General features: G+C 37.5%; 2 protein-coding genes across 4 annotated transcripts; one reads left to right on the top strand and one right to left on the bottom strand.

The window, feature by feature from the left end:
* The first annotated feature begins 22,725 nt into the window (after nucleotides 1–22,725).
* hpca (hippocalcin) lies at nucleotides 22,726–60,724 on the top strand. Its single transcript, XM_051872589.1, has 5 exons — nucleotides 22,726–22,992; nucleotides 52,104–52,250; nucleotides 53,685–53,966; nucleotides 56,065–56,170; nucleotides 59,068–60,724. Exons 2-5 carry the CDS (start codon nucleotides 52,155–52,157, stop codon nucleotides 59,163–59,165), a joined length of 582 nt encoding a protein of 193 aa, XP_051728549.1. The 5' UTR covers nucleotides 22,726–22,992; nucleotides 52,104–52,154; the 3' UTR covers nucleotides 59,166–60,724.
* A 619-nt stretch (nucleotides 60,725–61,343) lies between these two features.
* Nucleotides 61,344–69,433, bottom strand: tmem54b (transmembrane protein 54b). 3 transcript variants are annotated; one of them, XM_051872585.1, is made up of 6 exons: nucleotides 69,127–69,421; nucleotides 68,222–68,415; nucleotides 66,682–66,741; nucleotides 65,434–65,625; nucleotides 62,467–62,613; nucleotides 61,344–62,185 (listed from the first exon to the last, which is right to left on the bottom strand). In XM_051872585.1, the coding sequence occupies exons 1-6, from the start codon at nucleotides 69,137–69,139 to the stop codon at nucleotides 61,967–61,969; spliced, it is 825 nt and encodes a 274-aa protein (XP_051728545.1). In that variant the 5' UTR covers nucleotides 69,140–69,421; the 3' UTR covers nucleotides 61,344–61,966. The 3 variants fall into 3 exon arrangements, with proteins under 3 accessions (XP_051728545.1, XP_051728546.1, XP_051728547.1); XM_051872586.1 differs by lacking the exon at nucleotides 62,467–62,613 and having other exon boundaries at nucleotides 69,127–69,430; XM_051872587.1 differs by lacking the exons at nucleotides 62,467–62,613; nucleotides 65,434–65,625 and having other exon boundaries at nucleotides 69,127–69,433.
* Between the last annotated feature and the right edge of the window lie 2,656 nt (nucleotides 69,434–72,089).

Below are 72,089 nucleotides of genomic sequence, written 5' to 3'. Positions count from 1 at the left end.
CCAGGAGAGAGATGAGAGTCGCACTAAACAAATAAAAACCAAACAGTCTCTTCGGCCTCATGAAGGAAGGAGCTGATAGACTCTAACTGCCTCCAGATGCGCGCCTGTCCTCCAACAGTTATATTGATGGCCTAATTTTAGTAGCTTTTTATTAGAACCAAAATGTGCTGTAAAGGTCACTCGTTCACCTCCCAGTGACATTTTAACTGTTGAGTCACACTTCTCCCTATGTGTGAAATGCTTGTTCCCGGAAATCAGGGTTATTTGATGTATCTGTCAGTATGATCCCGAACAACAGGCGCCCCCCCCCAACGCTGTTGATCTCCACTCCCTGTCAGGCTGCACCGCTAGACTCAAATGGCCATGTTCATCTCTCTCTCTGTGACTTTAAACAGACAGTAACGTAATAACAGGGACCCTGGGTGCACAGACACGATACGTCTGCTCTGAGGTCACGCAGATTATGCACTTTAAGCCAGTCATCATTTAGAGACACTGAGTCACTAGGGAGTTAAGAGCAATATGAAACTGGATGTTTATCAGTCTTCCAGTTTTACACATTTGATGGTAAACAGCATAGTGTAAAACTGTTCTTCTACATTGAGGTAGTATTGCTTCAATCTAGGCCCCATAGTATAACTCAATGAAGATGGTCATGTTCACCAACAAGATCACTTGGTAGGTCTCTATACTGTAACATCATTACTAGTATCAATATCCCATGAACCATACTGTTTGCTATTGCTAGTCAGGCAGGGCATTCATTTTTTTATGTAATTATGCTTCTACATCAAAGAAAACAACTGCGATTTTTTTTTTTTTTTTTTTTTTTTTTTTTTTTTTTTTTGGCTTTACATTTTATTTGAAATTTTTTCACAAATTTCCTGTTTTAAGTTGTACACTGAGGAAACTGGCATCAATATTGTAAATTTTTTAGAGAATGTTTAATTTCAAATACCTCTGAGAGCATAATGTTTTAGTTTAACTAGAAGAGAAGGACTATCCGTTCAAAAGTTTGGGGTCTGTAAGATTTTTAAAAATATTTTTGAGAGGAGTCTTTTATGCTCACCAAGGATGCATTTATCTGAACACATAACAGTAATATTGTGAAATATGATTACAATTTATAATAACTTTTCTATTTTAATATATTTTAAAATGTAATTTATTTTTGTGATGTAAAGCTGAATTTTCAGCGTCATTAATCTAGTCTTCAGTGTCACATGATCATTCAGAAATCATAATGGGGTTATTATCGTTATGGGGATTTAAATCAGAAAATGACTTTCTGTTATATGAAACTTTCTGTTATATAAATAATTGATTTCATACATGTCCTCTGTAGAGAACAACAGGACTTACAGCATGTTTATCAGACACAAGTATATATGGAAATAAATTATATATCAATACCTAACCCTAAACCTATGAAATATTCGGTAACACTTTACAATAAAGTTCATTAGTTAACATTAGTTAACATGAACTAATAATGAACTGCACTTCTACAGCATTTATAAAATTTTTTTTTATGTTAATTTCAACATTTACTAATACATTATTAAAATCTTGTTAACGTTAGGTAATGCACTGTGAACTAACATGAACAAACAATGAACTGTATTTTCATTAACTAATGTTAACGAAGATTAGTAAATACAGTAACAAATGTATTACTCATGGTTAGTTCATGTTAGTTAATATGAACTGATGTTTAACTAATGAACCTTATTGTAAAGTGTTACCAGATATTCTTATGAAAATGTTGCTAAGTTAATCTTTTTTGCTCCAAATATGACTTAAAAAATCAAAATGAAAAAAAAAAAGAAAAACATTTTTTTTTCTTTTTTTCTGGTTCTCAGGAGGTTAAGAAAGAGTTGTTATAAGTAGATATGTATTCTTATTTTAGTCACTCGCTTTTTGTTTTCAGATTGATCTTGCAGTATAGGCTAAAGTACATTTTTTCTTTTTCACAAGACAAAGCACTGTTGTAAATTAATTAGTCCACCAGACCAAACATCTTTCAAACAGCAAAAGAACAGATTTTTGCCTGATTCGAATTTGTCTGAGTCAGTCTCCATGGGGGAGAACCTTTCCATTGCTCACCATGGCAACCTACTTGTGCACTGGGCTGCTTCCAGATCATATGGTGTGAGGTTCATTCACAGAATCTGTTTAGGTGGCCCTTCTAGAGAGTACTGTCTAACAGTACATCATATAATGTAAATAACATCATGTTTATTTCCCTATATGAGGGATACCAACTAAAATATTTCAAATGCATTACATCAGAAACCCCCCTCCTATCCCATTTAACCCAAACAGCACCAGTTCCCATGGTGAGTCAACATGAGTCAAAAATGGAGACTTCCAGCATATACTTTGCTATGGGGGCATTTTTGGAAAAGGGGATTTTTAGTTGGGTTTACAATCTTAAGCTTCAATCTTAAAAATAAAGTTTCCAAAAGGGTGTTGCTTTCTCAATGACGAATAGAAGAACCATTTTTGCTTCCCCAAAGAACCTTTCAGTGATCAGTTCTTAAAAGAACCATTTTTTTCTTAGTGTAAAGAACATTTTAATAATCTAAAGAACCTTTTTCTACTATTGCAATGGAAAGGTTCCATGGATGTTAAAGGTTCATGGAACCATCAATGCCAATAAAGAACCATTATGTTTAAGAGTGTAGTCTTTCACAAGTCTGCGCTTCAAGATTGCTATACATGTGTTGCATTGTACAAATCCTGCCATGAGTAACAGGTAAACAGCTTTGACAGGGGTCCAGACATTCAGAGATTCAGAAGTACAATGTGGTCTGAAAAGTCCTGAGATCATATCAAAACTCTTTTTTGAAACAGAATCATTACAATATTTAAGATTCTGCACAATTTCTAGGTTAATATACAACTTTTACTGAAATTGGTATGCTGATAATATAATTCATGATTTGCCATAATTTGTAATTTATTAATGAAATAGAAGCATTTTCACTATCTTTCACATTTCCAACAAGCATGAGCTGTTTGAGATTCATTCTTTTGTCCATTTAATCAATGATGTGAATTATGTTGGATTTGAAAGTCTCTCAACAACATTGCTCTTAAATGAAATTCAATCCCCAATTCATTCTCCTGCGTTCTATCTAAGTGTCTGCTAGATGTCCACTGCCTGAATGCCTCTGCAAATGCTCCTTTACTCCAGGGACTAGTTGTCTGATCTCATCTGTTAGCGGCCCTGGTGCTATATTTAGGCCATACCAATAACCAAATCCACAGTGCCTGATGAGCCGTATCTTCAGACCGATGAGTAGCCCTGGGTGACAAGGCCTTCCAATAGAAGCAATGTCATCGCTATTCACTGATGCTTTATTGAGAGTCCCCATAATGTGGGGAAAGAGAGAAAGAGAGAGAGAAAATCCTCACACATAAATTAAACCTTCCCAACTTTGTTGCCATGGAAGCTCAATCCTTTTGGCGAAGCTTCTGATTCTTCAATCTCCATTTAATTAAGGTTCCTGAGCTGCCAAAGGCTGTTCGGCATACGACTTTGCGTACATCAGCTCTGTCTATGTCACGCGCTGGCTTGACTTGATAATCCACAACAAAGATGCATGACGCAGAAGGATGATAAACTCACATTTAATAACCACTAGGAACCATACAAAGAAACACCAGCACGAAAAGTTAACACAAGCTGAACAAATGATGACTGACAGTTTAAATACACAAAAGTAACGAGGCTAAATGAAGGACAGGTGTTGGTGATTAGTAGACATTGTGACAAACAAGGGTATCTATAGAAACTAACAAGATGGCAATAAAACCAAGGAAACAGGAACTAAACCACAGGAAGAGAACACAGGCACAGCAAGACAAAAGAATATCAAAATAAGAGTTTGTTTTGACTCTTTCTGAGTGGCCGGCGAACTTCCGGAATGCTGCAAATCCTCTGCTTCAGGCAGTGCTTGGGAATTCTGAGTTCAGAGGGTTTTTAATATTTTCTCATCTCTTTTGAGAGCCTGGGATATTAGAAAATCTATTACTTTCCAATAGAAAAATGTCATTTCTAACCTTGGCCATAAATCAGTCTCTCACTTTAGTATGGAAGCTGTTATTGTGTCATTATATTTCACAGTAGGGCTTTTCACACTGGGCTTAAAGGTAGGGTAGGTAATTTTCAGAGAGGCTAGCAATAGCAAACTAGCTTTGAAAGCATAAAGCTTAAGGTATACTTCGTTTTTTATGCTCGCAGACACACACAGTCGAACACACAGCCTTGCAAAGTATACTTCATTTGACTCGTACGCGTACACAGGCGTTCGACGCATGCGCAGTTTTGAGCAATCTCACACCATGAGTTATAACCCATGTAAATATCTTTGTATTCTTTCATGCTAGAGTTGTACAAATGAGGGTACTTTCTAACCTCTTCGCACAATCTCTCGTCTACATAGGCCTCCATTGTTGTAGCTTGCATGCCTTCCGGTCTGTTCTGTTTATGCAGTTTTTCTTTGACTACCTTGTGAATTGACTCCCCCAGGGCATGGTTGCCACCTTGTGGATAAACTAATTATTGCAAAAAATAAATAAATAAATGTGCTTTTGCGACCTTACAAAAATCCAGCGGTGCGCATACTGATGACGAAAGCACTGTACGTTGACCCTCGCGTATGCATAAAAAGTGAGATCCCACCCTCCTTCAGAGCATATCTAAAGCCACGCCTCCTCCAAAACACATGAATTCATATAGCAGGGAGCAAACAAAAGTGTCACGAGAGACAGCGTTAAACTACCCCATGTCTCGAAGCACATAACATTACAATAGTAATGAACATAAACAACTTAAAGAGCACTGAGCTGTACCACCTGACTGCTGCAGATTCATTTCAGCGTTGATAGTGTTGACATTGAAACGCATTAATTTGAGTTGCAAACTGCTCCAAGTATAACGTCACGGGTTACAAATTACGGTATGGCGTGAGCACAGCATAAGCTCGTTTTGGTTCAGGAGGAACTGTAAAAGGTGGCTGTTTCATTTGTGGTGCTCTGTGACTGAAGTCTGTCTAACTCTGCATAGCATGAAACACTCTGACGTTTGATGTCTGCGAGAGCAGGGTGCGTGGAGGTATGGAAATATATACACTGACAGGCAGGTAGGACATTGTATCGTTGCACTCGTTCCAAGGGCAATGATTGGACGAACATTTTATGGTCCCACGCCTTCCAAGATGATATATATTGTAATTGCTATAAGGATTGAAGAGACTTTCAACTAGCATAACAAAAAATTTGCTTTTAACCAAATCACCTACGCTGCCTTTAACTCTGGGCTATTGTCATTCTAAATCCCGCTTTTAACCCTGTGTAGTAGAGGAATATTTCACACTTGTAATTTATAAGCAGGGTTAGCACTGCTTTTTACCCAGGTTTTAAAACCCTGCTACGTAGCACGGTTAGCATCACTTTTGCAGTGTTAATTCTGGTGCAGTGTGAAATGATTTGGTGTTAGAATGTTACACCTAGACGCTTAGCAACCGACACCCAATTGCGTGCCTCATATTCATGTGCTTCCGACAGTCATGGAAACCGTGCGCTGTAGAGTAAACAGTCATTTCAGCGTTTTACAGGAAAACTGTCAAATGGCGTTGGAAAATGCATCAATTGGAGTAAAGAGACTATATATAGGCTAATACAAGGATGTGCCATGCTAGACCTTTTATGTAAACAGGTTGTGTACTGTGTTCATCCAATCAATGTCAATGACAACACAAATATGCAAATAAGAAGGCTAACCCAGGGTTTAGGAATGTACAGTGCGAAACCACATTATATAAATACCCAGGATTAACTGTTAACCCCGGGTAAATTATGAGCAATGTGAAACGTAAAAGAAAATAATGAATGACCCAGGGTTTAGAATGACCCAGGGTAACTATTTCAAGTGTGAAAAGGTGTAGTATGACCTTAGATTTCACAATTGAGACTTTGTTGCGATTTAAATCAGGCTTCCATACTTTCTCCAGATGAATACTTTTTCCCATCTGTAGACTTGTGGCATTACCAAACCTCTAGGAACTTTGCTGTTATAATATGTTAATGGATGGAGTCTTTATCGAGTTTTGTTTTGAAAAAATACTCCCTGGATACCAATGGCAGAGATTAGCAGAGGAACGATAATCTGTCAAATCTAATTCAATACACATGCAAATTCAGTCTCATTAATGCAAGGAGAGCAGAACGGAAACATTTGACCTTGCTGCATAAAAATAAGGTTCAGAATCCACTAGCATGACGCTAATTCAGACTGGGGTGTCCCGGTTTTTGTCCTGGTAATTAAGACAGTCACAAAGAGGCTAATTAGGGCAATCCACATTAATTAAAACCGCTCCCATGTGAAGCTGGTCTCAAATTGGACTTAAATCGAAGGACTGGTGCAAATGTGATTGATGTGTACATAGATAGAGCCTATGCTGCTCTTTGATCATGAGCTTCTTAAATAGTCTTGGAGCGTATATTGCGCAGCACTAGGGAGTAGTCCATAAGCTGTGGTTTGATTTCGAATCCTCTTTCATTCTTTGTTTAATTATTTAGGGCTGAGTCTGATAGCTTTGTAAACAGAATAAATTACAAAGTGTTTGTACATAAAAGGATATAGCGATGAGATTAACACTTGTTGAAAGTCAACATGATTACTTCAAAACCATTGTTCATAGAATCATAATGAAGGTGCTGGATGTGAAATTGGTCCAGGCTGTGAGCTGACAGTTCAGCCCCGAATAAAAAGAGACACTCTGTTAAACAAGTTACAAGAAGTGGTGACATTTCCTAATGAAATGCGATGGCGGAGATGGAGAAAGGATGAGAGATACTTGTACAGTAGATTTCACAGTGGAGACTTTTCATGTAAACAGCATCAATCAGAAATGTTTTTAATAAAGTGAATGAGATACTGAAATCAGCAGGCTTCCAGTTATTTCCAGACTAGGAAAATAGGGAAAAAGATATATTGGTAACATATTGGTTATCATCAGCCAATAATTTTAATTTATTGGTATTGGTTGATATTGTATCTTTCCTATTTAGATTAACTTTTGCTGACATCTAACGCTCTTTTAAAAACACTATTTAATAACACTGTTAAATGTAATCTTCAGCAAATTACAAAATGAATATGCACATTCACATTGTACATTATAATCTCGTGATGCCTAAATTCACTTGAAGCATTGGTTTTGTAGTCTTTTATTTTTCGTTTATGTAGACAAAATAGTATAATGCCCCTTTTACAAGATGTAATATAAGTCTCTGGTGTCCCCAGAATGTATCTGTGAAGTTTCAGCTCAAAATACCCCACAGATCATTTATTATAGCTTGTCAAATTCGCCCCTATTTGGGTGTGAGCAAAAATATACCACATTTGTGTGTTCCTTTTAAATGCAAATGAGCTGCTGCTCCCAGCCCGCTTTCCAGAAGAGGGTGGAGCTTTAACAGCTCGTGCTTCGGTTGCTCAACAACAACAAAGCTGGAGAATCTCACGCAGCCAAAATGTGGATTGTCAGTAACGGTGTTCAGCCTTACATTGCTCAAACTGGAGTCAGACACTGATGGAGAGACTCAGGAAGAAGTTACAACTTTTAGAGTGCAACTGGACGTTTCTGAATGGTTAGTAGATACATTTATGTAGTTGCTGTGGAGTTGATTCAAATCATCGACTAGCATGTTTCGTCATATTAATCTTTTGTGCAGATCCAGCGTTGAATTGACCCTCGTTTGTGAAGCAGTCCAGCGGAAAATGATGGCATGGCAACAACACTCTACTACAACAACTCTTCCTCTTCTCTAAAGAAGCTCAACATGGCCTCGCCCCCTTTGTTGCGTGTTCCCGGGGGCAGGGTTTATGTCAATTTTAGGGTTAGTGATGTCACTAACCCAGGAAGAAGCTCATTGTAGTCCCTACCAGCCGTTTGTTGTAGTCCTTCAACAGAATTCTTTAAAAGAAAATAACTCTCTTTGCACTGAAATTTGAGCGTTGTAACTTTGCAGATGTTGTTTATGCTCAAACAGCAACATTACACACTAACTAAAGTTTAAAAAATTAAATTATAATCAACCACCAGAAGAAATTCTCACCAACTTTTTTCATATTATGAACGTGAATGAAGACTAGGACTGCAAAGCTTCAAAATAACAAAGAACCTCATAAAAGTTTCATAATAGCTATCCATACAATCGAACAGACTGAAAATTAAGTTGTTATTCACTAATAATCTTCTCCTCCAGTTAACTTTTAACTGTGAATCATTGAATCAGCAAGTTGAACTCAAGAATCGCATTGGTCCAATTTGTGAACAAACCATTCAGACTGGATTTGTGAATTAGATCATTTAAAAAAAAAAAAATTACTCAAAAGAATGATTTGTTCACAAACCAGGTTTGGAACAACATGAGAATAAACAATGTAAATAATCTCTTTAATGAATACCTACCTAAGATAACATTTTCAGATGTTTTCAATTTTTATCAATAGTACCCTACAGTATAGACAAAGTGTGCATTACTTCCCATGCATAATTGATGGCCAGTGTTCCACTCACTGAACAGCTGAGAGGCGTGTGTAAAGAGATATGCACTCTGTTTTTGCCCAGCAAATGTCCTAAGATCACTACTGAAACACATCCTGATATCCACACAAAATTGATCTGAACTCACAGGTGCTTTCAGGGGATGCTGAGTCATAAATCCCATCACAAGAAGAGTCCTATCTGACCACATTATGCCACCTCTGAGCTGCTGCTGTACATCTAGAGAAATTCACAGAGACACCGTTTGGCACAGTTGTTGTTTGAGTACATAAAGCCAATTACTCTTCTACAGCATCATTTTAACAGGATTTACTGTCATACATGAACTAGTCTGGTGTACTGTAGGTGTCTGCTGCATAGCAAGCCCTCTAATCCACATTTATGCATAATTTGTACTCTAATGAAACCTTAACATTTTGTATTTAGGAAAATAGTCACATGTAGTGCTTTGTGACATCTTGCCATCAGCAACAGCAAGAGGGCAGCTCTGTGCATGTCACTGCACATGTGCTCTGATAATCACTTTAGTCTCTGTGGATTCCCCTTGTTGGAAAGGAAAGATACTTTGATCAAGGGTTGAACAGAGGAAGCTTTGAACAACTCTGAATTACTGATTTATTTGGTGGCGATACATTCATAAGACAAGGTTACACATGTTCTAATATTCTGGAGTGCAACTGGATATATCTGCCTTATGAATTATGGTTGTATATTTTTTAAGCAAATCTCTTATTGATCAGTGTGTTAAGTTATAAGAAATGCACATTGCGAGGACAATTTAGGAATGAATTATGCTCTTAAAAAGATGCCTCGTGTTAAAAATTTTATTCCCAACCACTTAGTCTTACAGCCTTATTGATGGTAAGATGATGTTCTTCTTCACTGTAATGGGTTCAGATTTGGGGTCTGAATATCTTGTAGGTCTTCCAGAGGAAAGCTGGTCAGTATGAGATGGTTGAATGCTGTCGTGCTAAAGGGGTTTGGTTTTGCTGGAGGACTCAGATTCATTTAATCTAGTCTAGAGCTGTGCTTTGTTTTCTTAATGGTTTTCTAGGATGAGAACATGTGATATCATTTTGGACACACAGCCTTTGACGTCAAGCAAAAATGTGTTTTCGCCCCCCTTTAAAGGTTGATAATAAATCCCTATACACTGAAAGAAATATCTCATCAAATTTGCGATAAAATGTCTTAAAATGTTAAGGTAAAAATAACCGTGGTCTGTCCATAAAATATGGCCAATACATGGGTCATACGCACACAGTCAAAACACCACCAGAGTAACAAACATCACGCTAAAACAATGCAATAAACACTGACAAAAAAATGTAATGCAAAACAATATTTTACTTTACTGATAACAAAAATAAGAAGAAACTATTTAAAACTAAATAAAATAATATAGCTGCGAGTAGCAATTATCGGGGTTTAAGAACTTTAAGGCTTTTAAGCACATAAAAAGGTATTATATTTTATTTAGCAAGCAAGTAAGCACTTAAGATCATAAATGAAAAGACCATTTAAAGCCAATACAGACAATTTACAAAGGAAAAATATGTTTTTTAAAGGTTTTTAGACAATTTTAGCGCCACCTATTGCCCAATCTCCACCACTTTTTTTTAGGTGTCCTCAGAGTGTGCCCATGTGTCAAATTTGGTGAAAATATCTCATTTCCTTTTGAAGTTATAGACACTTATATATAGGAGAGCATTAAAAAATGACCCATTAGCGACTTTTTTTTTTTTGACATTTGGCCATTAGTTTGTAGTTATCAACCTATGTTTCTGAATTTCCTACGGTGGTTTCGTCTCGATCGGACTAACGGTTTCGAAGATATTCGCAAAAGTTTTTTAAGCGCTAAATCACAACGTTGCACAAACCATAAAGCGAAACCTGACATGTTTGGTATCGTTGGACTCAGCAAGGATTCAGGAGTCTAAGGAGGTGACTTCCATGAAAATAAGTCAACCACACCCAAAGTTATAAGCATTTGAAAATTTAATTTTACCACTTATAATCATATTGTTACATGTACTGTGTCCTGTGACCTAGTTTTTCCCCAGTCTGTCTTATTAGTTCATTTTATCCACCTGTGTATCGTTAATTATCCCATCACCTTGTTTAGCTCCCTTTGTTAGTCACATGTATATATACCCTGTGTTCTCCTTCACTCCTTGTCCATTCTCGTTTATGTCTACACTTGTGAATGCTGTCTTTGCCCTGTTTGGAATCTCCTGTGTTTTCAGTAAAGTATTGTTATTATCGTCATCTCCGTCTCCGTCGTACTTGGTACTACAGCAACGGTAACACATATGTGATGTGTGATGCTTCTGGGAATGACATTTTCCTGTTTTAATCGTAAATTATACAGTAATTCATAGATTTACTTAGAATTTTTAAATTTGACAATATTTTACAGTAAAATTAATGTGATATTAAACCATTTACAATTTTTCACCGTATTGTAATGTAACTCACAATTTAAAAAAAATTACTTTTCTGTATAAATTATGAACATTTTTTGCAGTGTAACTATGCAGGATTATATGGCTAGTTATAATCTAATATAGTAATATTAAAAGACCTTTTTTTTTTTTTTTTTAAATTTAATTAGCATTCTATTTGCATTTAAATTTGTTTTTTCTGTTATCAGAGAAACAGACCTGCAATCCATTTGTTAATTGTGCACCAACATAGAACCTGATTGAATTTTGCAGATATGATCATAAAGTTAGTCTGAACATTTTTCTGTTCTGCTGTTTTAAACACAAAAGAGTAGGCCTCTCTGCTCCAGTAAACCTGATTCATTTCTCTCCATTTTCTGTGACTGTTAAGTGAATTTTCATGGATGTGTGTGACTGTTGTTGATCAGGCGTTTGCACTGATGGGTGAACACAAGAAACAAACTACCACGTCAAAATTTTATTCATTAGCATTAATAATCGATGTCACAAGTGGCCATTTTTTGCTCCCGTGAGAAACACTACACCCATTTGATCAAAACGGCGAATGATAATAGCTGAGGAGTACAGTTTATGAGGAGCATTCTGGGTCTGTGCAACACACTCCGGAGAGCAGCAAGAAAGTAAATCAGAGAAAACAGCTTAGACACCATCGTTCATCTTAATAAACGGGAATGTCTCTGTCTTAGCAGTAGCAAGTTTTATTTATTCCTGAACTGGTACTTATTTGCCTCAATACTTTTCTCACAGTTCTTACATCAACACTTTCATCCATCTAAACTGCATAAATAATTCAGCATTTTATGGGCTATATAAACCGCCGATATGCTTTGCAGAAATGGATGGGTCACTTTAAGGATGGTGCAGATATTGATTTGGAACTTGTGAAAGCCAACCTAAGCAAATGAATTGCTATTCTGTGCTTGTGTGGGTTAGGAACAGGACTAATTCAAGCCCAACTTTTAGAGGAAACTTATTGCATTGCAGCAAACATTGAAAAAGTAAATTAGGTTTTTATGTAAATATTTTTTGGTAAAAGCACTCTGAGTGCATTTACATGTACAATATTACTATGCCTAATAACCTGACAATATGTAATGGTGAGAAAACTCCTTAAACTGTGTTATTTTTATTGGGTAAATGCACTTGTAACCTGTAATAAGATAATAATCATGATTTAAATCACCATGTAAACATCTTTACCTGCATTCTGGCAGATTATTCTCTTTTAATGCTTTGCCATCAAAACCAGAGAAAAATATCGCCCTTTTTTCTTGTGAAGTGAGTATCTAAAGTTGATGTTTGAAGTTTATGAGCTGATTTTGCATGTAAATGCCCTGGTCTTATATAGCTCAATAAACAGGTAACATTATACGTCATACCGATAACAAGCTTTTCACGACGCTTAAGCCTCCGCACAGACGAGCATAGAATTCAGACTCTGTTCCTATTCAGATCTCATCAATATTGCAGCAACACTCTCCTGCTGCTGGTGGGCTCCACCATCATTATTAATTTAGCTTTGTTTTCTTTTTTTCATTTTTCAGTCTCTTGCTGCTCAGCTGCTGTTATACAAGACTTTAGGCTGACTCTGGTATGAGAGCCGGGGCTGCATTGCAGATGTTCAATCTTTCTTGGCTTCGCATAGTGGAATATTTCGTGACAGAGGGTTTTCCCACAACCTTACATCAATGTTTGTCCTTTAAGGCAATTGGCTGCTAATAGCAGTAGTGACATTGACAAACACTTAAATAATTAAAACAGTCTGTCCGCAAGAGCTCTTAAAGCTTACCTCTAAATTCATTCTCACATACAGCTGAATGTAACTGATAATGTTTGGCCACTTTTGTTTATGTTGGCTAATGTTAAACGGCGAGAATGGCGCCACCTTTTATATTGCCAATGCAATAGAAATTGACCATCCTTTTTCTTCTGGGTCAGTGATGGCCCATTAATATGCACCAGTGTCATCGCCTCATCTGTGTACTGAGGATACAGAATCGCCAGGTACTCGATATCGATCTTGATGTCAAGCCTGCAGATTGTCCTTGTTGTGTGTTGAATTGTAAATCTGCCATATGTAAAATTCCCTGAATAATAAACAAGGTTGTGAAAAACTGACACTGATGTAGCTTTCAACATTATGACTAAGGTACATTTGTTAGATGTCATCTTTTTTGTAATGAACGTTTTGATGCACCAAATTACAGATAATACATTATTCATTACTCATTATGTTAATTCAATACTCATTATCATGACTCATTATGTTAATTCATTATCCATTATCAAACTCTTTTTTTTGCCTGTTAATGCTTAATTTAGCTGGTAGTAAATGCTGTAAGATGCTTTTATGAGTGCATTAAACAACAATACTAAATAGACAAACACAGTGGCAACTCATTTTTTAATTATTTTTATGAAATGCTACTGACAAAACCCATAATGTTAATTTTTACTTATACTTTGTCATATGAACAACAAGTCAGTAAATCTGTGTTTGATTCACTACATCATTGGAGCCATTATTTCAGTAAGTAGACTACACTGGTTATTTTCTCTGTTTTTGATTTCAGCTCATAATAATTCATATTTTTTTTAAGACCATGGGAACCCTGATTCTTAAAAGGAGAGAGTTATTGATTGGGGTGAGTTAAAATAATAAATATCTAGATTTTTTAGCTTATTTTAATGCTTGTTTTGTGTTATTTTAAATCATTTAAAATAATCTTGAGGCTTTCTGCTGGGCCCCGGGCCCCCTGGTTGAGAATGATTGGTCTACACTGGTCGACCCGAATATTTCAAGGATTAGTTCACCCAAAAATAAAACTTCTGTAATCATTTACTTACCCTCATGTTGTTCCAAACCCGTAAGACTTTCGTCCATCTTCAGAACACAAATGAAGATATTTTTAATGAAATTTGAGAGCTTTCTGTCTCTCCATTGACAGCCTATGCAACTACCACTTTCAAGGCCCAGAAAGGTAGTAAAGACATTATTAAAGTAATCCATGTGACCAATGGTTTTACCTCAATTTATATCCTTTTTTCCAACACGAGTTCACGCAACAACGTCTGCTCTCGCATCAGTGTCATGGTGCTCTCATGAATGTGCGTTGGAGATTAATATTTTGTAAATAAAGTGGTAAACATTTTTTTTTTTTTGCGCAAACAAAGCACTTGTGTCGCTTTATGAAATTGAGGTTAAACAACTGGAGTCATGGATTAATTCAATGATTTCTTTACTACCTTTCTGGGGCTTGAAAGTGGTTGTTGTGTAGGCTGTGTTCCAAAGATGAACGAAAGTCTTACAGATTTTGAACGACATGAGAGTGAGTAATTAACAACTTTGGGGGAACTAACGCCTTAAACTCTTTTAGTACTGTGTTCAGTTCACATCTCAGTGGAAGAATAACCATTACCTGTTTTGTTTTTTTTGTTTGTTTTTTTCTGAATAAGAACCCAGCCCTTTCCTTATTATCTCTATTATTTCAGAGAAAGGGTGCAAGGTCCAAATCGAGGTTTATTAATCTGCTTTCATGAGCACTCTCACTAATGTGCCTCCATGCACTGAGGTACATCCCTCTGCCCTGCCCTGTTGAAAGAGATGTTCTCCTCTGGACATTACCCAGCCCTGCCAATATCGTAATTACAGTAATATCCTTTATAGAGGGAGGCTGCTGAGTCTAAATGACTTCCACATCATGGAAAACACATGGAAAAGGCACTTTCCTCCACTCTGCCCAGCATTCATTTAGCCTAAACCTTTGCTTAGACCACGTGGGCCACAGGTGGCTTTGACAGAAGCCATGACTTTATGAAACTAAGAAGCATCTGCTAAGGTCAGTGATTGTGAACCACAAAAAACACAAACTGTATGCAGATCGGTAGCTTATTTGACCTTTATAATTCTTGTCTATTTTGACCTTTCAGTCCGCTTGGAGAATATATCAGTTTAATATTTCTCTTCAAACACATTATGCACTGCGAAGAGTACTCATTCATCTGTTAGTTTCATTCAGTGGTTTGTGGATTTATTTATAATCCTTTGCGCTCTTTGGTTTATACAAAAACATCCGCTCTATTCAAGTTCAGAGGTGAAAGGTGTTCTAGCACCTAGTCACAGCATTAAGGATGTGAAAAGCACATTAAATCAATCATCACCTTGTGCTCTAAGAGGCGATGAGTTAAGACCTGTGTGCTTGTCTTCAGTGACCACAATGTTGGGGTTGGTCAAGCTTCTACTAAGATTATGGGGCAGCTCATCCTGTTTCACCAGAAATAGCTCAACCCAATAATCCCCTAACTGAGCAGAGGTGACATGGATTAGCTGTCGCTGAGCGAGACAGTGGCCAGGTGAAAGTGCCGCCTGCTTTACAGGTCTCTGAGTCAGGCAGAAATGTAACACCAGTAACCCTACACACGGTTTCCTTTATTCGTGTGTTTTACCTTGCAGAACTCAAGCTATCAGAGAGGGAATTATGCTCTGAAACAGTGGGCTTGCTCACTGGGGGCTTGCTAATTTTAATGTTTTGGATACATGCTGAGAACTCATTCTTGTTTTCTTATTGCTGACTGAATCTGTGCCCACAGAATTTAACCTCCAGTTAATTCATACCATCCTCTGCATTTTATATGCTCATTTATTAAATATCTTGGCTAATTTGATTATGCTTTCAGCTATTCAAAGTGTTGTGCTCTCAGTTGAACAATATTAATGGACTGGATATTGATACAGATTCCCTGATTCGGTTCAGATTCGTTTTGTTTCTGATTCATTTGGGTGTTTTTCAGTTATAATATCCAGTTTGCTTGCATATGAAAGAAATTCTCTTGCTGTTAATGGGTTAGTTCACCCACAAATGAAAATTCTGTCATCATTTACTCACCCTCAAGTTGTTCCAAATCTGTATATATTTCTTTGTTCTATTGAGCACAAAGGAAGATATTTGGAAAAATGTTTGTAACCAAGCAGATCTCGCCCCCCATTGACTACCATAGTAGGAAAAAAAATACTATGGCAATCAATGGGGGGCGAGATCTGCTTATACAAGTTTGGAACAACTTGAGGGGGAGTAAAGGTGCGTTCACATTTGTAGTTTGGTTCGTTTGGTTCATTTGGTCCGGACCAAAAAGAAAAAAAAACATTTAATACTGGTCCGATTAGCATTCAGATTGGCAATTTTATCACCGAACCAAAAGATACCGAACCTACAGGCATAGGGATACGTTCACAACCTGATTGGTCAGATTTTAAGACGGAACTTACCAAACATCCAAAACAATACTGTGTGCTGAGGTAAATGCACTTGTTGTGTGTGCGTAGCCTGCATATGATGGTATTTTGGCCAGCTGGGAACTTGTGAAGAGCTTATAAAATGTGTAAAGGAGTCAGCGGCGGGAATCCCTCCGTCACGCACAAAACGATCTGCTGCGTGGAGACGTGCGCCTGATGCCTGTGATGGGCAAACTTGCTGGATAAATAGTGTGTAAATAGGGTTCGGATGGCAGCGTTCACACATGTTCAAATGAACCGCACTAACAGAGCAATCGCACCAGGGTTCATTTTAATCGAACCAAACATGACAAGCGTGAACACACCCTAAATGATGACAGAAATTTCATTTTTGGGTGAACTATCCCTTTAAAGCTAAGCTGTACAGGGCAGTTTATCAGACTGATTATAATGATGCTTATGGCTGGATATTGATACAGATTTCCTGATTCGATTCAGATTCACAGAGATTCTTGATTCTTTTTTTGCTGTGATTCCGGTTCATTTGGATGTATTTCAGTTTTGCTTGCATACGAAAATTTTTTTTTTTAAATATTTAATCTTGATCTTGACGTTTTAGAAAATGATATTGGGATGGCTTATATAAAGAACCAGAAAATCAAGTTTTATCCAGCACTATTATGAGATTTTTAAAGTGATGTACGTGGGATTCAAGATTTATTGGTTTATTCATTCCCTGGGAATCAAACATATTGAAACTTGGTGTTGCTTTCATGCTTTACTGTTTCAGATCCAGGATATCATTTTAGCATGTTTAAATCAATTTCACAGAATTGCACAGATTTTCCCTTTAAAATCATGGCAGAGCATGTGAAAAAATCTGCAGGTTTTGTCTAGGCCTAGTGACTCCTATGAAGGTGCTTACTTCTTTGTGGATAGACTGTTGTGATATGCTCTAGGCCTTTGAGTCCAGTGTATTTAAAAGCTAAAAAAGCCCTGGAAGAAGAGAGAACAATGCAAACTCGTAAATATATGTTACACTAGGAGTGAGAAAATGCAACTCTGGAGCTTGGCTAAGAATAATGCTTGCCACAGCTAACAAACCAAGAGGTGGAATTGGATGAGGAGCAGTGGAGAAATTCAGTCACATCAGTTTCTAATTCACATAGAGAGAGAGAGAGAGAGAGAGAGAGAGAGAGAGAGAGGAGAGGAGGGAGCTGAAGATATAGCAACACTAATGCAATCAACATCAGCTGAGTCAGAGCTTTGGCCTGGGATAAGACTCCACACCAGCCATCTCCATATACCAGTAACACAGCCACTCAAAACACACACACATATTCGCTCTCATAGATCATAACATGATCATCCTCAGGATCTATTCTCCCAGGATTTGATTAATGTCATTTCAAGTTCTTTGCCCACTCTTCAATGAGACTCTTCAGTCGTGCTTCTATGGACTAGACTTAGTAATGACCAGTGGTGTGATTTTAAAGCAGACAATTCTATCTCCTATTCATTTCAGTGGACATTAAAGGGGTCATGAACTGCGTTGTTTTATTGTTTTATAATGTTTCCTGGGGTGCACTTATAATGTTACTTTTTACATCAAAAATTGTCACAATTTAGAAATAAAAGGCATTTTTACTACCCTGATTTTAGCCCTCTTATTTGGACACTCTGGGGCGTGTCTGCTGTGAGACTTCAGTGTAAACGCCCACTGCTGTGATTGGCTAACATCTTTCCATTTGAAATAGGCAAGTATTACTCTGTCTTTTAGCACGTTTTTACTATTACAGCTCTCAAGGTTAACTAATCGTGAAAAGTGCTGCATTACATTTAGATCTATGGCATTATATTTAGATCGTGGCATGAAAGGTTGCAGCCGATCACAGACATGTTGTTGAGCGCATGAAAGCACTGATCTCGTCATTGCAACTCAATTTCTGCACACTAACGAATGCTTTCATCATAACTAACAGTGCAAACGCGATGTAACTAAGAGATTCATTGAATAAAACGGGAGTTTTGGCGTGTGTCCAGAACTCAGTCACTGATAAAATCGCACAGTTTGATTGACAGCTCCAGTGATTGCAAAGGGAAAGTTCTTTGATCGCTTTCTTTATATAATTTAAACACCATTTAAATAACAGTTTATTTTCATCCTATTAAGAGAAACAGTTGACAGTTTAGTCACTGGTTTGATTTACTGACACATAGACAAAGAACATCTGACTGTACGTGAATCATTACATATCAGATCAGGCATTGGAATTAACACAGTTACTTACACATTGTTGCATTACTGTCTTGTCCATATCGTAAAAGTCTGTTTGCAAAGCCTGCACTGAAATGTGATTGATTTACCAAAGAATCCACAGTGAAATACTGAATACTAATAAATGAAGCTCAACTGAGACATTCACATTGTTGAAAATAATTAACCATATTCCTAGCATAAGGATTCTTTGAAAGGTAATGTTATTTTTGTCCTGTTGTATCGCACTCCTCTCCTCCTCATCTCACTAACACGACAGTGGGCGGGGCTAACGTTGCAACGATGAAGTAGGCGTTGATTTCTTCTGCAGAGGCGGCGTTTCACCTATAGGCACATTCCAGGATCAGTCGTTCGATGGGCCTGGTACCAATAAAAGCTTTTATTGTACTAACAAGGAAGTTTTCAGTTCTGAAACTTACAGGATATTCTTACAGTATGATGACCTCTTATATATCAAAAGCTCAAGGAAAAGTTGATTTCTCCATTCATGACCCCTTTAATACTTTAATTTATTAGAACTATAATGTCTACTGTCATTTTACTTACATATAAAAGAAATTCATATGTAATCCTGATCTCTGCATTTTAAAAATCGATATCAGGTTGTTTTAAATGAAAAAACAGAAAAATCTATATTTTTATCCAGCACTATTTAAACAATTGGCAGATGCTTTTAAAAGTGATGTACGCCGGTTTCAAGATATAGATTTTATTGGTTTATACATTCCCTGGGAATCAAACCCATTAACCTTGGTATTGCTGTGCTTTACTGCTTGAGATAAAACATTTTAGCAGGTTTAAATCAATTTCACAGAATCGCCATTCTACCTCCCATTCATTTCAATGGACATTGACATTTTAATTTGTCAGAACTGCACATTCACTGTTAAAAATTCAGCTCTTGAATTTGAAAATTAAAATCTATTTTGAAGATATATTAAAGGATTAGTTCACTTTTAAATAAACTTTTGCTGATATTTACTCACCCCCATGTCATCTAAGATGTCCATGTCTTTCTTTCTTCAGTCGAAAAAAAATTAAGGTTTTTGATGAAAACATTCCAGGATTTTTCTCCATATAATGGACTTCAATGGGCACCAAACGGTTCAAGGTCCAAATGACAGTTTCAGTGCAGCTTCAAAGGGCTTTAAACGATACCAGACGATGAATAAGGGTCTTATCTAGCGAAACGATCGGTCATTTTCGAAAAAAATACAACTGTATATGCTTTATATAAACAAACGTTCGCCTTCTAAGTGCCTCCGCCAAAACCGCATTTCTGTATTCTCCAAAAATCTTACGCTGTATGTCCTACACCTTCCCTATTCAACTTACGGAAAAAATGTAACTGGCGCTGCGTTCGTTCAGCAAGTTGAATAGGGAAGGCGTAGGACATACAGCGTAAACTTTTTGGAGAATACAGAAATGCGGTTTTGGCGGAGGCACTTAGAAGGCGAACGTTTGTTTATATAAAGCATATACAGTTGTATTTTTTTTGAAAATGACCGATCGTTTCGCTAGATAAGACCCTTATTCATCGTCTGGTATCGTTTAAAGCCCTTTGAAGCTGCACTGAAACTGTAATTTTGACCTTCAACCGTTTGGAGACCATTGAAGTCCACTATAAGGAGAATAATCCTGGAATGTTTTCGTCAAAAATCTTCATTTCCTTTCGACTGAAGAAAGAAAGACATAAACATCTTGGATGACATGGGGGTGAGTAAATATCAGCAAAAGTTTATTTGAAAGTGGACTAATCATTTAACTAACAGGGTTGGACAAATTTAAGACAAAGCAATTATGTGAATTTCTTTTAATTTTATTCCAGTTTAATTCTTGTAAATTTGAATTATAATTCTGCATCTTGTTTGCTACCTCAATTTAAATTAAGAACCTGAACCCGAGTAAGGCATTTTCAATTCAATTCTGAACCCTGTTGTCTAATAATGAGAAGTTTTGTATGATATTGACGTTAAAACTATTCATGGTTAAGGGATAGTTCACCCAAAGATGAAAACTTACTGTTAATTTACTCACCCTCAGGCCAAGAGGTGTCTTTTTTTCTTCAGTAGAACAGTAAAGAAGATTTTGAGCTGAAACCGTGGTCCTTGGTGATTCATATAATGGAAGTCAGTGGGTGCCGTCACTATGAGAGTCAAAAAACCATATACAGGCAAAACAAAATTAATACCCACGGCTCCTGACGATACATCGAGGGTGAGTAAATTAACAGCAAATTTTCATTTTTGGGTGAACTATCCCTTTAACATATTAACAAAAAAATGCTGCAAGTAGCTGCAAGTCATGATGTCAGAAAAAATGCAAGATTTTTGTCTTGAGGTTTGCCTTCCTGGTGGGTCATCGTGCATCTTGGGCAGATCCTGCTGGGAAGCTGTTAATTAGCCAGATCTCTGTCAAAGCTCTGCTTGGCTAGTAGCCTTTAAGATCATGCATTAAGAAGTTTTAAAGCTACTTAGTCTCACACCAGAGAGATCTCATGGTTTGGATCCTTCTCGCTTTATTGTATAGTCATTTGTTTAGTGAAAGGAAAATGTGTTTTCTACACTGTAATGTCTAATGATACTATAAGAGACTCATATTCCCATTATCATGGCACCGTGTTATTCTCCACCTCTCAGCAGTTGTCATGATATCACGTCATAGCCAGAGCAGGATTACAGATCGGGGATGTTGAACACACACCGTAGGGCCCCAGACTCTCAGAAGCCACATGCAGTGAGATCAAACAGAGGCATCCCTCTTAAAAAAATATTTCTTAAAATCTATCTACACTCTCAAAATAATTAATTGGTAGTATTTCTTAGAGTATTTAGCACTTTCTTTTTCTTTTGAGTTCACAAAACTGATATATTTTAATTGCTTTAAGTTTTATGAACTCATTTCTTTTAATTTAGACAAACTTAAGTTTAACTGAAACTGGGCTGGGATTTCTGTTTCCCAGCATGCTTTGCCCATGGCACTTGAAAGGGAGCATAAATGCTAAAATTAAGTGTTATATAATGTTTTTTTTTTGTTTTTTTGTGCAAGATTAATGTTAAGTGGGAGATTTAGTAGTGATTAATGTTTGTTATGCTAATTTAGAAGAGTTTCTGTTAATTTGTTTTTTTGGAGAGTTACCATCATGCATGCGGCTTGGTTTGAGAGCAGGTATATTAAATGTTTTATATTGCTGTACTCATTCAGCAAGTGCTATACCATGCTATTGCTAACATGTTAGCAAATTAGCTAGTTAGAATTACCTGAATAAGCTTGTTATAACTAGTAACAGCAGCTAGTTTACACTAATAAAAATGTTTATGTTGAGATAACATAATTTTAAGTTAAATGTATTAATTAATTTACTCAAATATTTATTTAAAAGCAATTAAAATGTATAAGTACAAAATAAAAATCTGCCACTTTGAATTTCTTAACTTAAAAATTTTGATGTAACCGATTGCCTCAATTTTTCAAACTTATTCGGGTCTATCTATTTGGTGTATGCGATATTATTTGTATTAAAATGTATTCAATTTATTCTTTTGATTAAAGTCTTTTATTTCTTTTATTAATTATTCTTTATACATTATTATTATTCTTGTTATTGATGTTATTGATTTCTTTAACCATTTATATTTTCTACTATATGCTCTGATATGTTTGATTATTTCCAAATGTAAGATCTTTGGTGTCTCATCTGTCCTGTAAGATCGAGTGGGTGTATTTTCCATCAGAATTGATTATGTGATACCTTTGTATCAAAATACGTCTGTTTCCATCTCCGGTATTCTCTTAAAGGTCTTAAAGGTGTCAAAACAACACCTCGTATATTTATTTTCATCTTTGACATTTTCACTCTGACCTAGTATGACATACTATGACATAATGGATAAATCTCTTTGATATAAGTTTAAGAGGGTGTAAGTTTCCTGCATTCATTGTTCTTATTTTTCTCTTTTATCTATGTATCTATCTATCTATCTATCTATCTATCTATCTATCTATCTCAAACATAATGCATAATGGTTATTGCAACTGCCGAATGTTTACAGTCAGCTCTCATTCATGACTCCCATATGAGCTTCTTTTTTTTCTAGAAGGTGTTACTGTAGGCTACCCCTCTAAAAGGACCCAGACACAGTAGCAACGGTCCCATTCGGCGTACTAGTGACATCTTATTAAAGCGGCACCACGTAATCCTACCAACACCCTCCCTTGCTTTAAATCCGCTCGTCCGGTGCAGTTCCGTAGACGCACAGCCTCCTCCTCCAGCAGAGCAGCGCCGCGGCTCGTGTTCCTACGGTAACATGGTGTGCAGCGCGCGGCAGCAGTAGACAGTATCGCTGGACCGTAAGAGAAGGCGCTCGCGCTGCTTATCCTGCTCTCCTTCCACAACATATCAACACATCGAGGGAAACTTCGCGTTTTTTGGACACGGTAAGATGGCCAATCAACACGTCCTGCGTACTTACTGTAAAATATTAATATTTTTTAATTCTTAATGACGGAACGTTGGCTCTCCTCTTGCAGTGAGTCTGTATTGTTAAACAGCATCCCATCATAAGCACGCGTGAAATAAAGAGCACTCTTGAGATAGCCTATGGGAAACGATTCCAAATAAAGCCTAGTTTTAAAAAGCGACAAAACAAATGTAATTAAAAAGAAAGACATAAAATAACGCGATTGTAAAATAACGTATTATTTTTTGATTCAGTGATTAATAGTTCACAACACAGGATTTGGGTCATTGTGCAGCCTCCATGTCGTGTGAACAGTACTTTATGAATGAATTGATAGTTTTGTGATTATGACGGATGTAAGGAATGTTTAGATGGGTCAGGGGTCGCGCACGACGGATGTGCGCGCTTCCAGTTATTCTGTTTGGACAGTCAGGCGATGCTATTGTTCAAACTGACGAGCTTCTGAAGAGCTCGAGGAAACGGGACATGAATCCTGCGCAGGCAACACTAGGCTACTGGGATAAGTCAATAGCCTGCTCAAAAAGTAATCAATTCAAAATAATTTTGAAGCAATTACAATGTAAATAGAATTATTATGAATAGTAGCATACAACTGTACGTTCATATAGGCTTCATAGACTCCAAAAGCAGTTCGACGTGCAGTTCGAGCTTGAAAAAAGTGACTTATTTACCTTTGTACTGCACAAGTGAGTTGAGTGTACGTTTTATAACGCATTTTTATGATGCTTTTAACCAGCTAATTATTTAATCGTTTCGATTAAAGATGCAAAAAACCCATAGGCTGTAATTATGAAACCCCTACTACTTCTTATTGCTTCACTGCTAGTATAGAGATCAGTGAAAATAATACATGGTCATGACAGTGAATATATGGGTGATTTGCATGAACTTTTGATATTTTAATAGCCTGTTAGTATGCACATACAAATAACTCACACAATCCAAAGTCTAAGGGGTCTCAAAACTCTAGACAAATCAATTCATGTATTTGATTTTGTTCCTTTTATTAATCTGAGTGACACATCCAAGTTGAACTTGCATATGAATGAATCTTCTCCATGCCATTGATGTTGGTGAAGGCTACGGTTATGTAAGAAGATAAGAGTGGGAAAGGCGGGCTCATCTGTAACAGTCTGTTTGTAATCAGGCTGCTGGTCCCACTGAATCCCTTCAGGACACACTTTATTCAAAGACGCACATTGATCGATGGAAGGGTTATGACATCAGGTCAGGGTGGGGTCAGGGATTTTTCATGGGTATGATGTGCAGATAAGAGTGTGAGATTAATGTTTGTGTAGGCCTATGTATGCCTGAGCTATAAGAATTTCATTCTAAATTTATATTTTTGTGTTCCATGGAAAAAATAAAACCATATGGTTTTGGAAAAGTGAGGTTTTTGGATGAAACATTTCTTTGAAGAAAATGGTTTCTTAAGTGTATTAGAAAATATAAAATGACAATGACTCAGGTGCTCTGTAGTTCCTGCTTGCTGTTAAACGCTGTTATAGGATCAGTGCTTGAGGCACATGATGCATTGCCTCTGTGAGGCCAGAATCTCCTGCCGGGGCTTTTTCTTGGATTTCTCTTAGAAATCTCGTGATCTCATTAGCTGTGTCATTAGTTCTCACTGTGCTGTTTTCTTTAGTGGCTGAAAGCATGTGATCCTCTTCGGAATTGGTAAAAGGCTGAATGGAACGTGGATCTCATCCACTTTATTGTTCATTTTCAACAATAAGTGATGGTATATGCACTCAGTATAGAGAAGCTGTGGTTTGCTGCACATAAAATGTAACTTTATGGCACACGTTATGGTGGAAACACTGGTCCATAAAACATCCACATTACTAGCTGTGAGTTAATGGACATTAGTGATAATATTAGTCATGGCACTTAATCTGAGATAAAGATGACATTCATGGTCATTGTTAGAATACATTAAAATGCCCTTTGTAATTAAGACCATCAAGATATAAATATGGAAATCAAATCGCATTAAGTGCCATTATTTTCAGTGCAGCAGGGAGACTTTTAGTGCTGCTACAATCAAAAAAGCCTGCTAAGATTTTTTAAAGGCATTTAAAAAATTGTAAAAAAAAATCTGATTTTCACTTTTTTTGCTGTATTATGAGTCAGCACTATACCGCTCATTTGAACACTGTGAGTAACCAAGCCCTGCGTGTGCCTTTTACCTGACCGCTTCGTTCCACTCAGCCCAATTGTGGCTTCACTGTGGGATGTGATTGTGTGTTTGAGAACCTTTTCACGGGAGGATGTGGCTTTTGCCCCCCACTGAGAAGTTCTTGCTTCCTTTTTCCATAGTATACCCAGAACCAGCCTTGCCCTGCGCCTTCCATTAGATTGCTGAAAGGGAGGCCAATTACAGCAGTCGCGTTGTGGTTGATTCTAAGGAGCTCTCTCAGAACCGCTGTGTTGTTCTACTAGGAGAGTGTGTGTGTAGTAGGATGTGTGTGATTGTGTGCTCAAGTGTTTCTTGGTTCACCTCTGTCTGTGAGTAAATGCAATCAGTGTCATGCTGTTTTTAATACTCGCTGGCTGCAGAGAAACTTAAGAGCAATATAAAGTCGGTGGCCTTCTTAAATATAGTAACTTCCATACTTGCAACACAGATATTAAGCTGCCTAAAATGTGAAGTTGTCTCAAGTACTTCTGTCTCCTTTTCAATGAGGTCATGCTGACCGACAGTGCTTCTGTATGGAGTTGAGAGGGTTTTGGCTCTTTCAGTGGATCTTCCCACTGTTAAAATGGCTTATTTTCAACATGCACTGGGCCCTGGTGAGTCAGTTCCTTTCGCTGTCATATCTTGGATGACCTTTCATTGACACTGGGGAGTTAGGAGGATCTCTTGAAACTTGATGAGAGCTATACTTGGTATTTAGGGATGACTTAGCTGGAGACAAAGATAAGCAGAGGAAAAGCAAATGTAAAGTCAGTTGCGTAGGGGTTTCCTCTTTGAAAATTTTGGAGACCAACACAGAAGTTCTTTGTACTGAGAAAAAGTAAGCAGTGTAGTGGATTTGAAAGGGAAAAAAACCCTATTATTCACCATTTTAGCTTGTAGAATTCATTAGTTATTAATAAATTTATTGGGAAAAATGTTGTTTGTTACCCTCAATCCTTTATTTTTTTGTGAAACAGTATCCACTCCACAAGGTGTCAGTAAAAAGCTCAAGCCCAATGTTGTAGCAGTTATTTAGGAAGATGAATGAAAGCCAGCGAAGCCAAAAGAAAAGTTGCATGACTGAAATACTGATTGCTTGAGTATAACTTGCATATTACTTGCACAGCTGGAAGTTTCTAACACTTCTAAAGAGCTGGTTGAGGTGTGTTTAATTAAGGTTGAAGCTAAACTCTGCAGGATGTTGGCCTTCCAGGAGCAGGATTGGGCATCCCTGCTCTAGAATAAATCATAAGGACTCTTATAACTTTGAAATCTTTTCGCCCCCCTACAGCAGACTCTTATTAGGTGACTGTCAAGTATTCTCAAAGGATCTATGGATACTAATATACAAAATGAGAGCAACCGTTGAAGGTCAACGCACACAATTAGTCTTCAGACTCCCTTGGTCTGACACACTGATGTTGAGTCATTTCAAGATGTGATAGTGGTCTAGTAGTTTAACACAGTTTACACAGACACAACCCATTATAGGATCAAAGTAAGCCAACCGTATGGCACATTTGATCCCAGGCATGGGGATTGTGGGGGTTCTCATCCTGCTCTGAGACTGTGTGCTGTGTTACATGATAGCGGTTGAAGGAGAAAATCGTGCTGAGGGGGCAATTTGCGTTCTGACGAAAGGGGATGTGTATTTTTAGTCTTGGCCTCATCACGACAGGAAATGGGATAGTGGGCTCCATAATGTCTCAAATAACATACTTTTTGAGACATTTCTGTTTCCCTTTCTCCCAACCCTTAACACAGTTTCCCAAGCCCTCCCACTAAACAATAGGTGGAATAGTTCATCCTTATTTGGGAATGTCACGGCAGTAGCGTGAAGAACTCATATAGCTTTAGCAAATAGATTTGTGTATTGCAAGTTTGGCATATCCAGACTATATACCCTTGTAAACCACTCTCTGTTTATTAATTAAAAATTAATGTTTAAATGATTCCAAATTGGATTTAAATAGCTGTCTTGAGTGATACACTCTCATTAAAGGATTAGTTCACCCAAAAATGAAAATTATGTCATTTATTACTTAACCTCATGTCGTTCTACACCCCTAAGACCTTTGTTCATCTTTGGAACACAAATAAAGATATTTTTGATGAAATCCGATGGCTCAGTGAGGCCTTGATTGCCAGCAATGTCACCAAACTTTTCAAGATCCAGAAAGGTACTCAGAACATATTTAAAACAGTTCATGTAACTACAGTGGTTCAACCTTAATGCTGTGAAGCGACGAGAATACTTTTTGTGCGGCAAAAAAACAAAATAATAACTTTTCAGCAATATCTAGTGATGGCCGATTTCAAAACACTGCTTCGAAGATTTACGAATCTTTTGTTTCGAATCAGTTGTTCGGAGCACCAAAGTCGCATGATTTCAGCAGTTTGATACGCAATCCAAATCACTGATTCGAAACAAAAGATTTGTAAAGCTTCGAAGCTTCATGATTTTCATCAAAAACATCTTCATTTGTGTTCCGAAGATGAACAAAGGTCTTGCGGGTGTAGAACGACATGAGGGTGAGTAATAAATGACATTATTTTCATTTTTGGGTGAACTAACCCTTTAAAATTAATCCTGTGAGGTGTGTTAAGACTGATTGAATCTACTCAAAAGAACGTCGGGGCCGCACCGATCTCAAATTGTAAATTTCTAACATTGAATATTTACGATCAGAAATCCTGTTGTGTGGGGGGAACCCTGCGTACAAACGCGCACACACTCTGTAGATTTTCACAAGGAACAAATACCCAATCAGAAAGTGGGACGACGGAAGCATAACACAAATTCATCCAAACCTTTTTCTTTTTTTGAATTTTCTGTAAAAAGCAGTCCAAACACTATTATTGCCACTTCTTCTTGCCCGTCGTCCTCCATGTTTGTTTACCATAAAAATTTTTTTCGAGATTTCCCATGTTCACAGTCGGGACTTTGGTTGTTTGTGAATGGAATCTGTTAGTGTGTGGTGTGCTGTCTTGGTCACATCACGGCATTCCACACACTATAGAAACAAAACTGTTAAATCTATGATTTTTTTATTGTTATGTTTGTGGTCTCTCACATTTAAAAAAATCTTTTGGGCCAGCCTTTAGTCTATTGTACGTGTATCGTTTCTCAACCATGAGTTCGCAAATCTCAGGTGTGATAGGAAAGAGTTACTTGTCTTGCTTTCCTGTCATGGGACATGCTGAGCTTAGCATACTGGGCTGATGTCTGGACATCCATAAGGGTCAGCACTTTGAATATCTGGCTGTATCTGGCCGCTTTGAAGCCTGTTTTGTTCATCATTGGAGACCTACGAAGTGAGAGATCAGTTCTCCTTGACCTGAATACTATGGTGCCCTGGGCAATTAAGGTGTGGTGAGAATAATTACGATGAGGGATGGAGGGTGTCCTCTGAGTCTGACACATTTCAGTGTGTAGTGTTAAAAATGGGAATGAGCTGCGCTACATTCTGCTTCCAATTATGGAAACTTCCACAAAATCCATTGTACTCTGGCATGACAAAAAAAAATCTCAGAACAAATTGAGACCTCATATCTCTGTCACTGTGAACGTGAAGAGGATTTATTTTTTGCTAAAGGCCCACAGACATGGATTATTCAATAGGCGATACATGGAAATCTATTGCAGATATTGTGGTTACCTGAGTTTTTGGCTGATACCAATATGACTGATGAAAGTACTATAGTTAAATGATAGCAAATAAGATATCTTTCAGCATTATCAATTGCTGTTAATTAAATTCAGATAATAAATTTAAATGTAATATTACACATTTCTAATCACAATTCACTGTAAATGTTTGAAAATACCAATGCACTTTTTTTAAAGAGGCTGTCAGTAGATCAGTTTTTGGCCAATAATCTTAAATCAGCCTGACCAATATATCACTGTATCTAAATGATATAGTTTAATGATTGCAAATGATGAAATTTAAAAATGATTGACATGATAATTGACTAAATAAATAAAAATTTTAAAGATATGGAATTGACAAAAGGGGTGATGAAAAATCTGTTAAAATATACAAATATTGTCTGATTATTGATTTGGATGATAAATTGGTGTATACATTTCTACAAAAATATTCTTAATTTTAATATTTCTTAATCTTAATATAATATCTTATGTACGTTTTAACTGAAAATGCTAACATAAAAAAACATTGACAAGTAACACAACATACAAATTGTTTACACTCTTTCAACATCTCAAGATGAAGTTAATGCAGTATGACACTGGGCCTTTATGAATTCTATCCAAAAGGAACATCCTCAAAACAAAGCTAAATAAAGCTCCATAAAGATCACCTACTAGCTTTTTCATTTAAACGTGCCAGCCTGAGGAGGTGGACTACCCAGCTGAGTCTTGGTTCCTCCCAAGGTTTCTTATGGATCTCAGCTAAACATCTTAGGGAGTTTTCCCTTGCTATTGTCACAGCTGTGAGTTTTTCTGCATGTGGATTTTAAGGCGCTATTCTATGTATGGTTTCTTTTTAATGATTTGTTTTGTCAAAGGAGTTAAATATAGTTTAAATTCGAATTGAATTGAAAATATGGCATAAAAACCCTGATATAATTTAGCTGTAGCCAAAGAGACTACAGCTGGTGCTCTTCTGCTTATGCTCTCTCCACTGTCTGCTTTCTCATTCCTCATTAGTGGATTCTGAAATGTTGGTAATGGAGGCTTAAGGAACATGTCAGTAGTCTGGCACAATATGGCAATTGGAACAAGCGTCTGTCGGAAGAACAGATGTGATTTGTAAGTCTAGTTGATAAGTGCCTGAAGACCACCAGAAACCAGGTTAGCAGAATTCACAAGCTCAGACAAGTGACTGCAGGCTGAGCCGTAGAGCACAGAGATGTTCCAATCAGTGTTGGTGGTTTTATGTGATTGTCTGCACTGCAGGAAGCCTGAGTTTTTAACCTTTTCTTTTGCCTCCGGGATAACCGATTAACTTTTGAGCTTACTAAAGCAGTGCAAGAACAAAAAAATGTACCACTGTTGTCCCAGGCAACCAGTTTCCTCTATTTCTTCCTACATAATAATAAAAAAACAACAGAAATTAATATTTCATATCCATGTATGTTTTTTTTTTTTTTTTTTTTGTATGTAGCCACATAATAAGTGGGATAACGTATGGTCAGCCGGTTATTATCGCAGATAAACCCCTTCACTTTAAATCCCTCTCCAATTTGCGTTGGGATTCTGATCAACCTGTCAGGGTTTATTTATCCTTGCATAACTAATGTTTTGCTCTTCCCTTGTGAAAATGAAGTGTGCTTAATTGCATTGAAAGTGCACTTGTAGTGTACTTCAAATCCTAAAAGCATATTTTTAAAAAATGGCACTTGCAGAAAAAATAATATTAATGAAATAAAACATCACTAAAAAAAAGAGAGTACACTTTTGCGACTATTTTTAAAAAGTGCACTTTCTGATAGATTGTAATAGTTACCATAAATGCTTGTCAGTACATTTGGCAGTATGCTTTAACCAAATTTCTACTACAATAGAAGTTATTATGAAATTACATTTAAGAGTCATACTTAAGTGGATCAAAAAAGCACTCTAAGTTTAAACTAATTGCATTTAATATACATTTAAACAATAATACATTTTCATTGAATTATAAATAACATGCAATTAAGTGTCCAAACCGAAAACATTACATTCAGTTCAAACTTCTTTTTCTCAAGGGTTGAAATTAAGGTGTGTTTATATTGTTCTTAAAGGCACAATATGTAATTTTTCACCAGGAGAGGTCGCTTATTCAAAACAGAGGCTTAGCTTGATGATGCCATGAATGAGCATGTGAATTATGGGTGTTGTCGTCTTTAGCTCCACAGCTGATGGAAAGGAATCCGACGGACTCGGGCAGAAATCAGGTTCATGGATGAGCTAATGTATTAAACGTTACGGTGGTATGAAGCAGGATGGGTCATGAGCCGTGGGAGCAGGACGAGGCCACTGGAGCGAATGCTAATGAAAGACACCTACGATGCACACGGATCTCGAGTTCAGCGGAGCTTTTATTATGCTTTTGCTGCAGTCGGCTTTCCGTATGTGGGGTAACACAGCGCCATTTTACATGGTTAAAACAATCATACTAAACACATTTGAGTGTGTTGAAAGATATGTTACTCTGTGCGTTCGCACAGTGGCTGCTATGAGAGTCTTGTTGCACTTTGCAGTAATGTAGATTGATATTAGTAAAACTGGAAATCGAAGGTAGCGCGCATATGACATCAATGACACGGTCCTGGTTAAAATGGCTGATTTCTCTGGATTTAAACATTGTTGGAAACATTTGGGATAATGTAAGTACACAAGTCAACAAAAAACCATAACATTGTTCTAGTGGTTTTTGGATATTTTAATAAAAAAATCTTACATATTGTGCCTTTAATATTGGAAGTAGAAGACTTGATGTGTCTTCCGATATTGACGGGATGATATCTTTGAATACTGAATTACTCACCACCCTGATCACCTCCTTCACTAATAAGATCAGACTCTCTGCGAAAAGCTTTTGTGTTCCTCGAGCTAGTACACTGAGAGCTGATGACCAAATCCCAGTCAGTGGGATTTACAGCTGCAGAAGGACTCACGCAACAGGTAACTCCGGAGGGATGAATGATACACTGCCTCCGCTTCACTCCGTTGCATTGCACGTCCCAGGGGAAAAATGGGAAATGGGAAATCCGAAGCAAAAGTTACATTCTAATTACATCACCTCCATAATTCAGCTAATGTGCAGACCGCAAAACAGGAACCATAACCCAAACCCTTAAAAACATGGCTGCTGTTTTTAGAGAAACTGTGCCCTGAGTGCCCCTGTCTGCTTCTTTACCCTAATCATGACTAATGACCTTCAGGCACAGTTTGAGGAGACACTGTAGATATCAGGAATGGGCAGCAGCAGGCGGCTCCACAGCCCTGTGAGGTGATTTATGTGTTTGTGTCTTTTCCCGGTTGAACAGTCAGCCAGTGCTGTACTGGTTGGCAGGAGACCACCACCGAATCTGGCAGTAGGAACTCAGAAACTGATCCCTCAGCAACTTCAAGCAGGTGGACGTTTGAGGCAGGAATTAATGAATTTGTTAAACATCTGTGGTTTTGCAGAGGTTCTGAAGTAACACTCTGGGGTAAATCTAAAGTGTGCTAATTGCAGTATTTTGATAAGCATTGCTATATATTTTTAATCCATCAATGATAACAGAATACTAGACCTTCTGTGTGCGTTTGTGTAAGCAGGCTGTGCAGAGTAAGGTGTTATCTGAATTAATCTGTGCTTGTACAGCTGGGAGATTATCTAGTTGACATATCTCTATGCTGATGTTATGTTGGCATAAAATGCACATGGAGGTTAAACTAGGGTAACTGTGCTGTACTCCCCTCCCCCCCCCCCCCCCCCCACCTCCAATTCTTTTATGTCTCTGTAATCTTGTCCAAATTCCCTGGAGTTTAATATTTTAAGTTGATAAGAGTAAAGTGGCATTTCAAATGGCTGAAAGGTATTAAATTGCACAGTACAGCTGGTTACACTAAAGTATTTCTTTTTAAAGTCAACATGAAATGACATTCACAAGCCATTTTACTTATGTCATCTGACCTTTCTGAGTGGAATGGGATATACTGTAATAAAAATGTTGAGTGAGAGTTGATTTAATACATTGGGAATTGATTGGATCGTGAAAAGTGTGAACAAGTTGTGGAAAGGTCTCTATTAGCTGACCTTTAAGCGGCCTTGAAATACTGTGTGTCAGCTGCGTTTGAATTGTAAAAAGGAATATTTTAGTTATGAGTTGTGAGACTGTAGTGTTAATTGAGAAAAAAATTGATGTACTGCAAATTAACGACAAGAAAATGTCTTTTTTTTTTGTCGTGATAAGCAAAACCAGACAATAGCAAATGACTCTTATGATCAAGTTCTTTTAATGAATCATTCAAAAATACTCTCTAACTTCTTAGTTTGAATCAGTCTGACAAATCCTTTACTGAATACTGAATCATATATACTGAACACACTGAATCAGTCATATTTGTTACTGTATCAACATCTAAGGCCCTGTTTACACTAGGTATTAAGGTACATTTTCGTCAATCCGATCTCATGCTTTTGTAGTGTAGAAAAGGCCGCCTACTGACCTAATACGTAAAAATTATGGGAAGCACGCTAGCCAGATTTAAACTTTGTCGACCTAAGACAAAAAATGTACCAAGCGCAATGTTCTCTCACCATTCCTGATTTCTAACACTCACTCACAGCGTACAACGTGGTCTTGCGACTATCAGAACAGCAGAATTTTCTGGTCTCATTTCACGTTCATATGTAAATTGCTCGAACTTATTTTATCCACTAGATCGAAAGATCTGAAAAGTCCATACATTTACCCGCCCATAAACCTTCCCCTCAAAGAAATCAGGACAGAAGTGGTTGAAAGTGGACAAAAAAAAAATTCCCATGTAAATGGGAGTGTCTTCCTCGTCTACTTGTGATCCGATCAACCAAAACGCATCTTAATACCAGGTGTAAACAGGGCCTAACTCACTATTACTCTCAGTCTGTCTTGAAATGAATCAAGTTTTAGGTATTGCTTCCATGGTGAAATGTATCAGTAAAACAATAATAATTTAGATACAGTTTTTTTTTTTTTTTTTTTTTTTTTTACAGTAAACTCTCTTTAAGTGTCTTTATCATGGCAATATTTTTTCCTTCCATGCTCACTGCAGTTTTAACATCTCTACAGCTTAAATATGTCCTTAGGTTACTTTCAGTGCCTGTGTCGATAATTTAGCCATCATTCATTTGTTGCTTTTGGGCAGTCTGTAAGAGATATCACCACTCTATACCCTTTGGGAAAACAATGGCACGAAATCTAATACATACTCATTCTATTTAAGTCACTGCCTGAGGGGTGATTAGACAAATGCTAAACCTCTATGTTGTTTCCCACTCCCTTGAACATCAATTCCTCTTTGAAAAGGGATCCTGAGGGGCTGTAAGTCAAACTGTGTTCATGGTCCAAAACTGCACCATATAGATGTGGTTCTCTCTCAGCACCAGTGGCTTCTGTCTAAGATCATTTCTTCCATTTGAACGTGGTCAACGTTTACATTCCGGCCGTCAGCAAACGCACATCTTATCTGCATTTAGAGAGATTGCAGGTCAAGGGGTTGCTCATCTGTGCAGTATTTCTGAACAGTGTTTCAGCGGAAGTAGATAAGCTGACTTTTATGAGCACCGTTGCAGTGTTGCATGTGTGTATTTGTGTGTGCGCGTTTGCTATCTTTACAGACTGTACAGGAAAGTCAGTCTGGGACTCGACGTAACGAAATGAATTATGTTTTGGCCTGAGTGTGGCAGATGAATAGAGGATTGGTACTGGCACTTGCAGACTCCATATAAAGCTTTATATTGCGATGTAAAACCTACTGCCAAGTACACATCAATAAGGTGACAGGTAATAAAGCTAAAGACTCAGGTCAACAAGCTCTTAAGAGATCCTATTGTTATCTATTGAATTCCACATCTATAATGAGAAACTCTAAGCAGGCGAATCTTGATTAGTCCCTGGGAATGAATTTTTCATGAATGTGAACATCTCAATGCTCTTGAATTCTTTGAAACTGAATGCATTAAATAGCCTTTAAACACTGCTTTTCCATCTAGGCTTTTGCTTGCGGCATGAAAGGTATTTAAGTGAATTCAAAAAGGTTGATGTTTGTTTTGAGAAATACTTTACTTTAAAAGACTTTCATTTAGAGACACTCTGACACACCGTTTTTTTTCTCAGTCACTTCTCAGATCACAACCGAAATTCGAAAAGCTGCTTGTTCAGCCTCCACATCATCTAGTCACTTGTGCACATCATAGCAGCAATTTCTCATTCTTCTTAACAAGTTGCAAATGTTTTGGTACATTCGTGCAATTGATTATGTACATTGTACATTATCAATTGCTAGTGTCATGTTGCTCAAAATGTATTATACTGGTTCTCTGTTAAATATTCTTACCCCTCAAAACATCTAGGTATTAGTTCATTGCATAAGACATTAAAGGTAGGGTAGGCAATTTCAAAGAGGCTAGCAATAGCAAGCTAGCTTTGAAAGCATAAGATCCCACCCTCCTTTCAGAGCGTCTCCAAAGCCACGCCTCCTTCAAAACACATGAACACGTACAGCAGGGAGCAAACAAAAGTGTCACAAGAGACGGCGTTAAACTACCTCATGTCTCAAAGCACATAGCATTGCAATAATAATGAATATAAACAACTTAAAAAGCACTGAGCTCTTTAAGATTCATTTCGGCGTTGATAGTGTTGCCATTGAAATGCATAAATTTGATTCACAAACCGCTCCGAGTATAACGTCACAGGTCCCTTTTTACACTGGTCCCTTACCCGCCATTTGTCCTATTTCCATTTAGCAAAACTAATTTTTTTTTATTAATGACTACACCTACCCCAACCCTAAACCTACCCTTAGTGATTTATAGTGCATATATACTTTATGAACACATGCGTCCCCTGGGATCAAACCCACAATCGCATGATCACATGATTGCATATTGTTGTATATTGCAATGCTCTACCAATTGAGCTACATGAAACCTGAAATATGACGCAGATAAAAGGGTACAATGCATTAAAACGAAAGTGTCCTGTTGTCAATAGGGGCGCAACTTTAGTAAATGCTTCAATGGGTCGTATTTCAGGGAAGTGACAAACTTACTTTTGAGAGATGAACTAAGAATTTTGAGCAAAGGCTTTCTGAGGTAATCCATTGTGTGGTGCTGTTTGTATGAATTGTTTTGAGAAATCCACTTACTGGTTTGCAAATCTTAAAGGGATAGTTCACCCAAAAATGAAAATTCTGTCATCATTTACTAACCCTCAAGTTGTTCCAAACCTGTATGAATTTCTTTGTTCTGCTGAACACAAAGGAAGATATTTGAAAGAATGTTTGTAACCAATCAGATCTCGGCCCCCATTGACTACCATAGTATTTTTTCCCTACTATGGTAGTCAATAGGGGGCGAGATCTGCTTTCATTCATTGTGTATTCATTGTGGTTTGCTATTGCTGTGATCAACCATTATGGTACCAATATATTGTGCGTCACTACTTTGATTTCACTAAACTGGATGCCATTTGATGCCAGTACCAGTGCAATGAATTAAACTGATAGTGAGCATGAGTATACAGCTGAATATAAACAGCATTCCTTTCCAATAGGTGGCTGTCTATTTTCTTTCAGTCATGATCTGTTCCTTGTTTGTGAAATACTTTAGTTAACACTCCAGCCTAAACGTTTTATACATTCAGATCTTGATTTCATATGTCAGATCTCAGTTACATTTGTAAGTCATGCTGCTACAAATAATCAAAGCAGCACTTAGCTCATTTAAAGTGGAATGTGAAATGGTTTTTGTGTGCTTTTGTGCGTGTGTCCTTCTGTCACGGCTCTTTTCTGTCCTTTTGTGCTCTGATGCTGTGCCAATATGGATGAAGGCTGCTGGTCCCTTTCTGTGTGACCCACATACTGTAACCATAAGTGCTTCTAAAAGCCTGAGTTCCTCTAAGGAGGCGTGCTCGGGGTTGACCTCGATGTACCACTTCATTTCAATGACATCTGGCTCAGGCCAAACAACTTGATAACTGTAGATGTTTACAACTGCGAGCGTTTTTTCCTTCACAATTTAGTGGCACTTATTAATGCAAGCATCACTATTGCACATATTTTCATACTGGTTTTTTTTACGCATTAAAGATTCTGTCATCACTTGCTCAACACTCATGCCATTTTAACTAGTCTGACATTCATAAACATTCATCACAGCACTCTTTTGACTTGGACCTGTAAGAAATCACCTAGTAACCACCCAGAACACCCTACTGTAGTAACCACCTATTCAAGCTGCACGATTAATCGAAATAAAACCAAATGCACAATATGGCTTAGCACGATTATCAAATCGCAAAGGCTGTAATTTAATTAAATAAATATGTGCACTGCGTGTTTAGCACAGCACTGTGTTCATGATCAGCGTTTTCAGTGTCTCGGGCCATTTACACGACACTGTTTTCAACTAAAAACAGAAAACTTTAATTCATTTATGCGACAACTGTGTTTTGGGGGCCTGAAAATGCAGACTTTTGAAAATGGGTTTAAAGTGCAAGTTTTTGGAAATGATACCGTTATTGTCTCTGTGTAAACTACAAAAATGTGAATTCATGAAAATGGTGATGTCATGCGCATACGTATTACGTGTTAACTCTATAGGCGTGTAGTGTTTCTTTACAATTGGTAATGGTACAAATGGTTTTCCCACTGCATGGTATGGTTCGGTACGGTACGCCTCAGTGGAGGTTCCAAGCATGCCATACCGATACTAAATGTGACGTGTAAACCCTGCAGATCACTGATTGTTCAGAAAGAATCGTCACTACCAGCATCATTGGATTTGAAACACGAGACACCAAACATGCTAGATTTAAGTAGTCAGTAGCAGCCACCGCAGTATCATTTGTTTGCGCGAGCCGAGTCGTACCACGCAGTGGAAAAGCACGTTCACACAGAATGCGTTTTTTGCTTTGAAAAATGCGAGACGTGGACAGTGGAATGGGGAAAAAATGCAAGGTCTCGCTTTTTTAAATGTTGAACTGATTTTTACTTGAGTGCCATTTTAAAATGCCGTTTCATGCGCAAGATGCTGCAAAAGACGCAAGACGCGAGCGCAACAGCCGTCTAGGTCCGTCTAAAAACTTTTCCATTTTTGTACATCATTGTCATTGTTTTCAACAAAAGACAAGCTTTAAAGGGTTAGTTCACCCAAAAATGAAAATAATGTCATTTATCTCTCACCCTCATGTCGTTCCACACCCGTAAGGCCTTTGTTCATCTTTGGAACACAAATTAAGATATTTTTGATTAAATCCGATGGCTCAGTGAGGCCTGCATTCACAGCAATGACATTTCCTCTCTCAAGATCCATAAAGGTACTAAAAACATATTTAAAACAGGTCATGCGAGTTCAGTAGTTCTACCTTAATATTATAAAGCGACGAGAATATTTTTGTGAGCTTTGCGAATCGAATCAGTGACTCGGAGCGCCAAAGTCACGTGATTTCAGCAGTTTAGCCGCTTGATAAGATCCGAGTCACTGATTCGATTCGTAAAGCTCAGAAGCAGTGTTTTGAAATCGGCCCATCACTATATTGTTGAAAAGTCGTTATTTTGTTTTTTTGGCGCACAAAAAGTATTCTCGTCGCTTTATAATATTAAGGTAGAACTACTGAACTCGCATGAACTGTTTTAAATATGTTTTTAGTACCTTTATGTATCTTGAGAGAGGAAATGTCATTGCTGTGAATGCAGGCCTCACTGAGCCATCAGATTTAATCAAAAATATCTTAATTTGTGTTCTGAAGATGAATGAAGGCCTTACGGGTGTGGAACGACATGAGGGTGAGTAATAAGTGACATTATTTTCATTTTTGGGTGAACTAACCCTTTAAGGTTTTCTTCAGCTTTCCGCCAGAATAAAAGCTTGATGGAAAATGAAGAAACTAAGACAACCATAGTTTTTTTTTTTTTTTTTTTTTGTAATTTTACAGTTGTACTGTAGTGTAAAGTAAAATTATTATTATTATTATTATACTTTTCTTAAATACACATTTTTTTTTTTATTTTACAGTAAAATACTACAATAGTAGAATTTCTTATTTTATTATTTTAATTTAATAATAATAATAATAATAATAGGACACATTTTTATTTTGTAGTCATATTGATATATAATCACAAAAAAAATATTGGCCAAATTGTGTAGCCCTACAAACAAGCACAGCAACCTGGAGTTTTTTTTAAATAGCATTTTAAATTGCATTCGCAACTTAAACTTTTTGTTCGCAATTTAATTCCCCCCCCCAAATTGTGCGGAACTGCAACTATCACGCAAAATACCCTAGAAAATGCATAGAAATACGAGAACACCTTAGCAACTGTGTAGTAACTCCCACCCACATAGCATATTGACAAGCAAAGCAAGTGAAAAAGGCTTGTATTCTGTATATGTTCACACACAACTTACTCATCTCATTAAAGGCTAGTCGATATTGTCTTTTGTTACACAGAATAACCCTCAGTCATTATATGGAATGGACTGGATGCCTTCTGCAGCCGCTGTCTAAACAAATTATTGTTCTTGAAACAATAAACGACAGATGAGCAGTTATTCTCTTTCAGCACAATCTGCAACTCTACCCAGCTTATGAATACAACACATGCACGTGTGTACACATACACACGCACTCACGCACAGGTCACAGAGGTCATCTGGTCTCTGATTATCAGGCTTACACGCTCAGAGCAGGTCCTAGTCTCTTTTGTTTATTATGATCAAGTGATCTGCCTATAGTATGCTTGCATGGATGACAAGACTTTCTTTATGCGTCTCTTGTGAGGGTTGGAAGGGATAGTGTAATAACCGCACACTACCACCGATGTGTCAGAAAGCTTGTTAATGGAGGTGTAGGTCATACGCTGGGGGAGATACTCATAGCGCGTGTGTCCATCTGTCTGCTGATGCCATATTTTTCTTGCATATAATCTCTTTTCTCTCTCTCTCTCTCTCTCTCTCTCTCTCTCTCTCTCTCTCTCTCTCTCTCTCTCAGAGTCATATCTCTAATTCTCATGCCATCACATGACCCTACTGTAATCAGACTGAGAGATAAGTGTGTGATTCCTGTGTGACCCCCATTAATAGTCATGATTAAAAACAGTGCTAGTGTTAGAGTGGTTGTCTTGTGGTTAGCTTATATGACCATACGTTTGTTGAATTTGATTGTTTTGGTTATATGATGTGATATATAATTTAATTTGAATTTTGTTTTTTTAAGAAAATGGGAGTGATGCTTGGCAATGCAAAATGAGTCACTACAATCCTAGGGTGTTCTGGGTTGTTGCCAAGGTGTTGCTATGCTAAGGTGTTCGAGTGGTTTTAGTTAGTTGCTATATATTTGCTAGGGTGTTCTGCGTGGTTGCCAGGGAGTTGCTATGGTGTTGCCAAGGTCTTCAGAGTGGTTTTTAGTACATTGCTATACAGTTGCTAGGGTGTTCTCTGTGGGTGTTGCTATGCTGTTGCCAAGGTGTATTAAGTGTTTTTAGTGTGATGCTATACAGTTGCTAGGATGTTCTGCATGGTTTCCAGGGTGTTACTATGTTGTTGCTAATATGTTCTAAATGGTTTTTAGTTGCTAAGCTGTTGCTAAAGTATTCAGAGTGTTTTTTAGTGTGTTGTTGTACAGATGCAAGGATGTTCTGGGTGGTTGCCAGGGCATTGCCATGCTGTTGCCAAGGTCTTTAGAGTGGTTTTTAGTGCATTGCTATAAGTTGCTAGGGTGCTCTGCGAGGTTGCCAGGGAGCTGCTATGCTGTTGCCAAGGTTGTCAAAGTGTTTTTATTGTGTTGCTATGAAGTTGCTAGGGTGTTCTGTGTGGTTTACAGAGTGTTGTTAGGGTGTTCTGGGTGGTTGCCAGGGCATTGTTATGCTGTTGCTAAGGTGTTCTAAGTAGTTTTTAGTATATTCGTCAGAGTGTTTTTATTGTGTTGCTATAAAGTTGCTAGGGTGTTCTCTGTGGGTGTTGCTATGCTGTTGCGAAGGTGTATTAAGTGTTTTTAGTGTGATGCTATATAGTTGCTAGGATGTTCTGCATGGTTTCTAGGGGGTTACTATGTTGTTGCTAATATGTTTTAAATGGTTTTTAGTTGCTAAGCTGTTGCTAAGGTATGTGTTTTTTAGTGTGTTGCTGTACAGCTGCAAGGATGTTCTGGGTGGTTGCCAGGGCATTGCCATGCTGTTGCTAAGGTGTTCTAAGTAGTTTTTAGTATATTGCTTTACAGTTGCTAGGGTGTTCTGCATAGTTGCCAGGGAGTAGTTATGCTGCTGCCAAGGTCTAAATGGTCCATGCTCTAAATGGTTTTTAGTTGCTAAGCTGTTGCTAAAGTGTTCAGAGTGGTTTTTAGTGTTTCTATACTGTTTCTAGGGTGTTGTGTGTGGTTGCTAGGGCTTAGTAAACAGCAGTAACAAGCAACATTCAGACACCAAATACTCAAAAGTATTCTTTCAGCCCATGGAATCTTCCATTCGAGGAGGCTGGAATTATGACAGAGTCTTGGATTTGGTACAACAACGGTTTGCGTCATTTCCTGATACCATTCTCCCCTCTTCTCCTCATAATTTCCTGTCCTGTCTCTACTGTCCCATCAATAAAAATGGTAAAAAGGCCAAGCATCTCTCTATCCACACGCAGCCGGAGTCCCTGTTGGCAAGCGGTATCAAATGACGTCTACAACGTGAGCTGACTGAAGGGGCCTCACTCACCGAGGACACAGCCTCATTCTTATTTTTACCTCCTTCATTAGTGTCCTTTCTCCATCTTCCTCTCGCTCTCTCTCTCACTCTTTCTCTCTGTCTGTTCTTGTTATTATGTCCTCTAGCCCCTCCCTCTCTCTTGAGTAATGTGAATTAGATTCATTGATTCAGGTCAGGGCTCGACCCTTGCTGTCTTTATTAAAAGCCATACCTGACAGCTGGATGAACCAACTGCTGCTGTGCAATGCTACGCTCAAATGTTACACCAAACCTAGAAACGTTTAGAAAACATTTTAAATCTTTTCAGACACCGATGTCACATCACAGGATTGTTCAGCAGCTAAACCGTGATTTGAAATCTGCGTTTAGATACAGTGATTTACCATGTTGCTGTACACTTGTGAAATGAGATTGGCAGGCAGCCTTTAGCCCCTGTAAGCTTCAAAATTTGATGGATTGGGGATTTCAGCACAGTGTTTTTAAGGAGAAGGTCTGTCCTTCATGGACTGACTCACGAGAGATGTTCTTGTATATTGTAAAAATGTCAGCACAAGGATTCATTTTGTGTACGTGGTGCAAAAACAGGTTGTAATTTCTCTCCTCACTACCTCACAGAAAGGGGGAAAAGACTGGGAAAAAAGAGAAAATGGCTCCGTTCCAAAATGTAGTGAGCTGCCTCATTGTCTACTGCCTACATAAGCAACTGCCTTCTAAGAAAGCGTAGTATCCATTGTAAAACCTCATAAGTGACAGATTTGGAACACTACAAAGGCAGCACCTCATATAGCCACACAAATAGACTTTGGCATTAACATGTTGCTAAGCTAACAGTGTTCTACACTATAAGCATAAAAACATGCTTGATTATTTTCCCAAACAAGTTAAGCACAAACCTCACTCCACAGCCGATTTCACTGGGCAACTTGATGCAGTTACCTATCAAGAAAAGTTAAGTCTTCACAAATAGACTTTGGCATTAGCATGTTGCTAAGCTAACGGCGCACTACCCTATATGCATAAATACAGGCTTGATTATTTTTCCAAACAAGTTAAGCACAAACCCCACTCCACAGCTGATTTCATTGGGCAACTTGATGCAGTTACCTATCAAGAAAAGTTAACACTTCATGGATTCAGTTGTTGGATTGAGTCGTGAAACATGATGTATTCAATCGCGACAAACACTAATGCTATCTATCAGGATATGCTACCAATGCTATAGGTTAGGGTGTAGGTTAGGGTTAGGGGTTAATATTTGTTTTCTGGGTTATGTCAGCAATCAGCATTGAAATATTTAGAATCGGCTACGATGCTAGGTTTGCGCTTAACTGGTCTGGAGAAAAAAAATCATCCACAAATGTTCTAAAGGTGCAGTGTGTAAATTTTAGCGCCATCTAGTGGTGAGGTTGCGAATTGCAATATAGAGAAGCTACGGTGACCAACATAGGACAAAGATGTCTTCGTCTGAGACAGCAGAGAGTAGTTAGTCAAGCAAACGCGCTCTGTAGAGCAGTTTGTCAGTTTAGGGCTACTGTAGAAACATGGCGGCGCAAAATGGCGAATTCGATGTAAGGGGACCCGCGGTGCATGTAGATAGAAATGGCTCATTCTAAGGTAATAAAAACATAATGGTTCATTATGTAAGGTCTTTATACACCACTGAAAATGTGGTTATGTATATTATATTGCATTTCTATCAATAGATTCTCTTAAAATTTACACATTGCACCTTTAAAATAGACAATTTTTTAAATTATATTTTACTATTTTAAATTGATACTTTTCAGTGTTGAATAAAATATATTTATAATCAACATTGCTATTACTTTATCCGTTATTTAACGTTAATTTAATGTGATCAGTTAGGCCTATATAAAAGTCCCCCTTGAACAGACTCAGTTGTAAAATGGACTGTGGTCCAGTAATAGACTTATGTGCAGTGACATGGAAGTAAAACAAACAGTATATATAGACTACTAAAGCTACTTTATAATTTATTCAATGATTTTGAACATCTTTAATAATGTATTGTCATTTAATTTATCTTCATTGAGGATCTTTTCTCTGCAAATACTGAAATGTTGTATGTAGCATGTTATTAATTTGATTAAAACTATTAATAAATTGACAGCCTTGATTTTTTTTTTTTTTTTTTTTTTTCTTCAGAGCTTTACACAATGCATTATGGGATTGCCTTCCCCACAAGGGATACATCCCAAAATGGTGGTATATTAAGAGGCAGCTTAATTATGCTAACATTTTCTTTTTTTTGAACAGCTGGGTGGGTACCTATGATTTCTTAAAATGCTGCCTACAGAGACAACTCAATAGGTTTTGGATGTTTGGGAGAAAAAGGGAGAGAATATGAAAGGGAGATTGTTCATGCAAAGGTTGCGCAATTAGAATTAAACTTTAGAGGAATTAAAAGGGTCTTAAGCAAACGAAATGAAGGAAGGGATGGAGCTGGCGGATTATAAAGGAAGAGGCAGAGAAAGAGATGGCGGCTGATTTAGAGAGATCAAAAGTCGCTTGTCGGGTCAGATTGATTCTCTGATTACCTCTGTTTCTCATAAATGGATGAGAGATAGAAACACAGGAGCGGGGAGAAAAATCAATTCTGTCATCCTCTTTCCTCTGCCTTTTTATAGATGCAGGAATAAGATACTCTTGTTGTGAGATTCATCTTTTGGCTCTTTCTCCCCTCCTCTGATGCACTCTAACTCCCTCCTTTCATTTCTCTTTTCTCCTCTCGGCCTTACACTTTTATTTCACTGGTGTGCAGTGGCTCATTCACTCTCCACTCTCTTGCTGGCAGGGATTTTAATGAGGCTCTTGTGTTTCAGATATTCAGCCTCCTCAGCCCTCAGGCTTTCCCACACAACCACAACAACAAAAACAACTCTGGGGTGATTTCACTGAACAGTTGTGGCACTTTTGGATGCGGTACACTAACTGCCTGCAATCTGTTTTAAACAGGCAATAAATGCGCTGATTGTTTAAATGAAGTCTTTCTAGTCAGCGCAAACATGCCTACTTATGACTGTGCTTAAAGAATTTTTTGTTTATGTTGTGCTGAACGATACTGCAGTTGGCACTATAGTGACACCTGCTGGTGCGGATGCAGCATTTTGTAAACGCAAAACAAACAGTGCAGTTCTTGGTGAATTTTCACCTCTGTCTTGTTCCCAGAGAGCACAGCATTACCATCCTCTTCATTCATCCATCCCTCCACAGCTGGATTAGCAGTCCAGATGTTGCTGACCCACATAGAGGAGAGGAACAGCTGTCTGCAGGATGGGGTGGGAAGGCTGTCCTGGATTTTAACAGTCAGAACAACCACTAACACATGTGGGACACTGTGGAGATAGAGAGGATTACCCCTTAAGCCCAAACATCCAGAGGGAGGAACAAGAGAAACTGCATAGAACAAGAAAAGGAGAAATTCTGTTTGAGGTTGCGTGGGGGGTGTGCGTGAGTGTGCTTCGGCATATCCAACTTTCTTGTATTTGCTGTCATTAGGGGTTTTCAAAAGCACTTGTCCCAGTTCTATGTCATAAATAAGCTTTGTTTGTAGTTGGTGTTTTAGTGCGCTTTTGTATTTGCAGGCTTTTCCAGATGAACATTTTATTGCTCAGAGGTTGCTCGTTCATAACTCAGGAGGCTTAAAGTCCACATGAAAACAGAAATGATCCCATTTACTTTCTTCATGCGCTTGATAACTCTGAATGATTCATCGCTGTACATTATTATTTTATAAAGTAAAGACATTTATAATGTTATTATTTCTATTTCAAATAAATGCTGTCCTTTGAACCTGAAAAATAATAAATGTTTCATGAGCAGCAAATACGCATATTAGAATGATTTCTGAAGGATCATGTGACACTGAAGACTGGAGTAATGATGCTGAAGATTTAGATTAGCCATCACAGGAATAAATTACATTTTAAAATATATTCAAATAGAAAACAGCTATTTTAAATTTGTAATAATCAGTGTTGGGGAAAGTTACTTTTAAAAGTAATGCATTACAATATTGCGTTACTCCCTAAAAAAGTAACTAATTGCGTTACTTAGTTTTTTTTTTTTTTTTTTTTTTAAGTAATGCATTCCATTACTTTTGCGTTACTTTTTCTCACCTGGGCTGGGTTTGCTTTTTTGTTTTTTAATAACAACAGAAAAAGGTCTATTTTTTGGCAAATGTTAAGGCCCTTTCACTCCAAAAGTGAAATGAATAAGCCTCAGCCTGAAGGAAATGCATATTTACGTCTGTACAGTAGAGGGCGCAGCTCAAACAAACCTTTCAGCTGTGCTGCCATTCTGGATTAAAGAATAGGATACAGGAGAAGGAAGTTCAACGCTCTTATTTCTAAATCTAATATAAAGTAATTTTTTCTTATAAGTATGGTTGAATTAGATCATTAAACGTCAGCAGCAAAGACATTGGTTAATAAAGTGAGATTAAATACATAAAGTATATTTGTGTAATTTAATGTAGTTAATTATTACAGGCTTGCGTAAAATTCTGAGATTGCATTTCACTGTTTTTATTCATTTTGAGGAATACTGAATGTTTTCGTGCATGTGAGATGAGTAAATGCATGTTCACATTTAGTTTAGAACTACAATAACCATCATGTTCACACAGCGCACACAACACCTCTGCACTTTATTTCTCTCAACATGGGGACAGGAGAGCTGTCAGTCAATAAATTTGAAAAAGTAACTTGCATTACCTATTATGCTAAATCCACTTTTACAAGGTGTTTGGATATAAATGTGTGTTGGCAGTGTGTGAACACAACCACCCTAGAATGATAAAAATCCATCCATCCAAAAATCCATCCATCCAAAAAAAAAAAAAAAAAATCCCCATTAAACCAAAGCAGTCTCATTATTAGACAAGCCGTTTTGATTCTCTGAGTAATGTGACGTCACATTACTCATGCCCCGCCCATGCCCACTGACTGACAGTCCTGTATTACCATAGTTTCCGCCCTAAGCGAGCTGTAAGCTGTCCGCCATTTTCTCCGCACTCGAGCAGCTAGCGACAACAATGTCTGGTAAGTAATTGAGATGTTTTGTTGTTGGATGTAAGAGTGAACATAACAGTCTTCATTTACTGACATCTGAGCCGCTGAACGCAGTGGATTAGATTTATTTTTGAAGGGAATGCACCACAGATCTAATATACACATAACGTTGCCTGCTATTTACGTTCACAGACATAACTGACTGTTTATGTGAACTGCGTGTGTTTTTGACAGTTTAAAGAAAACAAAAAATGTGAAAGAGAAGTTACTCACGAGACTTCACATCTGACAGCTGTCTGTGTGTGTGTATATGTGTGCTTCAGATAAGTGCGCTCAGAAAATGATTTATTAGAAGTTTAAACTGATATAGCTTTAAAACACGTGGAAATAATAAACTTTAATGATGAAAGAAGAACTATGCTATCCGAGAGTGTTCGCGATATAGATGGTTATCAAAACCAAGCAGATGTCTTGTTTGTATTTGGCAGAGAATCCGATTGAGGCAGGAACTGTGATCGTAGAGAGAGGGCGGGGCACAGCAGTTCATTTGCATTTAAAGGCACATGCATGAAAACAGCCTGTTCTTGATTGTAGTCAGAAATGGGTATTTACAACATGGATTTATAAATAATCTGTGAGGTATTTTAAGCTGAAACTTCACAGACACATTCTGTTCTGGGGACACCTGAGACTTAAATTACATCTTGTAAGATGGGCATAATAGGTGACCTTTAAAAAAAAGTAACTTAGATATTTTGTTGTAGAAAGTAATGCATTACTTTACTAGATACTTGAAAAAGTAATCTGATTACATAACTCAAGTTACTCAATATTGAGTACTGTACAATATTGTACTGTTTGTTTGTTTGTTTTTTTTTTTTTTTTTTTTCTCGATTGGGGCCTTAGTGAATGTTTTTCAAAAACATTAAAAAGTCCTATAGACCCCAAACGTTTGAACGTTATATATGATTGTATAAAAGTATGTTTATAATCTAGTATAAACATAGTATGTTTTGAAATCTCTGACTTTTCGAGTTCAGACTAAGCATACAGTAGTATATTTTGCTAAAAACCCTAGAAGAGACTATGAGGGTGTTTCTCACAGGAGAAAATTCTAAGAAGCAGGATATTTAACCTCCTTTCTAGGAGAAATATGATATATAAAAGATCTCACTTGTGATTTTCCCTTTTGGAATTGGCCAAGGGACAGTTATGTGAGAAAATATAAGTGGATGAAGTCACTACATTCTTTATACAGTATATTGCCCTCGCCTTCCTCCAGATGTCTTTTGTTCCACTCTTCTTGGCTGGAGCTAAGGACTTTTTTTTCTCTTCTTTTAGCCAGGATCAGTTCAGCCTTCTTTTATAAAGTCTAATGAGTGTGGAGTGCTAAAACTAGTGTGACATGGCTCAGTGTGAGCGATGACATTCAAGCCCTGGGGAACGGCACTCCTTCCAGTATATCAGCAAGGTGTCTGCTATGCAGAGAGAGACATGTCACTTGACATTGCACTGCTACCCAGTTGGAGTTTTTCCAGTCGCAGATGAAGGCACAATTACTCTGTCCTGCAGTTTCAGTTTTACATTGTCTTTCCATTTTCTGGTTCTTGTAGAAGGGCAACACAGAAAGCAAAGTGCTGTAGAAACCCAGCAAATATCCACAGGGCTGGTTAAGCCACAAAATTAGACGGCAGAATGAAAACAACAGGCACGGCACAGAGCCATTTGCGCGTCTGCTGGTCAGTCCAATACCAACACTGGGCGGTGATGCTCTTTCATCACCACTGGGCCTCCTGCCAGTGTAAGCTGCTCCTGCTCTGCATTCTTGCAATTGTTGTTATTTTTTCTCTAACCCCCCCTCCCCCACACGCACACACTCCCTCGTTGGCCTCGTTGTGATCTCTGTGCTAAATAATTTGCTGTAACTTCAACCCTAAATGGCTAAGTCTGGAGATCAGCCTCTAGCTATAAGCAAAAAGTGTTTGGGACATATAATCACAGGACTAGGCTGAGGTTAAAGACTTTTTCAATCTAGGAGCCTGACGGGATGGGTGGATGGTTGACAAAACCATTGGCAAGGATTATGCAAGGAAAGGCACAAATTTTGAATGTCATTTTATCTAAATTAGGACTGTACGATTTAGGGAAAAGTCTAAAAATGAAAACAATTTAAAGGGTTAGTTCACCCAAAAATGAAATTTCTGTCATTAATTACTCACCCTCATGTCGTTCCACACCCATAAGACCTTCGTTCATCTTTGGAACAGAAATTAAGATATTTTTGATAAGATCCGATGGCTCAGTGAGGCCTCCAATGACAGCAAGATAATTAACACTTTCAAATGCCCAAAAGGTACTAAATACGTATTTAAAACAGTTCATGTGACTACAGTGGTTCAACCTTAATGTTATTAAGCGATGAGAATACTTTTTGTGCGCCAAAAAAACAAAATAACAACTTTATTCAACAATATCTAGTGATGGACAATTTCAAAACGCTGCTTCATGAAGCTTCGAAGCTTTACGAATCTTTTGTTTCTAATCGGTGGTTCGGAGCGTGTATCAAACTGCTAAAGTCACTTGAACCATTGAAATTTCGAAACGTTTCGAAACACTTATGACGTAACAAAGCCTCATTTACTGAAATCACGTGACTTTGGCAAGTAAGCAATAAGGTATGAGAGGCTGTGCTGTATCGTGAATAAGTCACGGCTGAAGGGCGTTGTTAGGCACGACACGAAGCAGAGTGCCTGCAACCCCTTCAGCCATGACTTATTCATGATACAGCACCAGCTTTGAGTACCTTATTGCTTTTATAAAACGGTTACCACACAGTACAAATATTAAAGCCAAAAAATGTATCAATGCAACTATGAAGTAAAATAACTAAAAGCTTTCCTTCTGCCGGACAAAAATAGTCCCTGACCATGAACAGAAGTTACATTATTACGCCATTAGATGGCGGCAAAGACTGTCTTTATGAGTGTGTCAGTCAGTAGCAAAGACTTTTATATTGAAAAGACTGAATTGTTGTGAACACAGAACAAGACGCAACTGACAAATGCTTTGACTAGCGCTATGGGTGCTTCTCAATAACCCTCCTTGTTTCCTTGCTCCTCCGTCCTCCATCCTATGACCCGGAAGCCAGTCGAACTCAGCCATCTTCCTGAGGAGTCATGAGCGAGGATACACAGGTGTATCCTTTGCGGAAGTCTTTCTTGTCGAAAAACCTGACGCACAATAATTTAAATGTATGGTTTACTTTTGCAGTTTAAATAAACTGTACATCTCATATATTTCAACGGGGCATCTTGTTTTATTAATATTTATTATACTTTTTTTAAATAACCAAACTTTAGCAACATATGGATCCCTCGAGTGCAGCTGATGACGCTTTGAAGTGACGCTAAAGGGAGTGAGGATATATCATTTCACTTGATTCAGTTCCTCCGTCCTTGAGTCTTTTCCTTGCGTCCTTCCCTTGCATCCTGAAGAGGTGGAGCCAAGACGCGAGGAAAGGAAATGAGGATGCACAAATAAGAATTGAGAAGCACCCTGTCAGTCACGGGAAAACCCCTTAACTGTTAAAAGGACAAGATATTGCATTGGACATTTAAACAGATTTTTTTATTATGAACATAGAACTGACCTGAAGAAAAATGCTAAATCTAAATGCAGGTAATAAACTCGCTCACTCAATCTCTTTCTCACAATACTCTTCTACATAATACAGTAAGCTTCAATGAACAATATCAACTGAGAACATACAGTTTACTTTGCGAAGAGTGGTTGCTAAGGGTGTTGTGTAGTGATAGACAGAACCGTTGGGTGAAGTGGTTATAGCCGTGTTTTATTGTGAATAAAACACAGCTATTGACCAATCAGAATCAAGGACAGGAACTAACCATTTTATAATATAATAATAATACTTTTATTTTACAACATTAATATTTATTTAGTTTTAGTTAATTAATTTCTTCATTTACAAATGTTAAACCATCGAGCTTTTATTTTATAGTTCACCCAAAAATGAAAATTCTCTCATCATTTATTCACCCTCACGTCATCTTAAACCTACTGTACATGACTTACTTTCTTCTGTGGAATACAAAAGATATTTTGAAGAACTGCTTACTGGCATACAATGAAAGTCAATGGGGTCCAAAACAAATTGGCAACAACAAAACATTGACAAAAACATTTTGTGTTACATATTAAAAATTACAGATTTGGAACAACATGATGGTAAATGATGGCTAAATTTGTTCCTGTTCATGCCTCTTCTTAATGCAAGAGTTTTAAAATAGCAAAAAATATACAAGCAAATCTAAGCTGAAACTTTGTTAACTCATTTTTTATTGGCTGTTTTTATTGCAGACCCACCCCTAGCCACGCCCCTGGACTAATCAGAACTTGATCTGTGGCGTTTCATAAAACGATGACTCCTCCCCCAGATCATGCTTATGGAAAGCTAAAAATTAGCTTTAAATTAGGTTTTCTTCATCTGATCTGTCTCCGCTGGGGTTTATTCCTCTCCAGAGAATACACGCACTCAGCATGGGGTATAAAATGAAATCAGACAGGCTGCTATCATCCGTAATCGCGCAAAAATTAGCCTCCCTGAAAGTGATACAGTTTGGAGGATGTTCTTTTTCTCAATGCTTATGTAAGGTAATTTAGCTTAAACTCAAACCAGGCTTTTGCCTCCATCACATACTGGCAGATAATCTTTCTTCATTGAGCTCACATAGCTCCCTTTGCGTTTGAGATAAATGTGCCTAGTGCTCAGTGCTGGATGCTTTCATATATCTCGGAGAGTCTTGTTTGTGTGCACTGATCCTCCTCCAGTGTTTTTGCCGCGGTGCACTGCTTGGCCTCGGATCGCTGCCCATCTCTCGGTGATTGTGGGCGGCTCTGTTATTAATTAGCGCAGGTATCTTAACTGTGTTCTCTAAACATCACGAGAGAACGGCTGTTTTTCTCCCTCAGATTTGGACCGATTAATTTGTACATTTCCTTTTGCAGAGTTTATTAACAGCATAAGGACATTTATGGATTTTTATCAGAGCACTTTTTGTACCCAGGATGTGAGAATGAGTCAGCTCAGAAGGGTGCTGTTAATTCACTAATGGATACATACACTCACATATACGAACGCACATTCGCACACAAACACATTGGCTCTAATTATCCATGTAATGTCAGGGGAGACATTAGAGTTCACTGAGCTCTGATGGGTGTCACACCAGAGCAAGAGAGTTCAAACACACGTTATGATTTGGAAGAAACCTGTGGTTTTTAATTAGCTTAAATTTCATGTTCACAATACCATGACGGCATCTAATCACTTGACCCCTGGCATCATAACTAAAACTCCTTCTAATCACTTGAACTCGTAACCTACTCTAAAATGTTTTCAGGTCTCACCTCATTGACCCTCATATCATTTTTACCGACAGGTCTGACCCGGGGCCTAGGTGTTGTCACTGCACACACAGAGACGTATCATTATGGGAAAACAGAACAGCAAACTCAGGCCCGAGATGCTACAGGACCTGAGGGAGAACACGGAGTTCACTGACCACGAGCTGCAGGAGTGGTATAAGGTTGGAACATCTTGAAATATGCACAGTTTTTGTCTTGTTTCCAGTCCAAATATCTAAAAATTCTTAAATCAAGAAGCATTTTCTAGAAAAGTAAAAAATATTGTCTTGATTTCAGAAAAAATATGTCAAAATTAACTTATTTCAAACCGAAATTTAGCTTGTTTTAAGGAAAAACTTACTTAATTTTGACTCTTTTTTTTCTGAAAACAAGACAATAATTTTTACTTGTGTAGAAAATGCTTCTTGATTTAAGAATTTTTAGATATTTGGACTGGAAACAAGACAGGCCTAATCCTGGCTTAGACTAAGCCCTGTCTGTGAAACCGGGCCTTAGTGTATGTCTCTATAAGTGGTGTTCATGAAAATGACTTACAGTAATTATGTATCCCAGGTTTGGTTGCCCCAGAATGCCCCTTGTGCCAGAAAGTTAAAGGCCCATGTACATATGTATGTAAATTTATGCAATTGTATCATGAGCCACGGAGTCCCTGGGGCTGAAAAAATTCAGATCATATTGTGCATTCAAGTACTGTCGGAAATGACTGTACACATTTTGTGTAGTGTAGATGTAATTTATGGGCTGACAGGCTTGTGCAACCAAACTACATTTCCCATCACTTTCTGAGGCACAGGAATGATAAAATACACATTATACAATTACACAACAAATGTGCTTTTCATTATGCGCTTAAAATGCCTTAAAAAAGAGAGAATTAATGAGTTGTCCAGTGAGTTTATTTTAGTTTTCAAAAAAATCACTTGAACACACATCATGTCATAATTATGATTTCCAAACCTGCAAATAGGAACTTCCCAAGAGGACATGAATGCAGCAATAGACCTTTTATGCCATTATTATACTGCCAAATGTCAAAAACCCCCTTGTAACGTAAGAGTACAACCATGTAATTCACAAGTATGGTTCTCTCCACTTACATGCAGATTTCCTTCACCCTCGCACTAAGCTGGACACATGCTCTCAAATATTCAGTGCTCTTTTATGAATTGCCTCTCAGACATTTGTCCTGTGCGCTCATGAATCTCTCCATGCTCTTGCACTAGAATTATATTCTCTTTGCTCCTGTATTAAACATTGTCATTGTGTATTACATGCTCCTGACTGTATTAAAAGTTATCAACCAATCAGAAGAGCATTCCATGACTGGCAGGTGAAAATGCTGGGGGAAAAAAAAGAGCTTTTGACATTTGGCAGTATAATAACGCTAAATCTTACATCTTGGAAATAAACTCACAATCACCTTGGCTGTTTGTGAAGGATGAAGACATACGTGAAAATTACAGCATCATTATGAGAAATAATTTATGAGTTGAGGGTTTTGGGATGCTTGTATCTGACCTGAGATGTCATATTCTAATAAATGAGCCTCTTAAAGCATGCCACTAATGGCAATATATGTTGTTCACTCTAAACAGGGGTTCCTCAAAGACTGTCCAAGTGGGCATTTGAACGTTGAGGAGTTTAAGAAGATCTATGCCAACTTCTTCCCATACGGTGATGCCTCAAAGTTCGCTGAGCACGTCTTCCGTACGTTTGACACCAACAACGATGGGACCATCGACTTCCGGGAGTTCATCATTGCTCTGAGCGTGACATCACGAGGAAAACTGGAGCAGAAGCTGAAGTGGGCCTTCAGCATGTACGATCTGGACGGCAACGGTTACATCAGCCGTGATGAAATGCTAGAAATTGTGCAGGTCAGAGTCATTCTGGGATGCTTGTGCTGTAGTGTACAGTATGAATACACTCTTAGAATAAAGCAAATGTACAGTATATTGCATCCATACGCTGATTTTCTCAGGGCTGTGATGATTTTGATAAACAAACATGGAAGTTTGATGCTAACTGCTAAAATGCTAACTGTCAAGGTTAGTGTGCTCAATAATCCTGAACTTTTGGTTAGCTGGTCTTCCAGCCTTACCAGTGCCCAAACTACCAGCCTGGCCATTCACACCAAAAACAATAACTATAATGATAACTACATTAGCTTCCACACCAGCAGACAATAACGTTCTGTTTTGTCGTCTGCCGCTTTAAATGCACAAGCTCTTTAAAGTCTGGTGGATTCTGATTGGCTATCATTGTTTTTATGATTCATCAGCTGCATATATATGTATATATGTGTGTGTGTTTGTTCTTTGCAATGGTTACTATTTACTATTTTTCATAGTGTGATTTGTGGTGAATTGTATTAAAACCAAGTTAGGGTCTGTTTCACCTGCAAATATCATAATAATTATTCATTATAATAATGGTATATAAAAAAATACTAAATGTATCATCCCCATTTTTTAATTGATAGATAATAACAAGTGATATTTCAATTATATTTTGACCACTGTCCCCAGTTTCCATTTCAGAAATCTGGTCGCCTCATCTTTCAAGCAAGGTTTTCAGAAACGATTTGTCATTTCTAAAATTTGAGGCTTATTGAACTCTTATGACGGTTAGAATTTAGCAGATAGCATCTCACAAATTATGGATCAAGAAATCCTCCTGTTTGTTGGCTGACTTTGTGTCCTTATAATGTTGGATGAAAGAAAAACATTTGCTTTTATCTTTAAAAATTGAAAGAATCTAAATATTTGAAGGAAACAGATGCAATATTTAATTTATGTTGAGCGGTTTTTCTTACCCACCTAATATGTTACTTATTATAAGTGCACATAGCCTTTCATGCTCCTTTTAATGTAGCCTCAATATTTTGTCTCCTTTGATATTTCTCAAAATTATTAAAATTGATCAGCATCATTGATCATAAACCGACAGACAATGTTCAGGACAGCATAATACCATAAAATATGACTATTTCCGCATGTTATAGTATGTACAGTATACTGTGTATATACTACGCCATCTGGTTCTAAAAAAAATTGCTTTGTATTCTGACAATTACATTTTTTTTTTTTTAATGTTTAAATTTCATATATTTTTCAAATAGCATACTGCATAGTATTCAGCAAGTAAGCTTCCATTTCAAACTCATACGTACATTCTCCTTCTAAGTGCATGTACTGTACACTACAAGTCTTCATAATTTGCAGAAAGCACAGAGATGAGAAGTCTGACCCCTGGTGGAGAGATCAAGCACAAACATTAGCGAGCTGTCCCAGATGAATGCTCCCCTGTCAGCCGGTGCTGTGGGAGTAGAGAAGCTATTAGCATGTGCTTAGCATGCTCAGCTGGTACCAGTCTCCCTCAACCAGGCTTGGCAAAGCTCCACTGTGTGCGATGCCTGACTGGCGAAGCCTGTGGGGAAGATCGCGGCGATAGGGGAGGGCCGTAGCACCCACGTTGGCTCTCTTCTCTGTTGGATTAACAAGTTAAATTTAACCGGGGTTTATCCTTGTGTGTGCAGAACGGTGGGATTATCCGCAAGCTCATGGAGGTTACAGTTGGCTGGCACTGAGAGATTGCAGCGTGTTGCATATTTTATCACGGCGGCTGCTTTTAAAAGGTGGAGGGCTAAGCCGAGAGTACAGCATCAGCAGTCTGCCCAACTGTGAATGTCATTATCCCTCAAAAACATTACATAATTGATTGACTTAAAACCGACTTCTCTGATTTAGCGGATATGGCAAGTGAATGAGCTGAAAAAGCCTATGAAGTTTCTCGGTTTGAGTTTCTACTTCATGGCTCATGTTGAATCTCAATGAAGAATGAAATGCTAATGGAACTGAGTATTGGATAGGCTGCCTCGGCCCAACCTGTTAAGGCCAGATAAAGGTGGCCTACTGATATTTTAGCTGTTCTTTTTTCTCTTTTAACCTGGTTCATTATTCATATCTCTAACAGGCCATTTATAAGATGGTGTCATCGGTGATGAAAATGCCTGAGGATGAATCCACACCAGAGAAGAGGACGGATAAGATATTCAGACAAATGGACCTGAACAATGATGGTAAGATGTGGACCAGTTCTTGACCATTTGAATTCATTTTGAATTGAAATTACAAAATGACCTGGTGTGATTAATAAACAGAAAAAGTGTGATTTAATTAAATAGATGTATAGACTGTGTGCAGCAGTCTCAAGGTGGTGCATAAGAATGCTCGGTTTACCATAATTTTTTTTTTTTTTTTTTTTTTTCATTTTCAAAAAGCTATATAAATATACACTATATAAATCGAATAATGTGGCACCGATGCATAAAATACTGTAACCGGTAACCACCAGAACAAAGAGTATAGTAGCACCTATGAATTGTACACTACCATTCAAAAGTTGGGATTTTTTAAAAAAAGTAATACTTTTATTTAGCAAAGATGCATTCAATTAAACAGTTAAGTGACATTAAAGACACATATAAAGTTTATATATATATATATATATATATAAGATTTCTATTTAAATAAAATCAAATGCTGTTCTTTTGAACTTCTATTTATCCCCCATTAAAAAAAATTGTATTATGGTTTCCACAAAAAATATTAAGCCGCTTTTTTCAACATTGATAATAATAAGCAATGTTAATAACCGAATCTGCATAATAGAAGCATCATGTGACACTGAAGACTGGAGAAATGGCTGCTGAAATTTCTGACAATTCAGCTTTGCCATTATATGAATAAATTACATTTTTAAATATATTAAAATACTAAAGAGTTATTTTAAATTGTAATAATATTTCACAATATTACTGTTTTTACTGTATAAAATCCTTGGTGAGCATAAGATTCTTTTTAAAAACTTACCAACCCCAAACATTCGAATGGTAGTGTACATGCAAATTAATAAATTACAACAGTAATATATTTTTTAAAGTCGCCATGAAATCAAAATTGACGGCTCTTTTTTGGCTTTTAGTATGGATATGTTAGCCTTAAGATTATCTATAAGATAGAAAATACAAGCATTCAAAACTTAGTCTCTCAATTCCACCAATATGGATCAATGATTTTGATGACATCACGCTGCACTTCAGCTTCTTGTCAGATTTTCTGTCCAATGTTCCCTACATTATAAATAGACGCTGAAGCTGTGTCTAAAATCGGTCACTTGTTCACACATTTACTATTTTCTAAATGGTGAATGGCACATAGTGCACTATATAGGGGATAGGGAACGATAAGACAGTGTAAATATGCTTTTTATTGTGGCGAATGAAGGCTGGTTTCACGTCAGTGTCACGTGAACTGCCACAGCGTGCACACAGTTTGCTCCGGTCCAGAGACACAATAGCACAGAGCGGATGATGTGCGCGAGTCGACACAGACCACAGAACGCATCGGACACATTTGAATTCTGCACAGAATGCTATTATTTAAAGCGATATTGAGGAGATTAGGAGGAGAAACGGTTAGAGATTAGAAGGAAACTGAGGCTTTATCAAGCTCAACGGCTTTGGCCGAGCTGTGATATAAACAAAACATTATTGGCTGTTTAAAAAAAAAGGGTAGGAGCTGTTGGATATGTCCCACCCTGTCTTCCTGTTTCAGTGGAAATTATGTCAACACATTGAATAATGCTCAAGTGGGCCTTTAAATATAAATTACAATTCCAGTAATGACATTAAAGGATTAGTTCACTTTCCAATTAAAATTTTATGATAATTTACTCACCCCCATGTCATCCAAGATGTTTATGTATTTCTTCCTTCAGTCGAAAAGAAATGAAGGTTTTTGAGGAAAACATTTGAGGATTTTTCTCCATATAGTGGACTTCAATGGTCTCCAAACGGTTGAAGGTAAAAATTACAGTTTCACTGGAGCTTCAAAGGGCTTTAAACGATACCAGACGAGGAATAAGGGTCTTATCTAGAGAAACGATCGGTCATTTTCTAAAATTTTTTTAAATGTATATGCTTTATATAAACAAATGATCGCCTTCAAGTGGTTCCGCCAAAAGTGCACTTCCGTAATCTTCAAAAAACTTTACGCTGTATGTCCTACACCTTCCCTATTCACCTTACGGAACGAACGTGGCGCCAGTTCCGTTTTTTCCATAAGTAGAATAGGGAAGGTGTAGGACATACAGCGTAAGTTAGATCTTTTTGAAGAATACGAAAGTCCGGTTTTGGTGGAACCACTTGAAGGCGATCATTTGTTTATATAAAGTATATACATTTAAAAAAAAGTTTCTCTAGATAAGACCCTTATTCCTCGTCTGGTATCGTTTAAAGCCCTTTGAAGCTGCACTGAAACTGTCATTTTTACCTTCAACCGTTTGGAGACCATTGAAGTCCATTATATGGAGAAGAATCCTCGAATGTTTTCCTCAAAAACCTTCATTTCTTTTCGACTGAAGAAAGAAGGACATGGACATCTTAGATGACATGGGGGTGAGTAAATTATCAAGAAATTTTAATTTAAAAGTGGACTAATCCTTTAAAATTAGTAATCACCAGCAATAATAATATTACAAAAATAGTTTACACTTTATTTTAAAGTGTCCTTGTTACAGTAATTATACAATTAAGTAGTGAGTAATATTAATTAACAAACATGTACTTACTATAGGGTTTGGTTTAGGGTTATTTGCTTGTAATTATGTATAATGTACTGCTATTACTGTAGTAAGTACATGTAACGTGTAACAAAGACTCTGTAAAATAGTTACCCAATAATAGTCACATTGACTGCATTCTAAAAAAAAATTGACCAAAAATTCACTTTCAAGGTTATTTTATCATATCGCAATTCAAATTTCTATTATTATTATTATTTATTTATTCTTACTAAATCAAACCCAGTTCTTAGCAAATGCAAAGAACCCAGTTTTTAGCAATTATCAGGTCAGGTCTTGCAGTGTCTTCTTCTCTCAACTATTCTACTCACCATTTCTGTCTTCCCTTTCCAGGCAAGTTGTCTTTGGAAGAGTTCATAAAAGGTGCCAAAAGTGATCCCTCCATTGTGCGGCTACTGCAGTGTGACCCCAGCAGCGCTTCGCAGTTTTGAGTCTCTCCAGACAACCGGCACTCAATGCATGAAAGCTCTTATATCTCATTCTTCTTTGTGTTCCAGATGGAAGAGTTTTAAGAAAAAAAAGTGCAACAATTTTACTTTCAGTTTTTCCCAGAAAGGACATGCGTACATCTGAAGAACAAAGACAACACCTGCCAAGACATCCTCTGTCTGCTGCGTGTCATCCGTCCTTGTCTCTGCTAGTGGAGCGCTTGACTCCACACACAAAAAAAGCGGCTGATCGTGTTCTAGTGTCCAGATTTTGGAAAGGAATGTTCCTTTTTAGGAATCGTGCATGCGCTCCCGACCTTCCCCACCCCTCATATTTTGTGTTTAATATCTGTGCTGTTTTGTTTCTCTTCCCCTTTGTTTTATGAGGGCACAGTTCCCCTTCTACTTTTTATATTGATATTTATGTGTATATACAGTATAAATGCATATTAGAAATACAAAGAAAGGCAGTTATAGTCGTCTTTTTACTCACATGCATCTTACGGCAGTATTATGTAGCTTCAGGCAGTATCCAAATCTTAGTCTCCAATTGACCCAGTGGACTGATGGACTGAATGTTGGGATTTTTCTGCTCTGGCGCTCATGATCTTTATTTTACAAAGAGAAGGCTGAGGATCCCATTCTTGAATTCTGTTCATTTTATTATTTTTTTTGTTGTTGTTGTTGTAAATATGTGGTTTGCTTCCATACTTCTTTATTTATTTTTTTGCATTTTTATGGTGTTTATTTTACCAAGGGTGATTTTATTACTGTTGAACCGAGATGTGAGACACTTGGTGATGTATTATGAGTAAGTTGTTATTAATTCAAGGCTTTTCAATGCATTGTGGGAAATTTTTGCATCAGGGGATACATTCCGTTATGTTTTAAATGGAAGACACTGGTAGCACATATCATTTGAAGCGCTTCATCTGTGTGCGTGCGGTTATATGCGCGTTTGTATGTACGCAAGAGTGAAGGTTTGCATGTTCTGGTGTATGTATGCGTCTGTGCTAACTTTATAGTATCACTTTGTGTAGTTCAATACGATATCTTTGTATGCAAGTACGTTTTTGAACCCCGATTTGAAGCAGCTCGTGACACCTTTATCCTGCATCGTATGGTACTCAAAATCACATGCTTAGGTTTTCATCAACAACATAGACCGGAATGTACAACACTATAATTTATGATCATGTCTCACCTTTAGATAAAGAGTTTGAATACTGAAAGCGATCACTAAGGGCTTATTTTCACTCTTGAATGAACAGGTGTAAAGAGAACGCCACTGCTTTGATTTTCCTTTTTGTTTTATGCAACCCCTGACATTCCATGGCCTGAATTCTCCAGGTGCTCCTGCTTTCTACAAACATATTATTAGCTCATGAACTCAATACATGCCCACTCTTAATACATGTGTAGCTTCCATATTTGTACCGAGACCATATTTGATGCTGCACCCTCTATGGCAACTTTCCTCTATTATGTTGCATGAAAACCTCATGCGAGGACATGATTGTCCCCTTTTACTGACGTTGAAAAATATACTTCTGTGTTTAGAATGTCGCCTGAGAGTGATTCTTACACAACGCTGACCTACACCTACAGTTAATGTTGTGTCAGGAACTTATTGGTCAACCTGGTCATGTGATCACAAAGTGCAAAAGTATTAAGCGGCCATTCAGAGTTGAAAATGCCTTTAAAATTCCTAAATGATTCCTGAATTTGGGTTATCAGTAGCAAACAGGAAGCAAAATTCAATGTGAATAGGAACTTAAAATGATTGTTAAAATGAATTGAAATTCAAAGAAATTCATGTAGCCTAACTGTAATTTAAGTAGAAAAGCGATGCTAGCTGGACAGCCCCACTGTTTGAAAGTCTTTAAATTTGACAGACAGACACATAGATAGACACATAGACAGACAGACAGACAGATAGATAATTTCCCAGAATGCATTCAAATTTTCTTTGAATTGAAAATTGCAACTAATGAAGCCAATTTATCAACCCTGAATTTTGTGATATTTCAAATGCAATAATCTGTGCTAAAGAACATATTTGATATATAAATAGGCCTACTACATCCATTTTAAAATGTTATATTCATATAGGCTATAGTATTTACATATTTGCATGACACTTTATAATCTGTTCCTCAATGAAGACGCACACAAACACACTTTCACTTTAAAAAATTATCATGATTTTTATTTTCATTGAAACAACTTTGCTTCTAAATTTTTTTCTCATCAGTTATGTACATTTTATGTTCCATCTAATGTTGTTAAATTAATGTTTATTGCATTACTTTAGTGTCATTATTAGTATTACAGTCATAATTAACATTATATTAGTTAATAAAAACGTTTTTTTAATGTAAATTTAAGTTAAATCTGTAAAACCTAAAATGTTGCTACCGTATTTTTACCGTAAATTTCACTGAAATGATTTTTTTTTAGACTTTCTAATGACTTTATAGTGAGCTATGGCCTAACATTAGCGAACAGTCTTAGAAACCTTTCTAAATGTTTTCTATTTTCATTAAGCTTATTGTGTTTAGTATAGGCCTACTGTTATTGGTAATTTCAGCTTTTAGTATTCTATTAGCTATGTGGGGAATTTTTTACCCCCCAAAGTATGCAAAACCTGACTTTTCTCTCTAGACAGCATAAACTAGACGCTATTGAATAGGTATATTGACAACAAACGAAAAGTGACGGTCCGTGAGTGACAAAACATCAGATGCGACCTGTAGTCTATCCTTGATCCTCGAATGAGGCCAGTGCCACGGTCTGTTTCAAATTCAGATCCAGATACTGGACCGTTCCAGCGCCGCCCGGTTGAACGGGGATGAGGAGAGGTTTTGGCGGTACTGGCCGGAGGACGCGGAGCGGTGCGGGTGAAAGTTGCAGGGTGGCTTGTACCGCTCTGGGGGTCTAACAGACAACCTCCGCTCCTCGTCTCCTTCACAACGACTGAGTGGAGGTACGCAGCGGGGCTCGCACGCTCCCGGGGTTTTCATCTGAAAAGGAACACAGTGATGCCGCTTTACAGTATGACTGCAGTATGAGTCACCGAACACACCCTCTCTCGCACGTACGCGCGCATACGGGGGACCGTGAGTCAGTCACACACGTGTTAGTATTCTCTCAAGCATCTATTAGAAGGACAGCATGAGTTGTCAGATGTACAGTACACATGAAAACTCAAAGGATGAGTCCACCTACGCTAAAGCGCTGATTATTTTTAATAGTGCAAATTTGATCTCCCTTGAGTATAAGTGCAGAGTCGCCCAGCACATACCAATCTGTTCTCATCTTGTAGATGTTGTTTGCGGAGGCACCAGGACTGAACGAGGTAGGAGATGGAGACCTTAAATAAGCGGCAAGAGAACACCATCTCCACTGCACTCATTAGTATCAATGGGACCCAGAGGACAATCGTGGTGCTCTGAGAGAGAGAGAAAGAATTAGCCTTCATTTATTGCGAGTGCATGTGTTTACTGTGAGTGCACTGGGTGATCGTGACCAGTGCACTTTTTTCTTTTCTTTTTCTTTTTACTGTTTACTGTTTGCTCCTTTTCTGAACAATTTTGCAACCCCAACCTTGCTGTCACCTACTTGTCATTATACTTTTTTTTGTACAAACAAGGGTACATATACAATATTGAACCTGCATATTTGTATTGCATTCAAGTTTTTTTCCAAATACATTTTAATGTCAGTTTTTAATTACTCAAACATAGGCATTTTTTCAAACCATTTAACTTTGTGAATATAATGAGCAAATATAATAATTACATCAAAAAAGAAATACTAGATTTTTATCACTATACAATGAGAAACACCTTAAAGGGTTAGTTCACCCAAAAATGAAAATTCTGTCTAACTCTTTAACATCACTTACAAAATTACCAACATTCTTAACATCTTTTTGTAAACAATACTGTATACTCACCACTCTAGCATACTCTACACATCATAAAGTATTTTATTTTATGTTGTATACTGCCCCATATACAGTAGCTGTCACCTTGATACCTATGGTTTGGATGCAGCATCGTGCAAAAGCAAAAGTTTACAGCTACCAATGCCACTGAAATGGGTTATTACACTCTGCCATAATTAGTTTATTCCATTAATTAAAATGTCCAAAAACAGTGGGGTTACTGAGATAAAACGAGTAGTTTTTGGCTGATCATGTGATCTCAGCTCCAATTAGGCTGATATGGAGATGACATCATTTTGAAAATTCACATTAATTTCTCTATCTGTAAAACTTTTTAATGAGGAAGAAATTACTAAGTGCACTTTTAATGAGCAGAGATTCTCATTGTGAACAAAATGATCAGATCCAATGTGCTCCTTTGAATATCTAAAAATAGGGATTATGACAGAAGAAAAGGTTATTTCTACAACTATAACTGCACATTTATGAGTTTTAAATTAATGAGCACAATATGATGAAATCCAATGAAATACATCAGAAAAGCAGCAGTTTAATACTGACATCAACACTGGCAATTCCAATAAAACCCAATTTAGCCATTATAAAAGTTAAATGTACACTGAAATGTGACCCAATTCCGATTTTTTGCGCATATGTGACACAGATCCGATGTGTTCTATGACCTATAAACAGGAAAAAAAACGCATTCATTCGGATATATTATCGCCTCATTCATATGTGGAAATAAATCAGATATGTGCCAATGCGACTGTCATGTAAACAGGCAGATCGGATTTTCGGAGGCATTGCGGTACGTCATTAAAACTGCGACAATTTGGTACTTCTCCGTGGTTTAATGACGTGATATTATTCTGAGGAGGAAGCACATGTGAAGGCGGTAAATGACAAAGAAAACATGGAGGAGGAAAATGCAGGGCAATGGTCGACGGCTGAAGTTGCCTGCCTTCTCACCCTGTGGGGAGAACAGTCAGTTCAAGATAAAATTAAAGGCTCGTACAGAAACAAATCTGTTTTCAAGGATATTACGTGTGTGGTTCAACAACCCCCCTTTAAGAATGCACGATGTTTCAGATGGCATGGCAAGTGTAAACACATGAATCGGATATGCGTCACAATTGAAAGAACGTGTAAATGGACAAAAAAAATATCAGATATAGGCAACAAATCAGAATTGGGCATCAAGGCCTGCAGTGTAAATTAAGCCTATGTAACCTTTGGCCTTCTAGCGGTTAAAAAACAAAACTGCATGCATTTTGTGGAAGTACATTGTTTTGGTTGTGCTTTGGCTCTGCGTGACTGTGCAGATGAATATGACTCTTTACAATAGATAATGCTTTACAATAAACTCTGTTAGACAGCTACATATGGCAATTTATCTGTTCAGTAGAATATCTTACTCACCTGTTGAGTACTAAAAACGTGGTAACACTTTAGGGACCAATTCTCACTATTAACTAATTGCTTAATAGCATGCATATTACTAGGATATTAGCTGTTTATTAGTACTTATAAAGCACATATTAATGCCTTATTCTGCATGACAATATTCTACATCCCTTAATCCTACCCAATAACTACCTTACTAACTATTAATAATCAGTAATTAGGAGTTTATTGAGGCAAAAGTCGTAGTTAATAGCTAGTTAATAGTGAGAACTGGACCCTAATCTAAAGTGTGACCAAAAATGGCATCTCTGCGTCGCTTTTACAACATTTCAAATCCCTCAGTTCTCGCCATCTCCGAAAAACCAAGCCAATGTTGATTCTGGTTTTATTACGAGTTCTGTCGTGTTTTATTTTGCCAGCAGACTCTCCTCTGTTCGGCATTTTTTTAAAACTAGTGATTCCCCAGAGGTTCGAGATTTAGCGTGCTTCATGACAACCTTTCTCACTTGTTGTAACAACTAACCTATGCCACTCCCACACCATACATGCGTCAAAGTAGCAACGTTTCTCTATTTACGAATATGATGAGACACTCACGGGTGAGTGAGGTATGTACGCCTCCTGCGAAAATCATCCCGACAAGTCTAAAATATAAATACTTATAATAGGCTTATAGTAAATCAGTGTAAGACAAAAACACATTTTGGAATAAGGATTGATAATGTATCTCATTATTTAAATGTAGTTAAATTTTGAACCAAAAAAAATTACATAGTACCTTTAATATAGAAGTTTCGATATTTAGGCACCCAGAATATAATTACTGGTGAACCAGAAACCTATTTGCAACTTTGAAATGCACATATTTCTTCAACAGCATTCACCATTTTCTCTCATTTCTCCTTTAGTACTTACAAAAATACGAGTGGGGTCAAAAGGACACTCATTGGCAATGGTTAGGTGACTCCTGCCATCATTGTAGCCACAGTAAGCGAGTAGTCTCTTGTCGCCATGAATTATGGTCTTTACCAAGGACACCATCAGACCGATGACTGAGGCGGCAGCCACTAAACCAGCTACAGCACTTAACACGAGCAGTGACAAAGTCTACAATACAAGAGAGCAGTTTTAACAGTATTAGCAAAGAACAATTAAACGTGAGTGCCAGCCAAAGGATTTTCCTTGCAGGCTTTTCTATATCACAAAGGGATTTGTAAATTCTGAGCTCTGAAGGCACATGCAAGCTCTCTGACAAGCCAGTGATCAAACGCTAGTGAGCTCGACACAAACCCTGATGAATGAGAGAGGAAGCAGGTGTGTGTCACTGAGGCAGAAAGAAGCAAGAGGGAGAAAAGCGTACAAAGGAAACTGACAGAGAAAGCACAAACACATAAATCAATGACAACACTTTCATGGGCTTGTTCTCTTTCTTTCTTGAAAGAAACTTTTTTGAAATTCCTCAGGTAATGGTGCAATCATTGTGGACCAACAGCAGAAAAAAAATACATTTACAGAATAGAAGTCTCTCTTTTATCTAAAGCACAGGTCTATGCTATTACATGACGAGAGAGAGAATCTCATGAAAATATAATGTTCAATGTCACATTCAACCCCAAAATCAAAAGAAGAAAATAATTACATTTCACATACATGAAGTTTATTTTAGATAAAATATTATTATAGACTATTGACAATTATGCACATTTCCCCTCAAATTTTCACTATCACATTTTGTCTGAGCATATTGTAACTCCCACTATTCTATATCTATATATATATAGATTTAGGGTGAAATATAATAATAATAATAATACTACATATTTACAATCTAAATTATATATTTATTATATATCATTACACACCACTGTCACAATTTTGCATTACAGTAATGAGAAAGATGTTTTTCTTATTGTTCTCATATTTTTATGAGAATATGAGTTGGAAATTAGCCTAATTGTCTTGTAAATAATGTCACAATACAAACAAAAACACTAATTGGTCTTAAATAAACTTCTTTCTTTTGATTATGAAGTGAAATATGATCTGAGGTTTTATGGGTTTTGTCTGTGAAGCATTACATGAGAATCAGTGTGGTTTTAAATACAAAATGTAAATTACAGTTATAATCGAGACATAATTTGTATACTAGAAATGCTTACTTACCAGTAGCCTGTTCTTCTCATTTTTGGACAGAACAATAGTCAATATCCCAATAATGACACCCTAGATAAATATAACAGCACATTATTATGATTTCTTCTCAGCTCCCAAAATATTTGAATGCAAATATTTAGAAAATAGCCACACATAAAAATAAATTAATGCCATTGCTCTAAACACACAAAATTAAAAGAATGTGAAATATATTATAAGGAAAAATAGCACAATCATATATTTCTAAGCAAAATATTTCACAAAAAGGAATTTGTTAGGTTTTAAATGAAAAATCATTAGATTACAACAGAAAGTATTTGGACACTTATTTGTCAAACATTAGTGGAACACGTTGATGAACTGCACCTGTGGTTATCTTACTAGGTAAAGGTGCAATAGGATATTTTCGGAGAGGCTAGCAATAGCAAGCTAGCTTTCAAATCATAACATCCCACCCTCCCTTCAGAGCATCTCCAAAACACATGAACTGCTCTCGGGAAGAGACGGCGTTAAACTACCTCATGTCTCAAAGCACATAACATTACAATACTAATTAGCATAAACAACTTACCCTGGGTCTCAATCAGCTCCCTAGCTTCCTAAGTCGTGTATCAGTATACTGTGTAAATGAATGTGGCCGACTCCCTGATCAGTGCTCTGACTAGTGAACTATGGCGCTGATGCTTGTACCGTATACTGCTGCAGATTCATTTCGGTGTTGATACTGTTGACATGGAAACGCATAATTCCGAGTCTGAGGGCGTGAACAACTCTGGTTAGAACGTCACGGGTTGCCATCTCTTAATTACGGTACGTTAGTTATGGCATGAACGCAGCATAAGCTCGTTGTTTTGGAGGAACCGTAAAAAGGTGGTTGCTGTTAGTTTGCGGTGCTCCGCAGGGTTGCCAGGTTTTCACAACAAAACCCGCCCAATTGCTCCTCAAAACTAGCCCAAAACTAGCCCAATCGCATTTCAGGGGGGTCCCACGGTAAAAATCGCTTTCCGGGGGGCTAAATATCACGATATTTTGGGTCGATTCACCCCGCGGACATAAAATACAACCCGCGGCAACAGTGTAAAAGTAACCCAATTCCGCGGGAAAACCGGGAACTTGGCAACACTGGTGCTCCGTGACCGACGTCTGTTCTCTGCATAGCATGAAACGCGCTGCTGATGACGTATGATGTCTGCGCAAACAGGGTGCGCGAAGGAATGGAAAAATACGTCGGCACGCAGCCAGGTAGGACATCGTATTATTTCATTCGGACCGAATATAATGATTGGATGAACATTTTATGGTCCTACGCCTTCCATAGACGATATATATTTATAAAAATACATTTAGACCATTTAACATGATTGCTATCAGGATATGAGGAGAATTACAACCAGTATGACAAAAAAAATTCTGCAGAGAATCACCTGTTGCACCTTTAAATGTACTCTGTAAACAAATGACTTGTCTTGGAGTAAGCAAAAGACAGGACAAAATATTCCTCTGGTTAATAAGATCAAATTGCCCATTTTACAATAATGTCGTGCCTCACCAGCAGGCCCGCTGTCAGAGCTATGACGTTAGAGATGGCGCTTTCCATGGCCTGTCCCCGCTGCAGGCTGAAGTGTCTCAGCACCACACCATGGACCAGAGCACCCAGCAGGAAGTTCACATGCCCTACTAACACCATACAAAGGCCCATCTTCATCAGCCCCTTCTGCTCCTCCAGATTGCCACAACACACCCCTGAGAGGGGGGAGAGAGAAAGAGAGCGCTGATGGGATACCAAATGAAGCCAAGAGCTCTGAGCTGAATTTACTGTCATTCGATGAATTTACAGCCTCCAGTACCTTCCTCTCAACTACATAAACACTAAGTTAAGACTCTGAGAGTAGACAAGGGTCGTATTTTCAAATGGCTGTGCTGACTAGCGTTACAGATATTTTGCTGGTGTGCTCTGGACAGGACGTGAAAGCTGAAGGAAAGATTAGAAGTGCAGCAGGGCAGTGTGGGTGGACATTATTTCACAGCAAACACAAAGGCTTCACTGATCCACTGAGGACAGAGTTTGGGCTGCAGGAGAGATGTCACCTCAGTTAATCATTACACACTTTGTACACTTGGCACAGCAAACTCAACCGATAATGGCTCGTTAGACTTTTGGGAAAAGAAAAAAAGTTTGTGACAGTGCTGATGGGGAAATGCCTCATGATTTTCTAAGTAATAAGACTTGCATTTGCTTGGTACAAACATAAACAGAACTTCTATAAAGCAGGCTATAAGATTAGCTATAAGATTGACATATGAAGTGTATTTTCCATGAAGATTTTTAGAAACAAATGCATAATGAGAACCAATACAAATTGTCTTTTCTCAGTATTGCAAACAGAACAAAAAATCACCTGTCAGATTCAAAATCATTTACAAACATTTATTTTGATTGTCTCAGTAACTCACCTGAATTACCCATTGAACAAAATCTAGTTTAAGCCCTCGGTTAGCTCATGGCACCTCTGTATATAGGCTATTCCAAGAGAGAGGAGCTGCACCTCCTGTCTGTACTGTCCCGATCACACATGTGTTTGTGTGCAGATTGAAAGAATGTGCCCCGGATATTCACTTACAGGCTGGTCAGCCTTTGAGCAAAGACTACATAGCTTTGAGGCTGGTAAGTTTATTAATCATTTGTTAAATGGTCAGTTTTCCTGTTTTGATATTCTGAAAAATATTCCGCAACTGGATTCAGTGTGTCTTAATGCCACAGGATAATAAATTATGTAGATTCTCTCCACAAGAGGGACACAAACACAAAGGGGAAGAGAACTGCATTTCATTGACAGTTCTGCCAATAAAACGTTTTCTGTTGGAGAACATAATGTTTGAATACATTATAGACTATATGCTTTCTTGTTATAAAAATGCTCATGTTTAGGCTACTTTATTTCCAGTAGGCTAAATATTTATCCTCTTTTATATTATTATCATCGCAACAATACAATTGAAGAATAATAATAGTGGAAAAGTGCTACTTTTTTGTAATAGCTGAAGGGCAACAAAGCCAAAGCACATGCACACCAATGTATTAATATTAAATGTATCAGACCAGAATGTCTAAAAATATTTATGTCTAAATACTGATATTTATTATGCACTCTTAGAAAAAAAAAAGGGTTCCCTAGGGTTCTTGTCTCAATTTTAAAGAACACTTTATACCAGAAGGTTTCTATATAACGAGAAATGTCTTAAATGATAGCATATAGGCTAACTTTCTTTTTTAACGGGTTATTTCAATTAGAGATAAAGTAAGTTTACAACTTCTGTTTAATTCATGAAATTTAAACAAAATAAAAAAAATAATTAAAACAAAATTAATTAATTAAAACTATATCCATAAAAGGATCCCATGATGGGCCGAACCCATATGAAGTGCCTGACAGAACAGGGTAGGCTATAGAACCTTAAAGTGTAACTTTGCTGATTTTCAACCTGCTTTGTATTGTTACAATGTTGCCGGTATTGCCTATGTAAATGAACAATGTTTACTCGTTCTCTGTGTTAGCACCGAGAAATTCAAAATTTTTTGTCATCAAAAAATGATGCCGTGTTTTGTGAACTTTTGACAGCTCCAGGGCTTTCGACAAAGGACTATTAACAAAACAGTTATTGTAAGGGTTTATCACTGAAAATTGTATCGAAATATGTCTACTTAAACAGCATTATGGTAAAAATTATGGTAAAAATGGAACACTGTGTCAACAACTTTCTTACACGAAACTTACATTTTGCTTCGGGTGGTTGGGTAGAACTGAATGGCAGTTTCTTTCAGTTTTCCCCCTCCGTTTGACCTAAAACCGTTCATGGTCATCCAGTTTGAAATGTTGATTATAAACATTGATGTTTTTCAGATTTTCTGTCACGACATTCTCTCCATGATTCTTCGTAGCCTTTAGCCACTGCCTATGCTGGACCGAAAGTAACACTTTGACACTTTGAATTCTTGCACCCAGGAACAATAAAAGTCAACACCATTATAACTAAAAGTTTTCTAATAAGTATTTCCTACTAAAGCAAGGTGGTATTTGACTCTGGTAAGCATATAGCAGACTGGTGGGATTGGCCTTGGTCGGCATCATGCCCAGTGCATTATGGGTGTTGATGTTTTTCTACCTATTTGGCAAAAGGGAAAACAACAGCCTTTTTTTCTGTTTTCTCTAGTCAGGTAGCACCAATTTGATCCCCCTGTGATGTCCTTTTGGCATTAATTTCTGATATATTACACTGTATTATTGGACACATTTTGTTTTAGAATGAGTAACTCAGTATCCTATGTAGTCACAGACTGAGGTTTAATCAGGACCATGGGTTCATCTTTGATTCATAAACGTAAAAGTATTTGTTTCAAACAAAGCATGTTAATTTGGAGAAGGGAGGAAGTTCAGTTTAGGAGATAGCCAGCAGCACTAATATTGTCCGAGGGAGGATGGTCAGCAGACTACTCTAATAATATTGTCTCCTGGATATTATCTTGATTGCTTTTGCAGGCTGGAGTTGCTAGATGGATCATCTGTTTACATTTGTGTAAGCTGGCACACTCATATCAGCCTTTCATAATGAGATACAGCATCTTACAGAGGTGCATCAGGATGCACACAAGGCTGGTGATCACCAGGAATACAGTTAAGATGGGTTCCTCTGTAGGCTGTGTCTCCTGAGGACAGGGCTTTTCAAGATGAAAATGAACTGACAGCTAAAGATGAACTGACCCTGCTGTAAATTCATATCCGTTTTGAAGACCATGCACCCTATTGCAGTTTATTACGAATGACATGTCTGTTTAAACTTGTTGTATCATTCCTGTTATGCAGCACCTTTTGAACTATGAAACATTAAAAAAAATGAAAATGGTCATGTTACATTTTAAACCTAGAATGCATAAAGGGGATGCAAATTGAATTGGCATTCTGTGATTCTTGAAATATTTATCAATAAAAACACTTATTTATTTGATATTACATTATTTTTTTTAAAAAAACTTGTTTTTGCCCCTCATCAATGTCATTTTCAAATGTCTTAGTCATAGGATGGGAAAAAAAAAAAAAAATTGTATCACTACCCCAAGAATGCATAAAGCGAGTCAAATTGACCTGTATTCATTTCCAATGGAATTTTGAGTCAACAGTATTTTTGGATGGGCCTATATTTTTGTCAATAATATTTATTTTGTTTATAACTTTAACTTTATGGATTACTTAAAAATCTGTTTACCCAGTGTTTGAATATGCATATCTCCCTACTATATAGCAGGTGAAAAGCAGTATGTGTAATTATTAACATATATACTTCTGAAGATTCTGAAGTTCACATCCAGTGGACACTTTACTATTCATGGGAGAGGAGTCTTGAATGTCACTATAGCTCAC

Source organism: Ctenopharyngodon idella, chromosome 19 (genome assembly GCF_019924925.1).
Source record: "Ctenopharyngodon idella isolate HZGC_01 chromosome 19, HZGC01, whole genome shotgun sequence".
NCBI classification, from domain to species: domain Eukaryota; kingdom Metazoa; phylum Chordata; class Actinopteri; order Cypriniformes; family Xenocyprididae; genus Ctenopharyngodon; species Ctenopharyngodon idella.
The sequence above is the reverse complement of the archived record's forward strand: the minus strand, read 5'-3'. Positions and strand labels throughout refer to the sequence as shown.

Excerpts from the sequence above, each read along its gene's own strand:
- hpca (XM_051872589.1), top strand. The coding sequence starts at position 52,155 with ATGGGAAAACAGAACAGCAAACTCAGGCCCGAGATGCTACAGGACCTG. Across the intron at positions 52,251-53,684 it reads AGCTGCAGGAGTGGTATAAG|GGGTTCCTCAAAGACTGTCC; the intron begins GTTGGAACATCT and ends CACTCTAAACAG. Across the intron at positions 56,171-59,067 it reads AATGGACCTGAACAATGATG|GCAAGTTGTCTTTGGAAGAG; the intron begins GTAAGATGTGGA and ends TTCCCTTTCCAG.
- tmem54b (XM_051872585.1), bottom strand. Across the intron at positions 66,742-68,221 it reads CTCTGACAGCGGGCCTGCTG|GGTGTCATTATTGGGATATT; the intron begins GTGAGGCACGAC and ends ATATTTATCTAG. Across the intron at positions 65,626-66,681 it reads ATGAGAAGAACAGGCTACTG|ACTTTGTCACTGCTCGTGTT; the intron begins GTAAGTAAGCAT and ends CTTGTATTGTAG.